This window comes from Momordica charantia (genome assembly GCF_013281855.1).
Source record: "Momordica charantia cultivar OHB3-1 chromosome 3 unlocalized genomic scaffold, Mcharantia_2.0 BLBB01000003.1, whole genome shotgun sequence".
Classification (NCBI taxonomy): domain Eukaryota; kingdom Viridiplantae; phylum Streptophyta; class Magnoliopsida; order Cucurbitales; family Cucurbitaceae; genus Momordica; species Momordica charantia.
In genome coordinates, this window is record NW_028275161.1 from 6,480,389 (window position 1) to 6,552,477 (window position 72,089).

At 38.9% G+C, this 72,089-nt stretch overlaps 2 protein-coding genes and 1 non-coding gene across 3 annotated transcripts; 2 read left to right on the forward strand and 1 right to left on the reverse strand.

The window, feature by feature from the left end:
• The first annotated feature begins 7,932 nt into the window (after positions 1 to 7,932).
• LOC148212247 (uncharacterized) lies at positions 7,933 to 8,640 on the forward strand. Its single transcript, XM_088122162.1, has one exon. The coding sequence runs from the start codon at positions 7,933 to 7,935 to the stop codon at positions 8,638 to 8,640; it is 708 nt and encodes a 235-aa protein (XP_087978288.1).
• Positions 8,641 to 14,106: 5,466 nt separating this feature from the next.
• Positions 14,107 to 45,178, reverse strand: LOC148212248 (uncharacterized). The gene is made up of 6 exons (XM_088122163.1): positions 44,989 to 45,178; positions 44,546 to 44,742; positions 42,497 to 42,635; positions 17,786 to 17,893; positions 15,363 to 16,933; positions 14,107 to 14,864 (listed from the first exon to the last, which is right to left on the reverse strand). The coding sequence occupies exons 1-6, from the start codon at positions 45,176 to 45,178 to the stop codon at positions 14,259 to 14,261; spliced, it is 2,811 nt and encodes a 936-aa protein (XP_087978289.1). The 3' UTR covers positions 14,107 to 14,258.
• Positions 19,039 to 19,145, forward strand: LOC148212249 (small nucleolar RNA R71). The gene has a single exon (XR_015790058.1). It is a non-coding gene; the product is annotated as a small nucleolar RNA R71 (small nucleolar RNA).
• Positions 45,179 to 72,089: the final 26,911 nt, after the last annotated feature.

Here is a 72,089-nt window from a genome sequence, read left to right on the forward strand (position 1 = left end):
GCTATGAGGCTGTTGACAACTTTGCCTGACAGTTGGGAGACGATGAAGATGGTGGTGTCGAATTCTTTGGGAGACAGTAGTTTGCAATTTTCAGCTATTTGCAATGCCTCCTTATCTGAGGAAGCCCGAAGAAAATTAGGGAAAATGTCTGCATCTACTTCAGGGGCAGAAATGGGGTTGAATCGGCGTTGGTAGCTCAGAACGAGGGGAAGGGCAAGATGAACTACACTGAGTATTATTACTGCTACAAGAAGGGACACATTAAACATTTTTGCAGGACGTTCAAAGAAGATTTAGAGAAGGGGAACAATACTATAAATTTTGTAATAAGAGAAGAATGGATTGAAGAGTTTATGACTTGTGTTGAGAGGAACATATATGTAGATCATTCGGTAATGGACACTGCAGCATCAGCACATGTTACTTCAGACAGACGTTGGTTCTCATATCTTACTACAGGTGATCATAGTTTAGTGAGGATGGGGAATGGCAGTATCTCCAAGGTGACAGGAATTGGAGATGTTTGTTTGATGATAGGTGAAGGGGCCAAGTTGGTGCTACGAAGCTTCAAGTATATTCCTAGCTTCATATTTAATTTGTTATCCGCAGTGAAGCTAGACGATGATGGCTACGGCAGTGAGTTTGCTAGGGGTTGTTGGAAGCTCAAGAGAGAATATAGGGTGGTGGTGATCGGCCACAAGAGATTTCCTCTTTATGTGTCTGATTATGAGGTTGCCATGGTATCTAGAGATAAAGGATGCACAGGGTTGCAGATGGTTTAGGGCGAGACTTAATGAATCAGTAGCATAGACAGTCAGGACAGATTGGGAGAATCTGCCATCAGTTAAAGTACAACAAATGAGAAGTAGAATAAAGGGAAAGAAAAGTAGCTTAGTGAGGTGTTCAGTGGAATGTCACGATAATACCGCAATTGTCCAACGGATGAGCGAGATGGAGAAGTTGCATAAGCGAGAGAGTACATCGAGGGAGAAGACTACGGTTGGTACTAAAGTCAAGGGTAATGTCTCTAGTGTGGTAACACACTTGGGTGGGAGTGCCAAGTCATAAGGGGAATCTTCCATCAGAGGTCGTCGGGTTCAATCGATAAAGGAAACAACGGGACCCACTTAGATCGAGTGGTATCCCGTAGTTGTGTCTCTTGCGTATGGGAGACAAGACCACGTAAAATTGCTCAGTCTCGAGGAAGTCACAGACAGAGAATGGGGAAGGCCGAGCAGTGTAGATTGGTTCGTTGATAGAGCAGTCAAACTGTGCCTTGATAGAGGGTGTCCAGATGATAGGATACTGTTGATGCAGTGAGAGGCAGATAATTGTCGCTTTGTCGAAGTGGGAGATTGTTGGGATTGGTAGAGCCAATAGGACGTTGAAGCGCGCTAGGGATGAGTCAGGATTAAGTCGAGACGCGTCGGAAAGCGAGAATGAAAAATAGAGGAATCGAGACCGAAAGTGCAGCTCCGCGGGTTTGATATGCATTTGGACGGTTTTCCATCTGTAGCCTCATGGCGCTGTTTCGAGCCTATGAATGTGCAGTTGCGGGTTTTAGGGTTCTTTAGTCGAAAAAAGGGTTTTTATCAGTTGATTGTTAGTAGGGTTTGGTTACTAATTAGTGGCAGCGGCTCGGGTATTGGGAGAGGCATTCGGGTTGATCAAGATCGACATTATTGAGGTAATTGTATCTTGATTCTTATGAGTTTTCATGTCTGTTACTAAGTATTAATTGTATTAAAATACTTAGAAGCTACCAGGCTTTTGTTGGGACCTCAAGGGAATATTTTTTTTGGTATGCTTTGTATTCTGATCCTAACAATTATTAGTGAATCACTCACATATAAGTGGAAGACTAGACATAGTCCTTAGTGATGAACCGGTTTGATCTACTATGTCATTTATCTTGTGCTTTGTACTATTCTTTCCTATTTGGATATTGTGGTTGTGTTTGCATGTTTTATGTGGAAGAGGAAATTATACATGACCTTTAATTTTCCAATAGATATGTCAATCTTTTTCAATGCTTATTTCATGTCACGCCTTCGATCAATATGAATTTCAATTCACTAATTATTAAGTTAACCATTGGTGAGATTTAAGTTGACTATTAGGGATATAAATTCTAAATCCATTGCAAATCCATCCCTAAAAAAAGATTTTAATAGTCAAAGACTCATAAACAACATCAAACTTATTGGCTATTATCACAACTTTTAATATGCCATGGCTCATAAAATATTGATAGATTATTATTATATGTTAAAATGTAGATAAATCAATCCAAAACGTTGTAGCTCAACACTTCCAACAGTGATGCCACAACATTAATTTTTCCTTTTGAAAAGAGAAGTTTTCTTTTTCTTCTCCATTTTTTTTTAGTTTTTTTTTTTAAATGAACTACTTTCTTAAAATAATTATATTGTAACTTCTTCTATGGAAAAAAAAAAGTCATCATATGATAGACTAGTGAGGAAAAAAAAAAGAAAGAAAACTACTCTCGAAAATAAAGGAATCATCAGTGTTGTTTGAACATACAAGTACATAAATAGTTACAAGTTAAGAAAGTAATGAGTAGATTATGGTCACCAAGAATGGAAGTTACTCAGTACCAAGTTTTATACTTCGATTTTATCTAACTGAAAAATGCTTTAGGGAAGCATATGGTAAGAAATGATTATACGAATAATTTAATAAAATAAGAAAACAACATAACAATGGAAGATGTCCAAAAATCAACCACTACGGGAATTAAAAAAGAAGAAAAGAGAAAATAATTCAATCATTCACCGTGACCCATTTGAAGATTTGGATATGACAACAATATTGTTCTTCAATTGCTTCCTTTTTTTATTCAGTCCTTATTAGTAGAATATGGCAGCAAATTAAGAATATTACCGTTGGTCAATATCCTTTAAATTTAATGTATTTATAATGGTTTCCTTATGTAAGTCTCCCAGCACCATTACTTTTAGTGAACCTAATAGAAGAGTCATAAAGACATTGGCTTATTTTGTGAAAATTTGTGTTGTTTTCTTTTTCATGGTATCAGAGGTCTGCTCTGTAACTAGTGAGAATATGATTTTTCTTTTTTCGATCTATCATGGCCAACATTGAGAAAAAAATCTTTATCCAAACATTTCATCGATGTACAAGTTTGATATCGATTAAAGTTCGAAGCATATTTAGGGAAGATAACTTTCTAAAATAATCCGACACATAATTAATTTAATAAAACAACACCAAAATAGAGAGATAAGAAACGCTTCTAAATTATGGATTGAGGCACCTTCGTAAACACTGTCCATAGATAAGATGTACCCCCACTACATTGAGTTTTATGGCACTCCACCCCGAATATACAACAATCATCCAAGAGACCTTGTATAGCAGCTAAGTTCTATTACGCATCCTTAATTACTTGTATGCTCAAAATCATAAAACATAAACAATTTGTTGGAAATTATGTTGGAACACACAGCATACTCTGTCTCTTAGGCTGTTAGATGATGCTCCTTTTATAAGAGAGCGTCCCCTATTATTTGGGTGTCTATGTTTAACAATTTGTAGTCATTCCATCATATTTATTAGAAAGAGTTGGCCCACAAACTTAAACGACTAAGATAACGTAATAAAATAAAATAATAAATATAAAATCTTCAAAATTTCCAACAATCCCCCACAATTTGAAGGTTTTGAAAATAAAGATGGGCATCTTTACTATGCAATGGGTGTAGATACCTTTTAGGTTTGAACCTTCACTTAGTGATAGCAAGTGTACATTTGAAAGAACCATAGTGAACTAAGTCTTGAACTAGGTCTTTTGGTCCAAATTTCCACTTACCACACACATAGTATAAGTAATATATATAGCATCTTCTTTTACGTGGGTTGCGCGTTAAACGGTCATGCGCACATATCTTATTCATGAGCGGATTAGTCATGTCCCCATTGTAGCGACCTCACTACAATACCCACATAAGTGAAAGCACCAAGGGTTGTTTGCGAACAACACCCTACATAATACATACCTTTGTTTCATTAAGAGTTATATTATTCTTTATCATCGCAATTACGAGCACTACCACCTTAGGAATGAGCCTTGGAGTAATCCTACATTATAATATGTGCTCCCATAGTCACACTTCAACTTCGTTGTTACCCATTGAACCTCTTTCATAGGATCTCCAATATTTTAGGTTGTGTGTCCATTGCGGTGACTATCTTATCGATCTCCCATTCCTCTTGATGATTTCATATTTTAGACAATTTCAACACATTCATCTCTCAAATGATTTATATAATTCTTTTGATTGATCAATCTATTGCTCTTGCATATGGGTTGCTTGTAAAAGTCAATCAACAAGTTATCAATATTAACAAATGTTTCTTTATGCTGTAATATTTACTTTAAAAATACTCTCCCCACATTTTGAGACATTTTATATAACATATATACGTTAATCACTCAAAACATTTTTCGCAACCATAAATAGTAACAAAACAATTTGATATGTAACTCATTAACAAAATTGTCATATAGGAGGGAAATTAAGACATTACAAAATACATAAATTAATTATCCCATCAAAAATTAATTTAGTTTCACATAATTATATTTATAAACTTTGCCACTTTGTCATGAGACATTTCCCTTGATTTACTACATAATTTAAATAGCAACATCACTCTACTAATTAGCACCCAATAACACATGAGTAATTAACCAATGGTATAAATTTACAATTTCTAGCTCCAATAAAACTTGTGGCTATGAATCACACATCAATTCATAATGAAATACTTTTAAATACCTGTCAACAAATAAATGATACACTATTTAACGTGTAACTTTCCCTTTTAAGATTGACACACTTAATAAAACTAGTACAATACCACGTGCAAATGCACATATTATTTTCAATTTAACTTAATTTTATAATAACACAAATAAATGAGAAAAAACAATAATACTAATAGTACAATAATAACAAAAAAGAAAATTAAGATGTATATACGCAAACTTTTTTTACTAATTTAATCATTAAATTTAATTTTACTAATTTAATCATTTAATTTTTATGAGTAGGTTTAATTTGGATTATTTTGTACCGATTTTTTTAATTGAATTTTAGGTTATATTTTATATTTCTAATACATTGATTAAAAAATATATAAGTACTTTAATTGTTTAGTTTGAAAATGTTATTTTATCTAATTTGGATTTATTATTTCAAAAAATATTTTGTTTTTTTTAATTAAAAAATGTAAAAAAAAAAATTCAAGCTAGCATTTTTTATATATTAAACATTTTAATTTATACTAATTGAACTTTATATTATAATTAAAATTATTAAAAATATATTTACATTATATAATAGAAAATGAAGAGGAAAAGGTTATATATTAAACTTTTCAAATTTCATAGAAAATTATTGTTGATAATTAATTTATTAATTTACTCTTTGCAATTAATTGAAAACTTTATGATGTCTTCGATGTCCTTATTTTTCTTATTCAACAAAATCAACACGAGCTTCTAATATGGATCAATACATTATTATTATTTTCTAGGGACCTTTGGCTTAAATGGGGGGATCGGAATACAAAATGGTTTCACAATAAAGCTTCTCACCAGAGACGGAAAAATGAAATTACACGATTACTAGATCACAGTGGAAAATGGGAGCTGGATAAGACCAAAGTGTCAGGTATTATTGAAACTTATTTCGCTGACTTATTTGCTTCTTCAGCTCCAAGTGCGTTTGATATTGAGCAGGTTACCAGTTGTATTGAGGCTCGGGTTTCTCCTGATCATAATCGAGAGCTTCTAAAGCAATTCAATGTAGAAGAAATCAAGCGGGCCCTAAATCAGTTCATCCTAGCAAAGCCCCGGGGCCGGATGGTTTTTCAGGCGCTTTCTACAAGAAGTTTTGGCATATCGTGGGTCAGGATGTTACAAACTATTGTTTGAATATAGTTAATAATAAAATGGATTTGAGTCCCTTGAATGAAACCATGTTAGTTCTGATTCCGAAAGTTAAAGCTCCACTGAGAGTTTCAGAGTTTCGTCCTATCTCGCTATGCAATGTGTGTTACAAAATCATTTCAAAGGTTCTGGTAAACAGATTAAAAGGTATTTTGGATGCGATCATCTCCCCAAGTCAGAGTGCTTTTATTCCAGGAAGGTATATTACGGATAATGCAATATTGGGCTATGGATGCATTCATTCGCTTCGGAATAAGAAATGTGGAAACTCTTCTTGGGTAGCCTTGAAACTTGACATGAGCAAGGCCTATGATAGAATTGAGTGGAACTTTTTAGAGGCAGTTAATGCTGAAGTTGGGGTTTGCAAGGGATAGCGTGGAGCTTGTTATGAATTGTGTTCGCTCGATTTCGTTTGCCTTCAAGTTTAATGGTGAAAAGGTAGGTCACATTATTCCCGAGCGAAGCCTTAGGCAAGGAGATCCCCTTTCACCTTACCTGTTTATTATGTGTGCCGAAGGCCTCTCTAGTCTTATTCAGCAAGCTTCTATCGTTAACGATGTTTCTGGGTTTTCTATAGCCCGTCAGAGCCCGCCTATCACTCATCTATTCTTGGCTGATGATAGCCTCTTCTTTTTTAAGGCCCGACCTAAGGAGGGCTTGAACATTAAAGAATGCTTCAGGAAATATGAAATAGCTTCTGGCCAGATGGTGAATTATTATAAGTAAATTCTTGCTTTTAGCCCAAATACGAAAGATGATATCAGGGGTCATATAAGAGATATTCTTTCAGTCAAGCTTGTGGAGTGCCATCAGAAATATCTTGGGCTGCCCACCTTTATGCCAAGGAATAGACGAATGCATTTCAATTACATCAAGGATCGTGTGTGGATGCACCTTCAAGGGTGGAAAGGTAAACTTTTTTCGATCGGGGGTAAGAAGGTGCTTATTAAAGCAATAGTTCAGGCGATTCCTGCTATACCATGTCCTGTTTCAGACTGCCTAAGAAATTTATCAATGAATTGCATCAAGTAGCTGCCCGTTTCTGGTGGAGGTCTGGGGGAGAGGATAAGAAGATCCATTGGCTGGGTTGGAATACTTTACGTAAACCAAAATTTTGTGGTGGCATGGGGTTCCGTGACTTAGAGCTTTTCAATAAGGCTTTACTTGCAAAGCAGAGCTGGCGGATTCTCAATAACCCTGACTCCGTTTTGGCTAAAGTGTTGAAGGGGCGTTATTTTAGAAATTGTGATTTGTTGCAAGCTGAAATTCGAGGGAGCCCTTCTTTTATTTGGCGAAGCCTTGTTTGGGGTTCTGAGCTTCTGAAGGATGGTTTGCGATGGCGAATTGGGAATGGTGAAAATGTAAATGTTTATAGAGATAATTGGGTCCCAAATCAACCCTCACTCAAAATTCTATCAGCTCGAAGATTGCCTATTGAGTCAACGGTTCATAGTTTGATAAATCATGATTTAGCTATTTGGAAGGTGGATGAAATTGAAGCTGCATTCTCTCCTGATGAAGCTAAGGGTATTCTCTCTATCCCGTTGGGGAGCCGAAATAGAAGGGATAAACTGATATGGCACTACGAGAAAATGGGGGTGTATACAGTTAAGAGTGGGTACAGGATTGCTGTGATGAAGCAACCACTTTTACATGTTTCTTCTTCATCCTCTGAGACTATGACTTCGTGGTGGAAAGGCCTCTGAAATATGAAGATTCCCAGCAAAATCAAAGTATTTATTTGGCGTTTATGTTTGGATAGGCTCCCTACGGGTGTCAATCTTACTAAGAGAGGAGTTGATGTCCTAAATTGCTGCTTCTTTTGTGACCACAAAGGGGAGGAAAACCTCCATTTGTTCTGGGAGTGTAGTCATGTTAGATTCCATTGGCTCCACTCTGAGTTCTCGCACCTTCCTACAGCTCAACCATGTCACAACATGCTGCTTCTTCTTAGGGATTGGAATGAAGTTTTGGGTTGGTCGGATTTTGAGGAATTAGTCGTTTTCCTTTGGGGAGTTTGGAGTCGGAGGAATGATATGACTTTTAATCTGGATTTGGACAGGACAACCAATGATCTATCTGCTTGGGCCTCTTCTTACATCATAGCTTTTCGGACAGCAAATTCTAATCCTTTACCGAGGGACCAAACTCCTAGAGAAACTCGTTGGCTTCCACCGATTAAAGGGGTATACAAGATTAACAATGACGCTTCCTTCTCTCCTATTGAATGTAATGCAGGTTTAGGGATTATGATCAGAAATTTTAGAGGCCGAGTGATGGCTTCTGCTATGAAATACCTAGAACATGTTCAGTCAGTCGATGATGCAGAGGCCTTAGCGGTTTCGGAGGGCCTGCGGTTGGCATTGGAGATCGGTATTTGCCAAGTGCAGCTGGAAACGGACTCTGCCAGAATCTTCAACCTTTTCGTTCATGAGGTGGAGGATTTGTCAGAAACCGGAAATATTGTTCAATCTGTCAAAATGGAGGTGGCTACAGTCATTCAAACATCCTACAGCTTCACGCAAAGAGACGACAACAGAGTAGCGCACATGCTTGCTCAGAGGGCTCTTCGGTTTCAGGATCATGGCATCTGGATTGAGGAGTGGCCAGGGGAGTTGAATAGTCAACTTGAGTTAGAGTGCTAGATTCCCTTTTGTAATTTTCATATGCTTGTTCTATTTAAAAAAAAATTATAAAAGAAGAATAGAAAACAATACTAAAAAAAAAAATCAAACTTTAGCTACAAAATGATATAAAATATGTTGATGCATAACAATCACTATTATTTAACTTCATAAATTATGGAACGATAATGTTGCAAGCCTTGGATTCAAGATATAGATTCCACACATGTATTGTCTACAACTTGATGAATATACAATTTTGAGATTGACTAATATTTGAGACCAATGTTTTGAGAGAACTAAGTGTTGGAAAAAATTAGTGAAACAAAGTAAGTTTTTATACTAGCAGGAGATAAAACATTACAAAACTTTTGAAATTCTAATATGAATTATAATTAAAGAAAAAAATTTAATTTTGTGGTGTAGAAAATCTTTTGTTTTAACGTTTGGCATTCTAACCTTGTTTAGATCATATACATTTATTACTATTGATAATTAATAATTAATATATTTTTGTTCATTAAAAATTATAAAAAAAATATTCAAGCTAACATTTTGTTATATATTAAACATTTTAATTTATACTAATTTAACTTCATATTGTAATTAAAATTATTATAAAAAATATTTAAATTATATTATGGAAAATGAAGAGACAACAAGTTATATATTGAACTATTTAAATTTCATACAAATAAATTTAATTAATTTGCTATTTGCAATTAATTAAAAACTTTGATGCTTGGCAATCACTATTATTTAACATCGTAAATTATCAGGGTAATTATATCTTGATTCTTGTGAGTTTCTATGTCTGTTACTAAGTATTAGTTGTGATATGAACCAAAGTGTCTTAGTCTTCAAGAATTAAAGGAAGTTGTTGGAGAATCCTATGTCCAAGTTACAAATTGGAGTTGCATTAAATGCACTCTAGTGTCATTTATGGCAACCTCAAGTTGCATTGAATTAAGTCAAGAACAAGTCCAACTTCATTTACTACAAACTCAAGTTGCATTAATGGAAGTCTAAGTTGAACTCAAGATGCATTAAATGAACAAGACTTCAAAGTACTTGAAAGTAGTTCAAACTCCAATTCATTCACTCTTGAAGGGTTACAAACTCTTGGTTTTATGGTGGAGGAGTTTCATTCTCAGATTTAAAGCATGTTTAATTGTATTTTCAGTTTTAAACATTTCATTTATGTGTTTTAAGTTTTATTTGTGTTAGTGGTGGTTATGGTATTGATGTAGTAGGGAGTTACAACCTTTACAATTCTTTTAGGTTACTTGAAGGGTTGTTTTGGAGGCTATAAATAGCCTAGCTTGTTCCCTTGGAAAAAAAACAGATTTGAGATTTGAGTTTTGAGATAATGAAATTTAAGCTTATTGAGCCATGAGCTTTTCCTTTGCATTTCTTGTGTTTTAGAATTGCATGCTAGAATCATTCAAGTAGCCTTGATCAAGCTATCTTGTGGAGTGGTTCGAATCTTGAGTTTAGAAACAAGTTTTCTCTACTCTTGATATTGATCATCAAGGTAAATCCGTTCTAACTTCTTCCTTGGGTTGACATCATCTTGATTTGGGGGTTTTAGCACTTGTGATCTAGGGGTTTGCATAACCATAAGGGTTCTTTGATCCAATTGGCTATTGTTTTCTTATCAAGTTGTATTAAAATACTTATAAGCTAGGGGGCTTTTGTTGGGTCATTTAGGGGATATTTCTAGGGAGAGCTTTGTATTCCAATCCTAACAATTATTAGTGAGTCACCCACATCATAGTGGAAGACTGGACCTAGCTCTTAGTCGTGAACCAATATAATCTGCTGTGTCATTTATCATGTGCTTTATAGTTTTTTTTTCCTATTTGCATATTGTGGTCGTGTTTGGATATTGTATGTGGAAGGGGAAATTATACATGACTTTTAATTTCCCAACATATATTTCAATATTTTTCAATGCTTATTCCATGACACGCCTTCTATGGATGGGAATTTCAATTCACTAATTATTAAGTTTGTAACCACCTAAAAAATATATATATTTAAATTATTATTTTTTTAGTTGTTTTCTTTTATTTTCTCAAAGATAAACCTTTTTGCTATAGAAATTATTTTTAAAAGAGAATTTGTTCTTAGAATTTAAAAAATAAAAGGAAAAGTTTTATTAAATCTTTGTCTTTTTATTATTTAATTTAAATAAGTATTCATTAGGGTTTGTTATAAAAGCCCTTAAACCCTAGGCTTTACTTTCTTAAACTGTTAGACCTAGATTTCTGTCCAAGAGAAAAAGAAAAGGAAAAAAGAATAAAAGATTTTAAGCACTTTTGACCTTAAAAATTTTCCAGAATTTTTGGTTTGAATCTTTTTGTTTATGAGCCTGTTTTTGGGTTTGAGACTCTTTTTGCATAAAAAGTTTACCTATTTGTATCCTATAAATTATAGTTTGTTATGATTTTTACATGAAAAATTATATGTTTTTACCAAGTTTTAAAGGTTTTCTATACAGTTTTCAGATCTGATTTTTCTATAAAAATCAGTAAATTGTTAATTGTTTTATGGAAAATTCTTGGAAGTTTTATTTTATAAAACATTAAATTTTCCAGATTTAAAATCCCCAAATTTTCAATTGATTATAAGGCTTTTAAACTTGTTTTGTTGAGAAACATTTTGTAAATTCAGTCCGTATTAATTTATACCGATTCTTGTATTTTTAAATGTTGTTATTGTTGAGTTTAGAGGGTTTTTAACCTAGTTTTCAGATCTGGTTTTGTAGCCTCAAATCCATAGTTTCCTAATTATTTTGCATAAAAAAGTGTTTTGAATGGGAAAATTGGGTAGATAAGATTCGGTTAGTAATTTGTTGAATTTTAAATCCTTGGATAGGATTTAAGGATTAATTTTGGATATTCGTTGTTTCTATGTTTCTAAGTTGACAACTATGAAGTGATAAGTTAATTAGATTCGTATGATTTCTGAACGAGGTAAGTGATTTATCGTATCCATTCGAAAAGTGTTGTAAGTGATTTACCATATCCCTTCGAAAAGTATTGTAAGTGAATTTACCATATCCCTTCGAAAACTAAAATTTATTTTGGCTTTGATATGAAGATTTGAAATTGATATCTTGCATATGAAATTGAAGTTTTATTATGGATTTTAAAACTAATTTGACAATTGATATTATGTTTATTTGCAAAGTATTTGAAGTGTTCTTATATTATTTGATAAAGTTTTGTTTAGATTTATTTAAAGCTTTGAAATTGATATTTTGTTTATTTGTGAAATATTTGAAATCATATTTTGGAGGATTGATAAAGATTGTTTTAAATTATTTCAATGTTTTGAGTTAATTTAATATTGAAAGTAAGTATTTATTTTGCATTTTATTTGAAAGATATTTTGATTGATTTGATAGGGCTATCCGGATATGCCATGATTTTGTTTTGAGGAACGTTTTGCTTATTTGGGGTAGTAGCCTAATTTGGAATTGATGGATTTCTGTCATGGCTAATTTGTGGGAAGACACTTTTGTGGTTTTGGCAATCATTGGGAATGAAGATTCATGTGTGTGTTATTCACTCACATGGCCTCACACTTAAGTAACCTTTCTGTTTGTTCTGGTCGATATTATTTCGACAACTCTGTTCTGGTTGATATTATTTCGACAACTCTGTTCTGGTCGATATTAATTCGACAACTGTGATAGAAGCTTCTGATTGATTGGTGTTACTGACAGGTAACCATATATGTTCTATAGGCTACCCAAATAATGCAATCTTCCGCTCTCATTTTGAAAGTATGAACGAATGTAAAATTGTTTTGAATGTTTGAATGATTTAGTTATTCGAAAGTTTTAAAGTTGTACCCAATGTTTTAGAAGAAATTTTGAAAGTTTTGATTGAAAGAAAGTTTGTTTTGAATGATTTGAAGTTTGATCGAATGAAAGGTTGTTTCGAATGAATGGAAGATTGTTTTGAATCATTAAAAGTTGGTTTTTAATTAATGCAAGTTTGTTTTGAAAGAATGAAAGTTTGTTTTGATTGACCGGAAATTTTATCTTATTTGAAGACTTTTGTTTATGAAAATCTAGTTGGTTTTGAAAGTTTTCAAAATTGTATTAAATATTTTGAAGGACTTTAAAAGTTTTGATGTGTTCGTATTTTTGTTTAGGACAGTTTTAAAAGGAAAATAAATTTTGAAATTCGATATGGAAATTGCTTATTGAGTATTTTTGTACTCATCTTTGTTTTCCTGAATGTTTTTCACATGAAGGATTGAATGATCGTTCTCGTAGAAGGTGAAGTTTACCATACTGACATGAGTTTGAAAGTCATCTTCATATTTAGTTAAGTTAGTTTAGAAAAATTATGTAAAGAAATTGCTTCCGCTGAATAATTTTAGTTCTTAAGGTTTCTTGAAAGTTACGTTTCCGCATTTTGTTAGAATGACCGTATTAGAAAATACGGGTTGTTACAAAGTTAAACATTGGCGAGATTTAAGTTGACTATTAGGGATATAAATTCCAAATCCATCCCTACAGAAATATCTTAACACTAAAGACTCATAATCAACATCAAACTTATTGGCTATCAAAACTTTTAATATGCCTTCATATTGGCTCATAAAATATTGATACAATATTATTATATGTTCAAATATAAGTAAATCAATCTAAAACGTTTTGTAGCTCGAAGCTTCCAATAGTGATGCCACAACATTAATTTTTCCTTTAGTAAATAGAAGTGTTATTCTTCTTGTCCGTTTTTTTATTATTTTTTTTAAATAAACAAGTTTCTTAAAATAATTAAATTGTCACTTCTTCTATGAATTAAAAAAAAAAAAACGAACTCATCATATGATATACTAGTAAGGAAAAAAAAAGGAAAGAAAACTACTATTGAAAATAAAGGAATCATTAGTGTTGTTTGAACATACAAGTACATGAATGGTTACAAGTCATTATCCTTTGCACCAAGAATGAAAGGTCCTCATTACCAAATTTCTTCTTCTCTTTGGTGGTGGCTGAAAATCGAAAACAAGGGTGATGAAGGGAGTGGGTTTTTGCCGAAAAAACAAGGGGAAGAAGAGAGTTGTGTGGGTTTTGGTGGAGTTGTAAAGCTTAGGCAATGGGTCTATTTAAAGCTTTCCCCAAACTAAATCCTAAATGGAAAGGGATTGACATTTAAGTTCAACTAAGTTTCCTAAACCTAAAAGGAAAAGAAAACAAATTTGAATACAAAATAGGATTAGGGAAACAAAATTTGAGTTTGAAGAGAAGTTCTTAAAGCTAAATCATAGAGGATTAATGTTTGACCCAAAATAAAGCCCATGCTATCGAAAATTAAAACCCAAACCGTGAAGGAAAACGAAATTCGAACTGCTGGAAAACAGGGCAGGCGCCAGGCGCCTGCGTGATTTATTTTCGCAAAGGGCAGGCGCCTGGCGCCTGCGTAAAATTTTTTCAATGTTTTTTTTTTTTTTTTTTTCATTCTTTCTTTTTGTTTTTCAACGTTTTCCAAAAACATTCTTAATAAGCAAAACTTTTTATAATTAGACAAAAAGAATGTAAGATACAAAAATTTCCTTCCTTTACTTTTGTTCTTTCCAAACGGATAAGAAGGAAAAACATTTTTCGCAAACATTTATTGACCTGAAAGTTGAATAGAGGTTTTTCCTCTATCCACTGGTTCTCCAAAATACGGCTTAAGTCTCTGCCCATTTACTTTAAAAACATTTCCTTTAGAGTCAACTAGATCCACTGCCCCATATGGGTAGACTTTAAAAATTTGAAAGGGACCAGACCATCTAGACTTAAGTTTTCCAGGGAAAAGTTTCAACCTAGAGTTGAATAACAGAACCAGATCACCTTCTTGAAGATTGTTCGGCCGAAGACGCCTATCATGCCACTGTTTAGTTTTTTCCTTAAACAACTTAGCATTCTCATAAGAAAAGTGCCTGTGTTCTTCTAATTCCAACAATTGTAACTTCCTCGCTTCACCTGCAGCCAACAAATCAAAATTTAATTTCTTAGTAGCCCAAAATGCTTTATATTCTAGCTCAAGAGGCAAATGACATGCTTTTCCAAAAACTAGCCTATAGGAGGACATGCCGAGGGGAGTCTTAAATGCTGTCCTATATGCCCAAAGTGAATCATCAAGCTTAAAAGACCAATCCCTACGGTTAAGATTTACAGTTTTTTCTAAAATGTTTTTTATCTCCCTATTAGATATTTCGGCTAACCCATTCGACTGAGGATGATATGCTGTTGCAACCCTATGACGCACATTGTATTTAGTCAGCAACTTTTGCATAGACCTATTCACAAAATGAGCCCCCCCATCGCTTATCAGACAACGCGGGGTTCCATAACGCGTAAAAATGTGCTTTTGCAGAAAACGAATGACAACTTTGGAATCATTGGTAGCAGTTGCAATGGCTTCTATCCATTTCGAAACATAATCTACTGCTAACAATATATAAAGCTTACCATTAGAAGATGGAAATGGACCCATAAAATCTATACCCCACACATCAAATATTTCAATCTCCAGGATCGGGGTTTGAGGCATTTCGTGGCGTTTAGATATATTACCTGTCCGTTGGCATTTGTCACAAACCTGGGCAAACTTATGTGCATCTTTGAACAGAGTGGGCCAAAAGAACCCACTTTGCAAAACTTTGGCTGCGGTTTTGTGTCCTGCAAAATGTCCTCCATATGGAGACATATGACAAGCGTCTAATATCGCCTCGTGCTCTTCTTCTGCGACACACCTGCGTAAGATATTGTCAGGTCCTAGCTTATATAAAAAAGGCTCATCCCAACGATAACATCGAACTTCATTTAGAAATTTCTTTACCTGTTGCTTGTTGAACTCATAAGGAACTATTCGACTTACCAAATAATTTGCTATATCGGCATACCACGGAACTGAATCAACTCGCAAGAGTTGCTCGTCAATAAACCGTTCACGTATAACAGTTCCATCATCACAGAGCGGGGATTCCAATCTAGACAGGTGATCAGCAACTTGGTTTTCAGTACCCTTCCTGTCCCTAACTTCAATATCAAACTCTTGAAGTAACAAAATCCACCGTATCAAACGTGGTTTAGCATCTTTTTTAGCAAATAAATATTTTAAAGCAGAATGGTCAGTAAAAACAATGACTTTTGTGCCTATCAAGTAAGACCTAAACTTATCAAAGGCGAACACAACTGCTAACAGTTCCTTTTCAGTAGTAGTGTAATTGAGTTGTGCACCGGTCAGAGTCTTACTAGCATAATACACAGGATGCAAGATCTTGTTTTTACGTTGTCCTAACATAGCTCCTATTGCATAATCACTGGCATCACACATGAGCTCAAAAGGTAAATCCCAATTAGGTTCGATAATTATAGGAGCTGAACTTAGAGCAACTTTCAACATTTCAAATGATTTTAAACAGTCATCATCAAAAACAAATGGTCTATCATGTTCTAACAATTGACACAAGGGTTTAGAAATTTTGGCAAAGTCTTTTATAAAGCGGCGGTAAAATCCCCCATGCCCTAAAAAACTTCTAATCCCTTTGACATTTGTAGGAGGAGGTAGCTTTGAAATGATGTCTATCTTAGCGTGGTCTACCTCTATTCCTTGCTTGGAAATTTTGTGACCCAAAACAATACCCTCTTGTACCATGAAATGACACTTTTCCCAATTTAGGACTAGGTTTGTTTGTTCACATCTCTCCAATACTCTCTCCAAATTAACTAAACAAGCGTCAAAAGAATTTCCAAAAACAGAAAAGTCATCCATAAAAACTTCTAGAATATTTTCTACCATGTCAGAGAAGATGGCCATCATACACCTCTGAAAAGTCGCGGGTGCATTGCATAGTCCAAAGGGCATTCGCCTAAAAGCGAACGTACCATACGGACACGTAAATGTTGTCTTCTCCTGGTCTTCTGGAGCAATAGTAATTCGATTATAACCCGAATATCCATCTAAAAAACAATAGAAATCCTTACCTGCCAGACGGTCGAGCATCTGGTCAATAAACGGGAGAGGAAAATGGTCTTTCTTTGTTACCTTGTTGAGTTTGCGATAATCAATGCAAACTCTCCACCCGCTCACAGTTCGGGTTGAGATGAGCTCATTCTCCTCGTTGGCCACCACGGTTATACCCCCTTTCTTTGGTACACACTGTACTGGGCTTACCCAGCTGCTGTCGGATATTGGGTATATAACACCGGCGTCAAGCCATTTGAGAATTTCTTTCCTTACAACCTCTTTCATCTTCGGGTTCAACCGCCTTTGACTCTCAATAGAGTTCTTAGCATCTTCTTCCAATAGAATTTTGTGCATGCAAAAGGCTGGGCTTATCCCTCGGATATCTGCTATCGTCCATCCAATGGCCTTTTTGTGCTTCTCCAAAATCTGCAATAAAGAATATTCATTAGTAGGTGATAAATTGGAAGCTATAATAACTGGTAAAGTGTCGTTATCCCCTAGATACGCATATTTCAAATGCGACGGCAATGGCTTCTGCTCCAACGTGGGTGGTTCCACTATGGACGGAAGTAACGACTTGCATTCTTCTTTTTGTATTTTTTCAATAGGATTAGCCATATCTTCTGGTCCTTCTGCTATCTTATCAAGCTTTTCTTCAATCTCTGTAACTAATAAGTCATAAAACTCATCAAACATAATAGGATTCAAGCTATTTATAGCAGAGCACTCTTCAAAGTCTCCTGGTAATTTCATGGCATCTAGAACGTTAAATTTAACTTCTTCATTATTTACCCTCATTGTAATTTCTCCCTTCCTCACATTAAAAACTGTATCCCCAGTGGCTAGAAATGGTCTTCCCAAAATAATGGGAACGTCTAAGTCTGCCTCGCAATCTAGAATGATAAAGTCCGCAGGGAAAATGAATTTGTCCACCTGGACTAAAACATCTTCTATCTTTCCCTCAGGTCTTATGATAGATCTATATGCTAGTTGGAGGGTAACCGTAGTAGGTCTAGCTTCTCCTATGCCTAAAGATTTGAAAACTGATAATGGCATAAGATTAATGCTAGCGCCTAGATCACATAATGCCCTACCTAAGTTTTTTCCTCCTATGGAACATGGAATGGTAAAACTGCCAGGATCATTACATTTCATGGGTAGCGGGCTGCCTACAGCTTCACTACTACATTTTGTCATGGCTACCAGTTCATGCTCTCCTATTTTTTTCTTCCTAGAAACTATATCTTTCAAAAACTTAGCATAATTTGGCATCTGTTCTAGAGCATCTACTAATGGTATATTTATATGCAGTTGTTTTAAAATATCTAAAAATTTTCTAAACTGGGAATCATTATTTTTCTTAACTAATCTTTGTGGAAACGGGGGAGTAGGGGTAAAAGAAGGTTATACCTGTGGAGGAACACTCGGGGTGTCCTCATTACCTTTTCTAATATTTTCTTTTTCTGGTGTTGTTGGATTTTCTGGTATCTTTACAATTGGTTCAGTGGACGGAATCTGTACATCTGTTGTTGGCATTGTTGGTCCATCATATGCCAGTCCACTCCTGAGGGTGACAGCTTTGCACTGTTCTTTCCCTTCTCGTTTTGGTAATTCAGTATGGCCTGGAAAAGAACCTTGTGGTCTATTCTTCAATTCATTGGCGAGTTGTCCCAATTGGGTCTCGAAATTCCTCATTGATGCCGCTTGGGATTGTATCACTGCGTCGGTTCGGGCCATGTACTCCTTCATCATATTCTCAAGATTTGAGTTGTTATTTTGAACTGGTGGAGTCTGTGTTCTCTGATTGTACTGCTGTTGCGGTGGTGGGATGTATTGCTGTGTAGGTGGAACATAGGGCTGCTTGTTCTGTTGGCTCTGCCCTTGATTAAAACCGCTCGAACCTCCTTGTCCTCCCCACGAGAAATTAGGGTGGTGCCTCCAACCTGGGTTGTAGGTGTTCGAATATGGGTTAAAGTTCCTATTGTTCCCATGTCCTACATAAAAAACAGAAGCAGGGTTATGTGGACAATTATCATAAATATGGTTTTCACTGCAAAATGAACAAATGAGATCGTTGACTTGGCAAACAGGGGCAGAAGTGCAATAATCCGACTGCACAGGTTGTATCGGCGTGGCTAATGGATTTGTTATTCCCAATGCCATCTCTTTTAGCCTCTGGTTCATTGTAACCATCTCTTTTTGCATCGAGGTCGCAATGTCCAGAGCCAAAACTCCAGCTGGATCTTGCTTCTTTGGTGATGCCCTAGATCTTTGCGAACACCATAGTTCGTTGTGTGAAGCTAAGTCATTTAGGATGTCAACTATCTCGTTGAATGTCTTCTTTGTAAAGGCTCCGTTGGCAGCATTGTTTAGCATCATCTTAGTAGGATGATCTAAGCCTCTAAAGAAATGTTCTATCTGGATGCATGCCGGCAAGCCATGGTTCGGACATTTCCTGATTAGTTCTTTAAATCTCTCCCACGCCTCGTGAACAGGTTCACGATCATACTGTCTAAATGAGATGATCTCCTCTCTGATATCAGCGTGGCGAGTAGGTGGGAAGAATTTTGTTAAGAACTTCTCCACTAACGACCCCCATGTGGTGATAGATCCCGGTGGAAATGCATTGAGCCATGCTCTAGCTTGGTCCTTCAAAGAAAATGGAAAAAGTGTTAGTCTCAGAGCATCGTCTGTTATACCAGGTAATCGAAATGCATTTGCAATTTGAATGAATGATTTCAGATGATCATGTGGATCCTCATGTTCCTGCCCTCCAAAATGTCCAATTGTCTGCAACATTTGGAACATCATTGGTTTAAGCTCAGAGTTTGCGTGGGCTGGAATAGGGTTGACTATCCCTGAATCAAAGTTCTGAAAAGCCGTGGCGGCATATTCTCGCATTGCCACGTCTCTGTTGTCCGCCATCTGGATATGGTTGAATTCATCATTTCTTGCATGATCCCTCATATTACCGTTAACAGCAGGTGGATCAACCGGATCACGAGGTGGAATATCTGCCATTGATGTGCTCGTACTCTCTACCTCACTTTCAGGACTGATTTCACCTTCTCTCTCTTTTTGCTTTTCTAGTTGTTTTCGAAGTCTTTGCTCCTTTCGAGTTTTTCGAAGGGTCCGCTCAATCTCAGGGTCAAGGGGTAGAAGAAAAGATCTTGTGCTCATGCACTTTAACTTACCCTTGTGAGATAAATGACCAAAAATATAGAACAAAAACGGTGGATGGAAATTACACCCAACAACAATTCACAAAAATAAAAACTAAAAGAATTTGAAAATAATTTTAAAACTAAAGTCCCCGGCAACGGCGCCAAAAACTTGACTGGGATGTTTATGCTGAACGCACGCACTAAGCGTGGTAATAATTATATAGATGCAAGCGCACACCTGTCAGAGTAATATAAAATGGATGGAGTATCCAAGTATCGATCCTCAAGGACTTCTAAACAATTTCCAAACTCTGAAGTTTTAAAGAATAGTGAATGTTGAAATGAATGATTCTTGTAAAATGGGAAGTGGTCACAAATAATGGTTTTGGATTTGGGATTTGGACTTATAATAATAAAACCTAGCCTGATTTACTTCAAGTTAGCCAACAAAGAATCAAGGACATGCTAAGGATAATATGCATTTTACTTTAGAAACTAACGACTACGCTTCTCACTTTACTTATGTCTAAGCAAGTTCAAAGTCCTAAGACATTCCCCAATATGTCTATTATGAGATATATCTTAGTTTTAGGATGGAAATAGTCGCAACCTCGGGTTAAGGTCCTATGTCTAGGCTACTTAAGCGGAACCCTTATGTCTAAGGCGCTCCTCTCCTCGGTTTAACCACTCAACAATGCAAATAAGCAACCTTTTCAGTATTGACTTGTTAAGACTTACAGTGGCCTTCTCTAAATCCTAACTTTTTGGGAAAACATGTTGAGCAATGAATGGAAAGTAAAAACACTACTTCTTAGCAACCCTTTTTAGACATAAAAGGCTAACTATCCATAACCGGGCTAGAGACGGGAATTTAGAAAGACATATTGAAGAAAATACAGCAAGTAAAATGGTTGAATGTGGAATGCATGTGTGAAAAACAAAAGTTAACTAACGGAGAGTTTTTATCGGGATTGAGAGCTTCGCCCTTCTCTTTCAAGCAAGGGAGAGTGTCACGTGCTCTTTCCTCCAAAAACACAACTCTCTTAACTAAAAATAAAGTAAAGGCAAAGAGAGAATAAGCAAAGTGCTAGATTTTTATATATTTGAATAAGTAGAAAATGACTAAGTACAAATGGAAACAAAACAAGCTCAATAAAGGAATGTAAAGTGCTCGGGATTTAAAATCCAAAAGTAACTAATGAAAGCAACTCAAAAGTACTTAGAAAGCAACAAAGAAACACTAAAAATGATCAAGAGAAGGAAGCAAGGCTTGATGAATTTGGTGGAGAAGTTGCTGGAATTTATAGCTGTGCAGAATTGGTTAGGTAGGTCCTAAAACGATGGTGAATCACCCATTTCCAACTCTTTTGACTGACCAAATCGTGCTCAAACTGATAGTGGAACACTTCTTCTACACGTATGCATCGGTTGGAACCACCAAAACGCATTGGAAGACGCGTTTCATTAAGGGCAAAGTTGGAAGAAAAACAGTTTTTCTGCAGGCTTCCCAGGCGCCTGGCGCCTCCCATGATACTTTTTCGTCTTTTTGCTTCTTTTGATTAATTTGCACTCCCAAATGGTCCTAAAATGTCATAAATACAATATAAGCCATCCACAAACCATAGTATATGAATTTTGCATGAATTGGAACTCAAACGATCGAGAAAAATCCGAAACAAAGCTGAAACATTGTAAAAACAGCATCTAAAACCTTCTTTTTACGCATGTAAACAAGCGTAATCAGCTGCAGCAGCCGAACTGGGAGTCTCGGTCGTCCACGACGCTCAAAGATCGTCATTCATGGTTGGACTCACCGGAATCGGGCTGCTACTACTCGAGGAAGGCGAGATGTGGCGATTTGGAGCGTGCCGTCTTTGGTCGCTAGTTTCCGCCGGCGAACTGCTGCAGGAGGACACCGACCAAAGCTCGTGTTGCTTGCTGCCATCGTCGGAGGACGCCGTCGCTGCTGCCGTCGACGACTGCCGAGGGGTTCTGAAGTCGCGCCGCTGCCGAAGAACGCTGCCGTGCTCGCGAACTGCCACCGAATAGGTCGCCGAGGGTTGGGCTGCTGCAGGTTCGAGGAGGCGCCGCCATCGAAGGACGCTGCTGTGAGGTGTGGTCGCCGGCGATGAAGGCTGTTGGGGCGGCGGCAGCGGTGGGGAAGAATAAGAAGATGAAGAAGAAAGGTGAAATATTTGGATTAAGGGTTTTACCCTTTTTTTTTCTTTTACGTTGTTTTAAAACTTATAGCCCAAACCCTAAAACTTAAAGGAGGCCCAAAACAACAAGCCCAAAATTTCACTTTAGAAATCAAATACCACCCACAACCACCCAAAATAAAATAGCGAACTTAAACTCTAATAGCCAAGAATAATAATCCAATAAGTAGAAATTAAGAGTCCAAAAAGAAACCATGAATTTAAGATTTAACTAAAAATCTCCTACACTGATCGAGAACTTAAATTATCGTAATCCAATGAAATGAAACTTAATTCTAATTTAACCAAAAATTATAATTCCAAAATTATAAGATCCAAGAATTAAAGTTATCAGCTTAGGGAAAATCCAAAGACACTATTTATCTCTTAAAATAAACGAGTCAGAGAACGTGGGGCGTTACACCTTGATTCTTTGTTGGCTAACTTGAAGTAATTCGGGCTAGGTTTTACCATTATAAGACCAAATCTTAAATCCAAAACCATTATTTGTGACCACTTCCCATTTTACAAGAATCACTCATTTCAATGTTCACTATTCATTAAAACTTTAGAGTTTGGAAATTATTTAGAAGTCCTTGAGGATCGATACTTGGATACTCCATCCATTTTATATTACTCTGACAGGTGTGCGCTTGCATTTATAGAATTGTTACCACGCTTAGTGCATGCGTTCAGCATAAAACCACCAGTCAAGTTTTTGGCGCCGTTGCCGGGGACTTTAGTTTTAAAATTATTTTCAAATTCTTTTAGTTTTTATTTTTGTGAATTGTTGTTGGGTGTAATTTCCATCCACCGTTTTTGTTCTATATTTCTGGTCGTTTATCTCACAAGGGTAAGTTAAAGTGCATGAGCACAAGATCTTTTCTTCTACCCCTTGACCTTGAGATTGAGCGGACCCTTCAAAAAACTCGAAAGGAGCAAAGACTTCGAAAACAACTAGAAAAGCAAAAAGAGAGAGAAGGTGAAATCAGTCCTGAAAGTGAGGTAGAGAGTACGAGCACATCAATGGCAGATATTCCACCTCGTGATCCGGTTGATCCACCTGCTGTTAACGGTAATATGAGGGATCATGCAAGAAATGATGAATTCAACCATATCCAGATGGCGGACAATAGAGACGTGGCAATGCGAGAATATGCCGCCACGGCTTTTCAGAACTTTGATTCAGTGATAGTCAACCCTATTCCAGCCCATGCAAACTTTGAGCTTAAACCAATGATGTTCCAAATGTTGCAGACAATTGGACATTTTGGAGGGCAGGAACATGAGGATCCACATGATCATTTGAAATCATTCATTCAAATTGCAAATGCATTTCGATTACCTGGTATAACAGACGATGCTCTTAGACTAACACTTTTTCGATTTTCTTTGAAGGACCAAGCTAGAGCATGGCTCAATGCATTTCCACCGGGATCCATCACCACATTGGGGTCGTTATTTGAGAAGTTCTTAACAAAATTCTTCCCACCTACTCGCCACGCTGATATCAGAGGGGAGATCATCTCCTTTAGACAGTATGATCGTGAACCTGTTCACCAGGCGTGGGAAAGATTTAAAGAACTAATCAGGAAATGTCCGAACCATGGCTTGCCGGCATGCATCCAGATAGAACATTTCTTTAGAGGTTTAGATCATCCTACTAAGATGATGCTAAACAATGCTGCCAATGGAGCCTTTACAATGAAGACATTCAACGAGATAGTCGACATCATAAATGACTTAGCTTCACACAACGAACTATGGTGTTCGCAAAGATCTAGGGCAACACCAAAGAAGCAAGATCCGGCTGGAGTTTTGGCTCTGGACATTGCGACCTCGATGCAAAAAGAGATGGTTACAATGAACCAGAGGCTGAAAGAGATGGCATTGGGAATAAAAAATCCATTAGCCACGCCGATACAACCTGTGCAGTCGGATTATTGCACTCCTGCCCCTGTTTGCCAAGTTAACGATCTCATTTGTTCATTTTGCAGTGAAAACCATATTTATGATAATTGTCCACATAACCCTGCTTCCGTTTTTTATGTAGGACATGGGAACAATAGGAACTTTAACCTATATTCGAACACCTACAACCCAAGTTAGAGGCACCACCCTAATTTCTCATGGGGAGGTCAAGGAGGTTCGAACGGTTTTAATCAAGGACAGAGCCAGCAGAACAAACAGCCCTATGTTCCACCTACACAGCAATACATCTCGCCACCGCAACAGCGGTACAATCAGAGAACACAGACTCCACCAGTTCAAATTAACAACTCAAATCTTGAGTATATGATGAAGGAGTACATGGCCTGAACCAACGTAGTGATACAATCCCAAACGGCATCAATGAGGAATTTCGAGACCCAATTGGGTCACCTCGCCAATGAATTAAAGAATAGACCACAAGGTTCTTTTCCAGGCCATACTGAATTACCAAAACGAGAAGGGAAAGAACAGTGCAAAGCTGTCACCCTTAGGAGTGGACTGGCATATGATGGACCAACAATGCCAACAACAGATGTACAGATTCTGTCCACTGAACCAACTGTAAAGATACTAGAGAATCCAACAACACCAGAAAAAGATAATATTAGAAAAGGTAATGAAGACACCCCGAGTGTTCCTCCACAGGTACAACCTTCTTTTACCCGTACTCCCCCGTTTCCACAAAGTTTAGTTAAGAAAAATAATGATTCCCAGTTTAGAAAATTTTTAGATATTTTAAAACAATTGCATATAAATATACCATTAGTAGATGCTCTAGAACAAATGCCAAATTATGCTAAGTTTTTGAAAGATATAGTTTCTAGGAAGAAAAAGATAGGAGAGCATGAACTGGTAGCCATGACAAAATGTAGTAGTGAAGCTGTAGGCAGCCCGCTACCCATGAAATGTAACGATCCTGGCAGTTTTACCATTCCATGTTCCATAGGAGGGAAAAACTTAGGTAGGGCATTATGTGATCTAGGCGCTAGCATTAATCTTATGCCATTATCAGTTTTCAAATCTTTAGGCATAGGAGAAGCTAAACCTACTACGGTTACTCTCCAACTAGCAGATAGATCTATCATAAGACTTGAGGGAAAGATAGAAGATGTTTTAGTCCAGGTGGACAAATTCATTTTCCCTGCAGACGTTATCATTCTAGATTGCGAGGCGGACTTAGACGTTCCCATTATTTTGGGAAGACCATTTCTAGCCACTGGGGATACAATTTTTAATGTGAGGAAGGGAGAAATTACAATGAGGGTAAATAATGAAGAAGTTAAATTTAACGTTCTAGACGCCATGAAATTACCAGGAGACTTTGAAGAGTGCTCTGCTATAACTAGCTTGAATCCTGTTATGTTTGATGAGTTTTATGACTTGTTAGTTACATAGATTGAAGAAGAGCTTGATAAGATAGCAGAAGGACCGAAAGATGTGACTAATCCTGTTGAAAAAATACAAAAAGAAGAATGCAAGTCGTTACTTCCGTCCATAGTAGAACCATCCACTTTGGAGCAGAAGCCATTGCCGTCGCATTTGAAATATGCGTATATAGGGGATAACGACACTTTACCAGTTATTATAGCTTCCAGTTTATCACCTACTAATGAATATTCTTTATTGCAGATTTTGGAGAAGCACAAAAAGGCCATTGGATGGACGATAGCAGATATCAGAGGGATAAGCCCGGCCATTTGCATGCACAAAATCTTATTGGAAGAAGATGCTAAGAACTCTATTGAGAGTCAAAGGCGGTTGAACCCGAAGATGAAAGAGGTTGTAAGGAAAGAAATTCTTATATGGCTTGACGCCGGTATTATATACCCAATATCCGACAGCAGCTGGGTAAGCCCAGTAAAGTGTGTACCAAAGAAAGGGGGTATAACCATGGTGGCCAACGAGGAGAATGAGCTCATCTCAACCCGAACTATGAGTGGGTGGAGAGTTTTCATTGACTATCGCAAACTCAACAAGGTAACGAAGAAAGACCATTTTCCTCTACCGTTTATTGACCAGATGTTCGACCGTCTGGCAGGTAAGGATTTCTATTGTTTCTTAGATGGATATTCAGGTTATAATCAAATTACTATTGCTCCAGAAGACCAGGAGAAGACAACATTTACGTGTCCGTATGGTACGTTCGCTTTCAGGCGAATGCCCTTTGGATTATGCAATGCACCCGCGACTTTTCAGAGGTGTATGGTGACCATCTTCTCTAACATGGTAGAAAATATTCTAGAAGTTTTTATGGATGACTTTTCTGTTTTTGGAAATTCTTTTGACGCTTGTTTAATTAATTTGGAGAGAGTATTGGAGAGATGTGAACAAACAAACCTAGTCCTAAATTGGGAGAAGTGTCATTTCATGGTACAAGAGGGTATTGTTTTGGGTCACAAAATTTCCAAGCAAGGAATAAAGGTAGACCACGCTAAGATAGACATCATTTCAAAGCTAACTCCTCCCACGAATGTTAAAGGGATTAGAACTTATACATTCAGACCTTTGTGGTCCGATGAATGTTAAAGCTCGAGGAGAGTATGAATACTTCATCTCTTTTATAGATGATTATTGAAGGTATGGTTATTTATAAGTAATGCAACAAAAGTCTAAAGTCCTTGAAAAGTTTAAGGAGTACAGGACTGAAGTTGAAAATCAATTAGGTAAAACGATTAAAACACTTCGATCAGATCAAGGTGGAGAGTATATGGACTTGAAATTCCAGGACTATATGATAGATCATGGAATCACCTCCCAACTCTCAACCCTTGGTACACCTCAACAAAACGGTGTATCAGAAAGGAGAAACAGAACCCTGTTGGACATGGTTCGATCAATGATGAGCTATGCTCAGTTGCCTAACTCGTTTTAGGATTATGTAGTGGAGACTACGGTTTATATTTTGAACGTGGTTCAATCAAAGAGTGTTTCTGAAACACCCTTTGAGCTATGGAGGGGTCATCAAGCTAGTTGACATCACTTCCGTATTTGGGGATGCCCGACACACGTGCTCATGACTAACCTAGAGAAACTGGAACCTCGTTAAAAATATGCCTATTCGTAGCTTACCCTAAAGAGACAAGAGGTGGTCTCTTCTTCGATCCTCAAGAAAACAGAGTGTTTGTTTCGACAAATGCCACTTTCTTAGAAGAAGACCACGTTCGAGATCATAAACCACGAAGTAAGGTAGTGATTAACGAGATTTCTAAAGAGGCTACAAACACGTCAACAAGAGTTGTTGATTAAACTGGCACTACAACAAGAGTTATTGATGAAGCCAGTACATCACCTTAGTCACATCCACCTCAAGTATTGAGGATGCCTCGACGTAGTGGGAGGATTGTGTCACAACCTGACCGCTACGTGGGTTTAACTGAAACCCAAGTTGTCATACCTGATAACGGTGTCATGGATCCATTGACCTACAAAAAGGCAATGGAAGATACTGACAAGGATAAATGGGTTAAAGCAATGGATCTGGAAACGGAGTCGATGTACTTCAATTCCGTTTGGGAACTTGAAGATCAACCTGACGGGGTAAAACCCATAGGGTGCAAATGGATCTATAAGCGAAAACGAGACGCTGAAAGAAAGATACAGACCTATAAAGCAAGACTTGTGGCAAATGGCTACACACAAAGGGAAGGGGTAGACTATGAGGAAACCTTCTCCCCTGTAGCTATGCTTAAGTCCATTAGAATACTTTTGTCTATTGCCACATATTATGATGATGAGATATGGCAAATGGACGTCAAGACTGCTTTTCTGAATTGAAATCTTGAAGAAAGTATTTATATGTCTCAACCCGAAGGGTTCATAGCTCAAGGTCAAGAGCAAAAGGTTTGCAAGCTTAAACGGTCCATATATGGACTGAAACAAACATCTCGATCTTGGAACTTAAGGTTCGATACTGCGATCAAATCTTATGGTTTTGACCAAAACGTTGATGAGCCTTGTGTACACAAGAAGGTCATCAACAACACTGTAGCCTTCTTAATGTTGTACGTGGATGATATCCTACTCATTGGGAATGATGTAGGATACCTCACCAACATAAAGAAGTGGCTAGCGACTGAGTTCCAAATGAAGGATTTGGGAGAAGCTCAGTATGTTCCTGGCAACCAAATTCTAAGGGATCGCAAGAACAAAACGTTAGCCCTGTCTCAAGCAACTTATATAGACAAGATGCTTGTTCGATATTCGATGCAGAATGCCAAGAAAGGCTTATTGCCCTTCAGGCATGAAATTCATCTGTCTAAGAAACAATATCCTGAGACACCTCAAGAAGTTCAGGATATGAGACGTATACCCTATGCTTCAGTAGTGGGCAGCCTAATGTACGGTATGTTGTGCATTAAGCTTGACATTTGCTATGCAGTAGGGATTGTCAGTAGGTACCAATCCAACCTAGGATATGATCACTGGAATGCTGTTAAGGGAATCCTCAAGTATCTTAGCAGAACGAGGGACTACAAGCTTGTGTATGGTGCTAAGGATTTGATCCTTACGAGATACACTGACTCTGACTTCTAAATAGACAAGGATTCAAGGAAATCCACGTCGGGGTCAGTATTCACTCTTAACGGAGGAGCGGTAGTTTGTCGAAGCATCATACAATGATGCATTACAGACTCCACCATGGAGGCTGAGTATGTTGCAGCTTGTGAAGCAGCAAAAGAGGCGGTTTGGCTTAGAAAGTTCTTAACAGATTTGGAAGTCGTTCCAAACACGAACTTGCCCATCACACTTTATTCTGATAACAGTGGTGCCGTGGCAAATTCTAAAGAACCTCGAAGCCACAATAGAGGCAAACACATCGACAGGAAGAACCACCTTATACGGGAGATAGTGCGACGAGGAGATGTGATTGTCACAAAGATTGCTTCAGAGCACAACATTGCTGATCCTTTTACAAAGGCACTCACAGCTAAAGTTTTTGAGGGCCATCTAGAAAGTCTAGGTTTACGAGCATTGTACAGTTAGTCTAGGGCAAGTGGGAGAAATGTAATGCGTATAGTGTATGCCCTAGTTTATTGTATTTTCCCTTTTCTTTATGATAATGTACACCCCACTCGAGTTTAGTTGAAATGGGAGTTTATTGGGTGTGTTGCTCTAAACTCGTAGTTTGTATTTTGTGTCAAAACAAATGTACATTCAATAAGTTTTATTCAATAATTTTATTGTTGAATTCATAGCATTGCATTGTCCAAATTCTAATAAACTAAACATCCAAGGTTATTTTAATGTAATCGGGACATTATATATACTGGGTATATATTTGATATATTGAGTATATATTTGATATACCCCTGATATATGAGTATATAATTGATATACCCCTGATATATGAGTATATAATTGATATACCCCTGATATACAAGTGGATAATGTCCCGTGAATAACCTAAAGGGTCAATAGTATATGGATAAGGCTGGGTCCCTTATCCTGGCAACACTGTGGATACGACCCACTTTGTAAATGTTACAGACGACTCGATCCAGGTCGTTCGTGTGGAGACATGCGAGTGGGGGTATCCTATACAATGAGTTTGTATAAGATTGGATCGCGAAATAGCCAATCTTTAGATGTAACACCGTTAACTAATAGATTGCTATTTCTTAGGATGACCATGCAACTCATTCTCTATCCTGAGTGAGTTATGGACTCCTGCCTGTGAGGGCTCGTCCTTTGATTTGTATGAGTGAGAGTGGCCCGAGTCGCCGACTCAACATTCCTACCATTTTGGGGACGAGATCGAGTGGAGAGCTGGGAACATAACTTCACAAGATGGAATTCACTCCTCCCCGACTTTAGGAGAGTAGATGAGTGTTCTCTTAAATGCTGACTCCGGGACTTGAACTAGGGGCCCCACCTTTTCATTGGCCCGAGAGGGACTTCCGGTTATTGGTCAGACCATAACCGGGTTGTTCATTAGAGGAGCAGTGGTATTTAAGGAGTAAGATGTAACTTAAAGGTAAAACGGTAATTTGACCCAAGTTGAGTTACGAGCACTCGTGAAGGATTGACTTGTCATTAATGGTTATATATCCGTGGACACGAAAACATTCTGCAGTGAGAAGAGTGCAACTCCGGATCTTTAGTGGAGTGACCCGTAGTTAACAAATGTTGATTAACTTGGTCAAGGAGTTTGATCGATTAATCTTGTATCGTTGGAGCTTCTAATCTGTAGGTCCATTAGGTCCCCTTGCTAGCTCAAAACGGGTAAAACGAGGATCAAGTTTTTGGAAAAATTTGAACTATTCAAATTACTTAACGGATTATATGTATATTGATACATTATAATATATAGTTAATTCGAAATTAAAACTATATATTACGTGAGAAATTATTTGAATGAGATTCAAATAAAATTAATATGAATAAGATTCATATTAAAACTATAGGTTAAAAATAATGTACATGAGATGTACATTAGAACTATAGGTTATACGAGAGAAATGTTATAGAATATGATTCTATTTATGTGATAGATAATTAAGTGTTAATTATTTGATATATACATATGTTAATTAATTATTAATTAGTTTATATATATATATATATATATATTCATTATATATATATATATATATTAATTATGAATATTAATATTAATATTAAACTCCCCTGGAAAATTGCAGGGGAGTGGAAAGTCAATATGACGTGGGGAGTTACCCCACGTCATTTTCTTTTTTCTATTTTGTTGCAGTAGTGTGCTGCAACAAAAAAAAAAAACAGAGAATTCCCAGCATCTCTCTCAATCTAATGCTCTCTCTCAACTCCCTCTTTTTCCATACAAATTGCTCCCACCAGCCCGATCCCGGTACCCAGAGGATAGTACGAAAGATCGTTTGGTAGTGTCAGGAAATCATCGAAGAATAGTTCTTCAAACGTAAGGAAAACAAGCTTTTCCCCTGTATTTTCATTCATGAACGTTTTGATTTTGTTTCCCAAAAATCATGAATGATGGTCCGCTTCCGCTCTGAGAATCACATCCCTTCACTTGCGAGTGCTAGATGAAGCTGTTATGGCATGTGGACTGCGAAGGAGATTTAGCAAGATCATGGTCCAAAGTTCACGAGAACTTGGCATCAGAGGACATCAGACGTAAGCAGTTGAAACCATCTATCGAGGAGTCGCCCAAATTAGAATTGAAAGCCCTCCCGCAGCATTTAAAGTATGCTTACCTCGGGGCATCCAACACGTTGCCTATTATTATTGCCACAAATCTAACTGTGGAAAAGGAGAGCGAGTAACTGGCAGTGTTGAGGGAACACCGGAAAGCCACAGGCTGGACAATTGCAGATATTAAGGGGATAAGTCCCAGTTGTTGCATGCACAAGATTGTCTTAGAAGAAAATTGCAAGAACTCAGTAGAACCACAGCGGAGGCTCAACCCTAAGATGAAGGAAGTTGTAAAGAAAGAGATTATAACATTGCAACACCCATACAGTGAATGGATGAGTCCAGTGCAATGTGTTCCAAAGAAAAGGGGGATGACAGTGGTTGAGAATGCTAAAAATGAGCTAATTTCCACTCGGATAGTGACCAGTTGGAGAATATGTATGGACTACAGGAAGCACAATCAAGCTACAAGAAAGGACCACTTCCCATTACCCTTCATTAATCAAATGTTGGACAGATTAGTTGGGCAGGAGAATTACTGTTTCCTTGATGGATACAGTGGATATGACCAGATCACTATTGCGCCTCAAGACCAACACAAAACAACATTTACATGCCCGTATGGAACTTTTGCCTTTAGGAGGATGCCCTTTGGTCTGTGCAACGCTCTAGTCACCTTCCAGTGCTGTATGATGGCTATCTTTTAGGATTTGGTTGAGTCAGTGGTTGAAGTCTTTATGGATGACTTTTCGGTATTTAGAGCGAGCTTTGTTGAATGTCTATCAAATCTTCGATGGGTGTTGCAACATTGTGAGGAATCAAACCTACTGCTCAACTGGGAAAAGTGCCACTTTATGGTACAAGATGGCATAGTGTTGGGACACTGAGTTTCAAAAAAGGGATTAGAAGTGGATAGAGCCAAGGTCGAAGTCATTGAGATGTTGTCGCCACCAGCTAATGTTAAGGGAATCCGAAGCTTCCTCGACCATGGAGGGTTCTACCGATTGTTTATAAAGGATTTTTCTAAACTCACAAAACCTTTATGCTCATTGCAAAAAATGATAGGGTGTTTGATTTTTCTACTGACTGTTTGCAGGCATTCTTTGCGTTGAAGTATGCACTCACCCACACTCTGATTATTCAATCACCATACTCGAAGCTTCTGTTCTAACTAATGTGCGACGCTAGTGATTTTGCAGTCGAAGCAGTGTTGGTGGAAAGGATAAAGTGTTACATCCAATCTATTATGCCAACAACACATTGATAGAGGTTAAAATTAAGTATACCACTACAGAGAAAGAGTTGCTTGCGGTGGTATTCGCTTTTGAAAAGTTTAGGGCATACCTGATAGTGCGAAAGTGATAGGTCACACTGATCACGCTGCGTTGAAATATTTGCTGACCAAGAAAGACGCCAAGTCGAGGTTGATTAGGTAGATTTTGTTGCTACAGGAATTTGATGTGGAAATAAAAGATAAAATTGGCTTTAAGAACTTAGTAGCTGACCATCTGTCCAAAATTATTGGAGCAGACGAGGGTAAGAAAGTTGTAGTCATCAAAGATAGCTTTCCAGATGAGTAGTTACTCACCTTGTCGCATAAAGATGCTAGAGAGGAAGAGCCTTGGTTTCCAGATGAAAATTTTTTAGCAGGAGGAATATGCCCAGAGGGATGGACAAAGTTGCAGCTGAAACGATTCTTCCAAGAATGTAGATTTTACTATTGGGATGATACCTATCTGTATAGATTGGGGCAGGATAATATAATTCGAAAGTGTGTCACCAAATCGGAAGCATCCCAGATATTGAAGAGCTGTCATGCTGCCCCTTATGGGGGACATTTCAGTGGACAAAGGATAGTAGCCAGGTGCTTTAGAGTGGTTACTTCTTGCCATCAACTTTCAAGGATGCTCGCGAGTTGGTCAAAAGCTGCGACGAATGTTAGCGGGTTGAGAATATTTCGAAGAAATCATAAATGTCGTTGACCTACATCTTGGAGGTTGAGCTGTTCGATGTATGGGGTATGAACTTTATGGGCCTATTTCCCCCATCTAACGGTCATTTGTTTATCTTAGTGGCAGTGGACTATGTGTCTAAGTGGGTTTAAGCAATTTTGTGCCCCACGAGAGATGTTAAGGGGGTGACCAAATTTCTCTTAAAAAACATCTTCACCAGATTCGGCACACCAAGAGCAATCATAAGTGATGAAGTGTTGCACTTTGTGAATAAAGTCATGGCAGGATTGCTAGCAAGATATAACGTCAAGCACAGAATTACCATAGCTTACCATTCTCAATCTAATGGCCAAGCAGAAATTTCAAACAGAGAAATCAAAAGCATCATAGAAAAAGTAGTGAACGCAGCAGAAAGGATTGGTCACTCAAATTAGATGAAGCTCTATGGGCATATAGGACGACATTTAAAACTCCGCTAGGAACGTCTCCATACAAGCTGGTGTTTGGAAAAGCATGCCAGTTACCTCTGGAACAGGAACACAAAGCTTTTTGAGTAATGAAAAAGCTGAATCTCAATCATGCTGCAACAGGGGAAATTAAGAAGCTACAACTTCAAGAGTTGGAAGAATTTTGGAGGGATGCGTATGAAAATGCCAAGACTTATAAGGAGAAAACAAAAAAAATGGCACGACAGTCATATACAACCCATAAAATTTGAAGTGGGGCAGCGAGTTCTCCTGTATAATTCAAGGCTTAAGTTATTCCCTGGGAAGTTAAAGTCTAAGTGGTCTGGACCATTTCAAATAGTGAAGGTTTCCACTCATGGAGCAATAACAGTAAAGGAATTAAAAATGGATAGATATTTTACTGTAAACAGGCAGCGATTAAAGCACTACTGGGGAGAATATGTTGCAAGGGTTGCTGGAGAACTGTTGCGTCCACACAACTGTGTTGACAACACATGAAAGTATACATGAAATCATCGGTTGTAGTACATAACGAGGTCGTATCCACAGGGATTTTTGGATAATATTTAAACTATACATGTAGATACCAACAGAGAAAAATCTAAAGAGTTGGCATATGGAAATAATCTAAAATAAATAAAATAATAACAAGACAACAGACGCTTGCAACAGACACGATTTTCGATGCTATCAACAAGAAAAAGCTCTAGCACAGAAAGCGATAATGAAGGGTTAACAGATATCAAAAAGGTGGGGGAGATTCAACATACTTTCACAGGTTATCAACCTACCCTCTAGCTTACTAACATCTATTAATGTCCAGCTCAATTCGGTTTCCTTCCGAGACACCCCAAACATGAGTAAGTACAACTTCTGTTGCTAAATATCCAAGCAATAAACGCAAGCTCAAGGCAAGATTAGAGGACCCGATTCCTTAGTATCCCTAAAGCTATAGAAAAGCAATAATCACTAATAAAGCAAATCAGCACCCATAAGCCCTCCCGGGTCAATACAGAAGCTAGCAAACACGACAAAGTGGCCAACAATGTCACGGAAGATTGAAGAAATACAAAACAACTTTATTTAAAAATAGATGCAGCATCTAGAGGTTCAGTATCAAGTTAGTTACAACATGTAAATCTCCCCCAAGATGGGGTTTAGCTCAACATGGGCGAAGAAAACAAAATAGAAGAAAAGAGAATACAACCCATTTCAGGGAAACAGCAAAAGGAAGCAGAGAAGAAGAAGCAAACAACTCGTCTAAGTAGGTGAGCCTCCTCTTTCTATCGTCAGCTATCGCCCCGAAAATGGAGATATTCCCTACTCTTGTCTTTTCAGCTCTCAAATTTTGTCTCTCTTTAGATCTCTGTGGCGACTAGGGCAACATGTCCCTTTTATATCGAGTTCGTTTTTAGGGCACCCAGCTAAAAATTATACGGACACGGTAAATCCCGTGTCTGGGTTGTTACTACACAGTGAATCCATGCTCCAGCTTTCATCTGCTCTGACTTGAACATGCTTCATCCACTCTGCTCTAGGCTCAGCAGTCTTTTCATACTTTGTCTTCATTTTCCAAACTTGTGCAATTACACCAGAAATAAGAGATTTTAGCGTACCTTTTAGCTAAAGCATTCAAGACTTGGGACTTTGGCTTGATATTCGATTTATAAAGATTTTTCATGATGTTTAAGAGCTAAAATCGACACACTTTGACAATTTCTTGTACAAAAATACCTAAATAAACACTAAAATAACTCTCTTTTCGAGAATTATCAAGCACACCAGCTAGCCCCTACGTAAAGTGGAATCGCTAGCATTCAAGAATAGAGATGCTAGCCTTTAACTTTTCACATTCTGCAAAGCTCCCATTTTCCTTAGTTTAATTTTAATTCGTTTTTATGTTAGGGTAAATCTTAGTTCTTAAAAGTTGATTTGATTTTAATGACAGGTGGTTAGAGGAGTGACAAGAAATTAAATTGCAAAGCAAGAGAGAGAGCAGTCATGATTGTGGTAGGTGCATGCCAGTGGCGATGGGAAGCTTGCAGGCATCTAAGTAGGGTAGCACGCGGTAATTTCCCTTACCAATTGAGGAAAGGCGGTACGAGGAAATTTTTTAGTGGGAGGCGGTAAATTTTTTTTGTTTTGGTTGGAGGTAAGTGGGAAATTCAAATTTATTTAAATGTAAAAAGAAAGGAAAATCATGGGAGGGGTTAGCCTTTAAGTTTCCCTATTTAAATGCCACCACCCCAACCAACCACCCCACAATCAGCTTCCCCTTCGTCTTCCTCCATCCTTGCAATCGCTCCGCCAAAACCCTAGCCTCTCGGCTTTAAAAGCCTTGCCAATCATCTTTTCACGATACACAAGATGCCTCGCTACAAGCAAAAAGCCAACCTCAAGAAATTAGAGCTACCTCTGACAGACAGCTCATCGGAGGACTTCGCCGATGCAGATTATCAGTCAGTAGCAGCGGCAGTCCCCAAAACTCCATTAGCGTCTCTGCCCAAGCCCCCTATTGCATTTACATCACACTTGGCACCTATTTCAGATATGGAGCAGTAACTGTTGGATCGGTATGCCAACCCTAGAGAGGTGAATAGGGTTTAATTAACAAAATATAAACTTTTTAATAAATTGGCCCAATTTAAATAAAAATAATACACTTTTTGAGATATGCAATTTTAACTAAGTAAGATAAAATAAATTCTAAGGCAAACAAGAGAAATTTAAAGCAAACAATAAAATTCTAAGATTAATTGCAAAAATAAATAAAAGAGAGGGTTAGAGAAATTTGACATCGGGAAATTTTATAGTGGTTCGGCACAACTGTCATACTCCACTTCTCAAGCACCTATTTGGTTGTAAATTGAAATTCTGACTGTTGCCACGGTAGGAGTCAAACCGATATACTGCTCTTCACAAGAGCAAAGACGATCCTCTCTACGGTGAGAATCACACCGTTACAATGAGTTGAAGATTTTGAAACACACACTTACAAATTCTCAAATAAAGTAAATAATATACAAATTTGAGCTCACAAAAATTTCAATCCTCACAACAATAAATTTCTCTCACAAATAAGATGGAAAGAAAAATTGAGAACTTGGAGAGATTAGCAAATGAGAATTTTGAAGTTATGGAGGATTGAGAATAATAGAATTGTTATATAATTTTGAATGAGAAGTTTAGTTTAAATAGAGGGAAGAAAATGGTAAAAAAATCAAATTTAATTTTGAACCATTCGATCATAATCATTAAAAAGGAAGGATTGAGATAATTTTGAAAAAAATAAATTAAGAATAATATATATATATTTATAATAATGATAAAAGAAAATAATATATATATATAATAATAATAATAATAATAATAATAAAATAATATATATATATGTGAGAAAACGGTAAAGTTTTCAAATTTTTCATTTTTTTAACACTGATACAGCATTTAATGCTCACACATTTTTTTTTTACAAAGTTACCGTTTGTAACTTTTTGAATTTTTTTTAATCTTTTTCTTTTCTTTTTCAATATATATATTTTTAAAAATAAGTTTGTCACTTGTCAGCTTACAAACTGTCAACGTCATCTTCTTTGGTATTTTTCCTTCCAATTTGTTTCGATCGTAACTTCTTCGTTTGAGTTCTGATTTGGATGATCTAACAGTCGTTGGAATCATTGTAAGGAGTTCTATGCTGTGGACACTTTTAAATACAAAAAATGTCAATAAATAAAATTAAGTTTGTTGTCATCAAAACATTAATTAATTAATTAATTAAAATTAATTAATTTGAGATTAAGGCTAAAACGCCAACAATCTTCCCCTTTTTGATGATGACAAACTTCCAATGAAAAATACATAGACATTTAATAGTCATCATAGTAAATCCAAAATATCATACTTAAAAATCATTCAAAGATTAATTTCTCCCGCTCAATTGATACATCCATGGAATAATAAACCAATAAATCACGAAATATTTTTAGAGCAATTTTTTCTTAAACTTCTCCCCCAATGGAATCATCAAAAAGAACAAAAAAAAATAATAATTAATAACATAAAAAGCTCCCCCTAAAAATATGAACACAATTTTGCATAAATGCTCTCCCTGTCAATATGCATTTAAAAAAAATAACAAATACAAAATCAAGATGCATCACAATGAATAATACCAAGCTCAAGCCTAATTTTGCAAAAGCATTCTTCATTTAAAAGGTTGGTAAAAATATCCGCTAATTGATTATTTGAGCTTACAAATTCAAGAGTAATATGACCGTTTTGCAGATGCTCTCTTATAAAGTGATGTCTAATATCAATATGCTTAGTCCTAGAATGATGTATAGGATTTTTAGTCAAATTTATGGCACTTGTATTATCATAAAATATAGGCACATTTTCAAACATTAATCCAAAATCACAAAGAGTTTGTTTCATCCAAAGAATTTGAGAACAACAACTAGCAACCGCAATATATTTCGCTTCGGTAGTTGATAAAGCAACCGAATTTTGCTTTTTACTAAACCAAGAAACTAAGGAACTACCAAGAAATTGGCAAGTCCCACTAGTACTCTTTCGGTCAAGTAAACTACCCGCAAAATCCGCATTGGAATATCCTACCAAATTAAATTCAACATTTCTAGGATACCATAAGCCTAAATCAATAGTTCCAAGCAAATATTTAAAAATTCTTTAACGGCATGCACATGAGATTCTTTAGGACAAGATTGAAATCTAGCACAAACACATACACTAAATATAATATCGGGTCTACTAGCGGTTAAATAAAGTAAGCAGCCAATCATACCTCGATAAGTCTTTACATCCACACATTTACCTTTCTCATCATTGTCAAGCTTAGTGGATGTGCTCATAGGAGTTTTGACAATTTTACCTTCATTGAATTTGAACCTTTTGAGCAAATCCCTTATGTATTTCTCTTGACTTATGAAGATACCATCCTTGAGTTGTTTGATTTGGAGTCCAAGGAAGAAGCTAAGTTCTCCCATCATACTCATTTCAAATTCATTATGCATGCATTTAGAAAATTCTTCACACATAGAAGGATTAGTAGAACAAAAAATAATATCATCCACATATATTTGCACTAAAAGCATATCATTTTCTTTAGACTTAATAAAGAGAGTAGTGTCAATTTTACCCATTTTAAAACCATTCTCAACAAGAAAATTACTAAGTCTATCATACCAAGCTCTTGGAGCTTGTTTTAAACCATAAAGAGTCTTTTTCAACATAAAAACATGATTTGGAAAATCAAAACTTTCAAATCCCTGAGGTTGTTCCACATAAACTTTTTCCATAATATAACCATTTAAAAAAGCACTTTTCACATCCATTTGGTACAAAATAAAATTCTCATAAAAAGCAAAAGCAAGTAACATTCTAATGGCTTCTAATCTAGCAACAGGTGCAAAAGTTTCCTCATAATCTATTCCTTCTTCTTGACAATAACCTTGAGCTACAAGTCTAGCTTTATTTCTAATGATATTTCCACTTTCATCCATTTTATTTCTAAAGACCCATTTAGTCCCAATTATAGAAGCATTAGAAGGCCAAGGGACTTCCAAACTTTGTTTCTTTCAAATTGGTTTAATTCTTCTTGCATAGCTAAAATCCAAAATTCACCACTTTCGGCATCTTTAAAACTTTTTGGTTCAATTTGAGAAACAAAAGCAATGTTATTAAACATATTAAGGGAAGAACGAGTTTTCACATCTTGTTCAGGATCACCAAGAATTAAATCCTTAGGATGAGATGGAGAATACTTCCACTCCTTAGGCATGGATGAAAAATCGTCCACCTTATTTTCGTTGATGCTCACTTCTTGCTTACTTGAAGCAATCTCTTTGCTTTTGTCACTAACAAGTAAATCTCCAAAATTACTTTCTAAAGAATCACTACAAAAAGAATCATTAGAAACAACATTGCAAGATTCATCAAATACCACATGCATAGATTCCTCAACTATCAAAGTTCTTTTATTGAAAACTCTATAAGCTTTACTAGTAGAGGAATAACCAAGGAAAATACCGACATCCGTCTTAGAATCAAATTTTCCAAGCTTTTCTTTGTTATTCAAAATGAAACGTTTGCAACCAAAAACTTTGAAGTACCCAATATTTGGAATTTTGTTTTGCCAAAGTTCATAAGGAGTTTTATCTAAAGAAGGTCTAATTAAAACTCTATTTAAGACATAACTGATGGATAATATACATACATGCGCAGCGGAAGTGAGCAAGAATTGAAATAACAATCTAGATGCATAATACAACCTAGGATTAAACATGCATGATCATACATTATGATGCTTAGAGATAAGTAGAGAAAAATACAAGCCTTTGTAGCTTTTCAAAAATCTTCAAATAGCTCCAATGAAGGACCACCAAGAGATCTTCCTAGCTATTCTCAAGGCTTGGAATAGAGTGGTGGGACTCTTTTTAGAGAAGGAAAAAATTAGAGAAAAGTGGAGCTAAAAAGAGTTATGTAAGCTTTTTTTTGAAAAAAATAGCCAAAGGTTCCAAGACCTTTAATGTTTGAACAAAGGCCTTCTTAAATAAGCAAATTACATGCAACTCTTGCATATCAAAGTTCACCAAAAGCTTACAACACATATTCCACTTATGCATGGCATGGCTAAGTGTCAAAATGCATGTCTAAGTTCACCAAAAGCTTACAACACACATTCCATTTATGCATGCATGGCTAAGTATCAAAAAGTTGATTTTTGAGATTTATTTAAATGTTCCACTCAACAAGTTAGTGGAATTTTCCACCAACTTGGTTAAAAACTTTATTTTAATCTACTTTAGTCAACCTTTGACTTTCTCTGGTCAAAGTCAACTATTTGACTTTTTCCAAAATTCGATGTTTGATGAAATCCATGCCTCCGATTAATGAATCCACATTCATAATTTTAATATTTAAATCCTATTTAAATATTTTATCCAAATTTCTCAAATTGATATCATATATCAATTACTTAATCATATCTCATATGGTTAGCCTGATTCGTACGATTCGAATTATTCCTTCAAATTATTCCAAGTTCATTCCTATATGAGCTAACCATGGGACCTTATGGACCTACAGATTATGAGCTCCAACGATCCGAGATTAACCGGTTAAACTCTTTAACCTAGTTAATCAACATTCGTTAACTACCGGGTCACTCCACTAAAGCCCGTAGCTGCACTCTCTTCACTGTAGATATATTATGTCCATTTGATATAACCATGATCAGTAAGTCGACCCTTCACAAGTTGTTCGTAATTACAGCTAGGTCAAAATACCGCTTTACCCATGTAATTACCTCTTGTTCCTTAAGTCCCACTGATCCTCTAATAAACAATGATTTGTAGTCCAACTATAAAATCAAAAATCCTCTCAAACCTTTTGATGAGGGTGGCGCCTATTGTTCAAGACCTGGATTCAGCCCTTAAGAGAACAACCTTTCTACTATCCTAAAATTGGGTAGAAGTGAATTCCTTCTTGCACCCTATGTCCATAGCTATCTACCGGGCCTTACCCCTGAAATGGGAGGCTTATTGAGCCAGCGATGTTGAGCTGCTCTCACCCATGCAGATCTAAGGGTAATCCCGAGTAAACAGAAGTTCATAATTAGCTCAGGATTAAGATCGAGTTACCTAGGCCATCAAAGTCGAGATAGTCAGTTTCAAACAGTAAACGGTGTTATAAAGTAAAAGTGACTATCTCATGGTCCGGACTTATGCAAACTCTTTGCACGGGACACCCCCACTCACATGTCTTCACATGAACGAATTAGGATCACATCGTTTGTACTAGCTACAAAGTGGGCCGCATCCATAGTGTCCCTAGAATAAGGCGCCCAACCTTATTCCTATACTATAGACCATTTAGACTGTTAACTCAAACTTGATCCATATTTATGTCTCTTACATAGAGTTTGAGTCTCAGGTAACAGTCTAGGATCCTTTATTTTATTGGATTTAGATCTAGTAAGAACATTTTATTAGATCAATGACTACTTATTGATTAAAACCATTAATAACAACTTTATTGAAAGATAAAAGTATATCTGGCATTTTCAAACTATGAGTTTCAGGACATAAAACCCAACAATAACAAGCGGTATTAACGGCCTACGCCCAGAAATAAGAAGATAAACCATACTCATGTAACATTGACCTAGCAAATTCTTGCAAAGTACGATTTTTCCTTTCAACCACACCGTTTTGTTGAGGAGTTCTTGGAGCGGAGAAGTTATGAGAAAATCCATTTTCTTCACAAAAAATTTCAAAAGCATTACTATCAAATTCTCCTCCATGATCACTCCTAATTTTAGAATAAAAAATCCTTTTTCATTTTGAACTCTTTTGGCAAAACTAGAAAAACTTTTCAAAGCATCATCCTTATGTTTTAGCATCAAAGCCCAAGTAAATATTGAAAAATCATTAACTATCACAAAGGCATAATAGTTCCCTCCAAAACTAGCAATTCTAGAAGGGTCAAATAAGTCCATGTGTAATAGTTGTAGGGGTCTTGTAGTAGAGATCATATTGTTAGATTTGTTAGAAGACTTTGTTTGTTTACCCATTTGACAAGCATCACAAACTTTATCTTTTTCAAATTTAAACTTGTGAAGACCTCTAACCAAAGAATTCTTGGAAATATTTGAAATTAAGTGCATGCTAGCATGTCCTAGTCTTCTATGCCATAACCAAGAATCATCATGCAAGACCGATAAACATTTATCACTAATAGGACAATCATTCAAATCAATAGTATACACATTTTCATCTCTATTTTCAACAAATAAAACTTTTCTATCACTAACATTTTCAATGATGCAATTCTTTTTATCAAACACAACTCTAAATCATTTATCACACAATTGACTAATACTAAGTAAATCATGCTTTAAACCATCAACCAAAAGTACATCTTCAATCAAAATAGACGATTCATAACCTATACTACCCTTACCTATTATTTTACCTTTCTTGTTATCACCAAAAGTTACAAAACCTCCATCATTTTTGGAGAAAGTGACAAACTTGGATTGGTCTCCCGTCATGTGCCTTGAGCAACCACTATCCAAGTACCACTTACTTTTCTTGGAAGCTTTCAAACAAACCTACAAACACAAAAGTTTAAATTTGATCCTTTGGTACCCATACTTGTTTGGGTCCTAGAAGGTTAGCATTAACAAACTTGGGGATCCATTTCACTTTTGTATTTTTATTGAAAGCATAAGATTTAGACAAGTAAAAAGAATAAGACTTATGTCCATACTTGCCACATGAAAAACAAACTGTTGGCTTTTTTACCCTTAATCTCGGTTAATTAATTTAATTAATTAGTATTTTGATGATAACAAACACACTTAGTATTAATTGTTTTTGGTGTGTAAGAATTATTGTTATAAAGCATAAATTTATTATAAGCTTCAATCATATTATATGATTTATTGATAATATATATTTTATTTATTGATAATTTTAGTGTTTAAATAGTCTACAGCGTAGAGCTAGAAGCAAGGATTTCAATGGATTTTGAATTATCCAGATCGGAGCTCAAACGAAAAAGTTACAACGAAAACAAGTTGAAAGAATGATATGACGTGGACGTGAACCAACAACAAGGTGACATGTGGCAACTGAAATTTCACAAAAAAAAAATAGATAAAGAAATGAAAAAAAAAAAGAAAGATGTTACTGTTAGGTAACTTGTAGAAAGAAAGAAAAAATAATTATATATATATATCATGTCAAATCTGACATTTGTTTAAAAAAAAAGAGAAAAAAAAAGGAGAAGGGAAATGAGAAATAGCCGTTGAAGTTTATATATATATATATATATATATAATATTTTATTATTATTATTTTATAATTATTTGTTTTCAAAATCAATTATTATTTTATTCAATTAAAATCTCAACCTTTGATTTTCAATCATTAAAGATCTAATGGCCCAAATTCAATTTCGATTTCAAATTTATTTTCAACTTTTCCTCACCTATTTAAACCCCACTCCCTTCAACATTTTATACAACTCATTCTCTCCCAATTTTCTCTCCAAATTTCTACATTGTTAATCTCTCTTCAAAGCTTTAATTTTTGTTCTATATTCTTGAGGGAGATTTTTTATTTGAGAGATATTTGAGCTTCCAATTTTATTTCTTTTAGCCAATTTGAGGGCTTTTATTTGTAAGATTTTTTCCTTACAAATTTTTTAGCAAATATTTGTATACCCACTCTTTGAGGGAGTTTGTAAGTTCGTTCTCAAATTTCATATCCTTTGTAAGGGTTTTCTTAAGCCCTAAAAAGAGCATTTGTAATGGTTTGATCCTGAACCGTGGAAAGGATCGGGTTTCTTCTTGCTCCCGGAAAAAGAAGGTTTTATACCGGTTTGACTCCTACCGTGGAAAGAGTCAAAGTTTCTTAATCGAATACCCAAGAGGCGCTTGGGGAGTGGAGTAGGCCGGTTGTTGCCGAACCAGTATAAAATTTCCGGTGTCATTTTCTCTAACCCTACTCTATTTAATTTTTGCAATTAATTTTCTTTATTACAAATTGCATAAAATTAATTGTTCGAATTTGTTATTCATATTTATGCTCAATGTTTATATTTGAATTATTTGGGTGGTGAAATTAATTAGGGTGTTTGTATTTCTAATTTATTGTTTAATTTGTGATAAAATTAATTGTTCCTAAGAAAGTTTACTTATTTGTTTAAATTTGGGTCCACCGTAGTAAAAAGTTTATAAAGTTTAATTAAACCTTATTCACCCCCCCTCTAGGGTTGTCATACCGATCCAACACAAACAACATTATGCAATAAATTATCTTTTACAACAAATTTATGCATCCTACTTTTCTTGGAGAAAATTTTTCGTCGAGCATTGTGAAACTTTGCTCTTTCAGAAAAATTTCTTCTAGTAGTTTGAGCATATTTTAATTTAAAGCACTTAGGTCTTATATGATCTTCAACACCACAATAATGACATATAGGCACAAAGTTAATTTTAGCATGTTTAGATACAACCTTAGGTATATTAAGCTTAGGCACAATAGGAGATGCTTTTACAAAGATAGTTTTAGAACTTGAGGGAGTAGAGCATTCATCAATATAGCCTAAACCTCTTTTATCACCATAAGGCTTACCAACTTCAATTATCTTGTCCAACCTTTGAGCACTTATTGTAAACTTTTTAATAGAATCTTTAGCCTTATCAAGTTCCACTGAAGCATTTGATTCATTTTTCTTAAGCAATTTAATCAAATTATCTTTTTCACAACCATCATGCTCAAAAAATCTAATTTTATCAAGTAATGCATTTTTCTCATCACAATCAAGAACATGCTTATCACAAGAGAAATTTATAACATCATGCTCATTTTTCTTTAAGCAAGCAATATCATCAAGCAAAGACTTATTTTCACTAGTTAAGACATTGTATTTCTTTTTAAGCATAACATATTTAGAACCAAGCTTTTCTAAATCATTTTGCATATTCTCAAAAGCTTCAAACAACTCATCATAAGAAAGGGGATCAAGAGTTACCTCATCATCTTGTTCATCTTCCTTGTCACTATGAGCCATGAAGCAAAAGTTGGCCACTTCTTCATTCTCACTTTCACTTCCACTTTCATCACTATCATCCAAAGTAGTCTTCATTGCTTTCTTCTTGGATTTCTTGGATGATTTAAGAAGAGGACAATCAGTTCTAATATGACCCGATCTTTTGAATTCATAACAAATTACCTCATCCTTTTTGCTATTTTCACCTTTTGACTATTTTTGGTTGGAGAGATGCTTCTTGAATTGTTTCTTCCTCTTGATGAATTTTTTATACTTACGTGAGAGATAGGCTACATCATCTTCATCAAGGGCATTCTAACCTTCTGAGTCAACTTCCAAGGTGATGGCCTTTAATGCTATGCTCTTCTCTTTCTTTTTCTTCTCATCCTCCATGTTTTTCTTGATCTTTATCTCATGCGTCATCAACGAACCAATGAGTTCGTCCATGGAGAGAGTCTTGAGATCCTTTGCCTCTTGAATGACGGTAACTTTAGGCTCCCATTATTTAGGCAAGGACCATATAAGCTTCTTTACCTTTTCAAGATTTGAATATTCTTTTCCAAGTCCTTCTAAAACATTGACAATGTTAGTAAATCTAATAAACATATCGGAAATAGCTTCATTTTCATCAATTTTAAACATTTCATATTGATGAACTAACATGTCAATCTTTGTTTCTTTTACTTGACTAGTTCCTTCATGAGTAATTTCTAATTTATCCCATATATCCTTAGCGGTTTTACAAATCGACACCCTATTATACTCAACTTCATTCAAAGCATGAAACAAGCAATTAATAGCTTTAGCATTTAAAGAACATGCTTTTTTTTTCAATTATAGACCATTCTTCTTTAGGCTTTACAACTCTAACACCATCAACATCTTTTGTTGGAATTTTAAATCCTTCCTCAACAACATCCCACAAATCATAGTCAATAGAAAGGAAGAAAAGTTTCATTCTATTTTTCCAATAACTATAATTATTACCATTAAAGAAAGGAGGCTTAGTAATAGATGAAGTATCGGTAAAAGGGATGAAACCTAAAGTTGCCATAGCTAAAAAACAATTAAATTTATCATAGAAGAGCAACCATGCTCTGATACCAATTGTTGGATCGGTATGGCAACCCTAGACGGGGGGTGAATAGGGTTTAATTAACAAAATATAAATTTTTTAATAAATGGGCCCAATTTAAACAAAAATAATACACTTTTTGAGATATGCAATTTTAACAAAGTAAGATAAAATAAATTCTAAAGCAAATAAGAGAAATTTAAAGCAAACAATAAAATTCTAAGATTAATTGCAAAAATAAATAAGAGAGAGGGATAGAGAAATTTGACACCGGGAATTTTTATAGTGGCTCGGCACAATTGTCCTAGTCCCCTTCCCAAGCACCTCTTGGGTTGTAAATTGAAATTCTGACTCTTTCTACGGTAGGAGTCAAACCGGTACACTGCTCTTCACAAGACCAAAGACGATCCTCTCCACGGTGAGGATCACACTGTTACAATGAGTTGAAGATTTTCAAACACACACTTACAAACTCTCAAATAGAGTAAATATACAAATTTGAGCTCACAAAAATTTCAATCCTCACAACAATAAATTTCTCTCACAAATAAGATGGAAAGAAAAATTTAGAACTTAGAGAGATTAGCAAATGAGAATTTTGAAGTTAGGGAGGATTGAGAATAAGAGAATTGTTATATAATTTTGAATGAGAAGTTTCGATTAAACAGAGGGAATAAAATAGTAAAAAAATCAAGTTTAATTTTGAACCATTAGATCATAATCATTAAAAATGAAGGATTAAGATAATTTTGAAAAAAAAAATTAAATTAAGATAATATGTATATCTATATATATATAAAGATGTGACAAGTTTTTTGAATAATAATAATAATAATAATAATAATAATAATTGTTTATGCAAAGATGTGCACAACAGTGTGTTCCTGGTTGTAGCTCGAACCCGGCCTCCGGACCGACCTGACCACTTGGGCGGACCTGCACAAAAAGGTGAGCACTCCGACGATCAAGTCAGTATAAGTCGGATTCCAAGTCTAGTTCGAAGCCAGAAATCATCGTACCTGATCGGGGAGTGAGGTCCCCTACTTATGGGTGGTGGTCCCGCTAATCTAGCGACTGTTACATTCGGTAATCTCGGGACCGTCGGTTACATCCGGTAATCTCGGGACCGATGGTTACGCCCGATAATCACGCCGCAGACAGTTGCACATCTCGGCCCATACCGAGCTCCCCGGTGGGTCGGACCTGGGCCAGGCTCACCTCGGCCCTCACACTTTGCATTTGTCGGCGTTGGTGGCGGCCATCTCGGCCTTCCGAGCTGGGCATGATTCATGAGTCATCTTGGAGCACCAATAGAGGTCTTCCACGTGTCCAGAGTATTCCCTTCCCCAAACATTGGCCCCCTCTCTGTCTGGTCCGATCTCGACCTGGCAGAGAAGTTCATTCGACTTGCTTTCGTCACGTGGCGACTTCCTATTCGTGGGAAAATACAACCGTCGCGGAAGATTTATCGTCGGAATATTCAAATATTCCGACGCTTCGGATCTCAAAGAGGATCCCAGCCGCTCGTTGATTACACGTGTACGGTGGGGAAATTCTTCCGACGGGCTATAAATGCCCCCAATCCTTCAGATCATACCTTACGTTCCTTGAATTCTTGGAGTTCGATCTGAAGGCAACTCGAACCCTTGGTAGGTCGGTCTCTTCCCTCTCTCTTTCGAACATAATTGCCATGTCGTCCTCTATTAGCAGCAACCTAGGATCCGATTTAGCTCGTAGGTTAGAGTCCGAGCTCGAGGAGATAGAAAACTTTAGAATCTCCGATGACGGGGAGGATAGCGACGCCTCCACTTCAGGTCAGGGTTTGGAATACCCTTCTAGGATACCTGAGCACTACCTCGGATCCCTTTGTAGGGGGTTCGCTATCCCTGAGAACATCCTCCTCAGGCTTCCGGAGGAGGGGGAAAGAGCTGACCATCCTCCAGAGGGATGGGTCACTCTCTACTTCAAAATGTTTGAGTACGGCCTCAGACTTCCCCTTCACCCTTTTGTCCAAGAATTTCTCTTCCGGACTGGGTTGGCTCCGGCTCAAGTGGCCCCCAATGGGTGGGGTGTCATTTTCGCTTTGGCCATCCTCTTTTGGCTTCGAGCTCGGAATAGTGAGGAGGCCGAGCTGTTGGACGTAGACCAGCTCCTCGCGTGCTTCGAGGCGAAAAGGATAGCTAAGAAGCCTGGTCGGCTCTATATGTGCGCAAGGAAAGGCGCAGGCGGTATAGTTAAGGGGCCGACCTTCATCAAGGGATGGGTGAGGAAGTGGTTCTACGCTTCGGGGGAATGGCTCGCAAAGGACGAGTCAGGTCGTTCCTTCTTTGACGTCCCCACTAGGTTTGGGAACCTAGGTACGGAGTAGTTCTTACTTTTCGTAATTTTCTTCTGTCATTCAGGTCTAACTCGGATTTTGTCTTCGTGCAGTTTCAATCTGACCAGTCCCCGAGCTTACGCAGGCCTCCTTCGATACTCTGAAATACTACAAGGAGCGCTTTCCGAGGGGTAGGAAGGTCGGAACCCTGGTGACTGACGAACTGCTGCTTGAGTCCGGGCTGCTAGATTACAACCCTGCAGTTCGTCCCATCGAATCCTCAAGGCCGAACTCTGAACTTGGTATGCCGAACTTGCCTTCCCCCTTTTTCCTCTAACCTTGTGTTGACCCTTGTTTTTATCTTGTAGCCATGGTTTGCGGATTTGCAAGCGGCGTGAAGCGCAAGTCTAAGGGCCGAGCCCATGCTCTTGAGGCTGCCCAGAGTTCGAAACCTCCCACCCCTGCCGTGGTAGGGCCTGCCTCGAAAGATCCAGCCCCGGTGATCGAGCTGGAGTCTTCTGGGGGTCCCTCGAGGGAGAAGCGCCCCAGGGATCAGACTGAGGCGGTGGACGCCCAGACCGAGGCGGCGGACGTCCCGCCTTTGGGCGAGGGGGCTGATTACGCTTGTTTACATGCGTAAAAAGAAGGTTTTAGATGCTGTTTTTACAATGTTTCAGCTTTGTTTCAGATTTTTCTCGATCGTTTGAGTTTCAATTCATGCAAAATTCATATATTATGGTTTGTGGTTGGCTTATATTGTATTTATGACATTTTAGGACCATTTGGGAGTGCAAATTAATCAAAAGAAGCAAAAAGACGGAAAAACCTACATGGGAGGTGCCAGGCGCCTGGGAAGCCTGCAGAAAAATTGGTTTTCTTCCAACTTTGCCCTTAATGAAACGCGTCTTCCAATGCGTTTTGGTGGTTCCAACCGATGCATACGTGTAGAAGAAGTGTTCCACTATCAGTTTGAGCACGATTTGGTCAGTCAAAAGAGTTGGAAATGGGTGATTCACCATCGTTTTAGGACCTACCTAACCAATTCTGCACAGCTATAAATTCCAGCAACTTCTCCACCAAAATCATCAAGCCTTGCTTCCTTCTCTTGATCATTTTTAGTGTTTCTTTGTTGCTTTCTAAGTACTTTTGAGTTGCTTTCATTAGTTGCTTTTGGTTTTTAAATCCCGAGCACTTTACATTCCTTTATTGAGCTTTGTTTTGTTTCCATTTGTACTTAGTCATTTTCTACTTATTCAAATATATAAAAATCCAGCACTTTGCTTATCTTCCCTTTGCCTTTACTTTATTTTTAGTTAAGAGAGTTGTGTTTTTGGAGGAAAGAGCACGTGACACTCCCCCTTGCTTGAAAGAGAAGGGCGAAGCTCTCAATCCCGATAAAAACTCTCCGTTAGTTAACTTTTGTTTTTCACACCTGCATTCCACATTCAACCATTTTACTTGCTGTATTTTCTTCAATATGTCTTTCTAAATTCCCGTCTCTAGCCTGGTTATGGATAGTTAGCCTTTTATGTCTAAAAAGGGTTGCTAAGAAGTAGTGGTTTTTGCTTTCCATTTATTGCTCAACATGTTTTCCCAAAAAGTTAGGATTTAGAGAAGGCCACTGTAAGTCTTAACAAGTCAATACTGAAAAGGTTGCTTATTTGCATTGTTGAGTGGTTAAACCGAGGAGAGGAGCGCCTTAGACATAAGGGTTCCGCTTAAGTAGCCTAGACATAGGACCTTAACCCGAGGTTGCGACTATTTCCATCCTAAAACTAAGATATCTCTCATAATAGACATATTAGGGAATGTCTTAGGACTTTGAACTTGCTTAGACATAAGTCAAGTGAGAAGCGTAGTCGTTGGTTTCTAAAGTAAAATGCATATTGTCCTTAGCATGTCCTTGATTCTTTGATGGCTAACTTGAAGTAATTCGGGCTAGGTTTTATTATTATAAGTCCAAATCCCAAATCCAACCCATTATTTGTGACCACTTCCCATTTTACAAGAATCACTCATTCCAACATTCACTATTCTTTAAAACTTTAGAGTTTGGAAATTGTTTAGAAGTCCTTGAGGATCGATACTTGGATACTCCGTCCATTTTATATTACTCTGACAGGTGTGCGCTTGCATCTATATAATTGTTACCACGCTTAGCGCGTGCGTTCAGCATAAACGCCCAGTCAGGGGCGAGGGAGGAAGCCCCTCTAAAGGGAAGAAGGAAGAAAAAGAAGGCGATCTCTCCCTCGGAGGTCGGAGCTTGCAGGGGCTTGCCTGCAGGTTGGGCTGATCGGGTGGACGATCCTGCGGCCAGGATGGGCGGGACGTCCGATATGACGACGCGGTTCAGAATTGAGTCGTCAAGTCTCGGGGTGAGGGAGCAGGTGACCCGCATCTCAGTTGCGAGTTTGGACCGCTGCCTAAGGAGGGCGTCCAAATTTGTGAGCGCCCCTGGGTCCGTTCTGCAGACGACCATTGACTACGCCGCCGAGGTAAGACTAGTGCCCCATTTTTTGCTTGATTTCACCCAACAGGTAGTTCGATCTAACTTTTTCCTTGTACCATTTCTCAGGCGTTTGTTGCTTCCATTCAATCGGCTCTGGTTATAAAGGCCGAGCTGGATGGGAGGGAAGCTTTGGCCGCGAGGGAGAAAGAGGAGTTCTCCGCTGCCTTGGAGGCTGCTTCCTCCACCATGAAGGATGAGCTGCTGCAGGCTCACTCCGAGGTGGAGACTTTGAAGGCCGAGGTGGAGTCTCAGGCCGAGCTACTGAAGAAGGAGGAGGACAGGCGCAAGGCTCAACTCCGAGCTGCCCACGCCATCACCAGGGGCTTGGAGAGGGAGAAGTTCCAGTTCCTGAAGGAGAAGGACGACATGCTCCAGGCGCTCGAAGCGAAGGATAAGGAGTTGGAGCATGCGACTGCCGAGCTGGAGACGGCGAAGGAGCGCCTCAGCAATGGAGTCCTGCTGGAGGAATCGTTTAGGCAACATCCTGACTTCGATGGATTTGCCAAAGACTTTTCTGACGCGGGCTTCAAGTTCCTCATGAAGGGCATTGCTTCCGACATGCCCGACCTTCAGATCGATTTCAGTTGTCTGAAAAGGAGGTATGCCGAGAGTCTGGGCCTAGCGGCACCCCTAGCCCCCAAGCGTTGGTGGATCAGTATGTCAGGGATCTGGACTCTGACTACTCCGATCCCGAAGAGGACCAGGTCGACTCCACTCAGGAGGGCGCTCCCCCAGCAGGCTCTTAGGCGACCACCCTTCACGAGGCTTTTCGCTGTTCTCCCTCCCTTTTCTTTTTGTTTGTAAGTGTCAGGGCAGAGCTGCAAGGTCTATAAGCCTTGCCTCTGCTCTTCATTCAATAAAGAGACTCCCATTCGCTTCTACTTTGTTGTTAGTGACCTCTTTTCTTTGCTTTTCCTTTGAACTGCAGCTAATGTCACCTAGCACCTCTTTACTTTTAAGGTCGCGCCTTTAATTAAAATAATTTGAAAGTTTGAGTTTGAATCTCTTAATGTTCAACACATTGCACCAACTCTGGTTTTTTAACATTTCACCCTTAACTTAAAAAGGTAAAAAGGCTAAAATCCGTAGCTATTCTTCATATCGTTCCTCGTATCCTTAGGCTTCGAAGGATTGAATTTGAACCAACTGCTGGAATGCGATCGCGTGGGAGTCTGTGGCCCCCATTTAATTTCTGGTCGAACTCGGAAGCATGAAATTAAATCATCACATTTATTCCGATCATAATGCTTTTGGAACAGTCGTTACAAATTCATTGAAAACCCTTTTGGCATTTCAAGGATAACAACGCTTCAGGTGTTCCGCGTTCCACGGGTGCGTGAGGACATCTCCTTTCAGATCGGCCAATACATACGTCCCAGGTCGGACTATGCCCTTGATCTCAAATGGGCCTTCCCAGGCCGGATCAAGGGCACCCACATGCGTTTGGACCCTCCTTAAGACCAGATGTCCGACCTGAAAGGCCCGAGGTCGAACGCGGGCATTGTAATGTCTGGCCATCCTGCCCTGATATTCCGCCAGGCGTAGCTGGGCCATTGCTCTTCTTTCTTCCAACAAGTCGAGGTTGAGGAGCAGCTCTTCCTCATTTGTCGAAGGCTCGTAATGCTCTACTCTGTCAGATGGCATGCCGATCTCAACCGGGACTACAACTTCGGAGCCGAAGGCCAGGGAGAACGGGGTCTCACCCGTCGACCCCCGTTGGGTGTTCCGGTACGACCATAGAACTTCTGGTAGCTCCTCGGTCCACCTGCCTTTCTTGGAGTCCAGTCTAAAATTGATGCCTCGCTTGATGATCTTGTTGACCGTGTCCACCTGCCCATTTGCTTGCGGATGTGCGGGCGACGAGCTGAGATGACTTATGCCAAGTTTGCTGCAAAAGTCTTTGAACTTGGCGTTGTCAAACTGCTTCCCATTGTCTGTCACTATGGTCTGTGGTATACCAAAGCGACATATGATATTCGTCCATACGAAGGACGTGACCCTGGAGTCCGTTATGTGGGAGAGCGCTTCGGCCTCGGCCCACTTGGTGAAGTAATCCACAGCAACCACAACAAACTTGGTCTGGCCCTTGCCCAAAGGGAAAGGACCAATGATATCTACCCCCCACTGCGCGAATGGCCACGGGGCCGAGATGGGGGTGAGCAGCTCGGGAGGTTGGTGGATTATGGTTCCGTAGCGTTGGCAATTGTTGCAAGATCTGACGAACTTCTTGGCGTCCTGGCTGAGGGTCGGCCAATAGTATCCTTGTCGGATCACTTTGGCTGACAGCGACCGGGCGCCTGAGTGATTGCCGCACACTCCTTCGTGGATTTCCCTGAGGACGTACAGGCCCTCTTCAGGGGTTAGGCATCTCAATAGAGGCAGGGAAAAGCCGCGTCGGTACAATGCTCCACCTCGGACCACGAACCGAGCTGCTCGCCTTGCCAACTTTCTGCGCTCATTGGGGTCTTGTGGTGAGTTGCCCCTAATGAATTCCGCAATCGGGTCCATCCATGAGGACTTTGGAGCGCCGATCTCCATCAGATCTGGCTCTGAGATCGAGGGATATCTAAGATCTCGATGGGGACCGACCTGGCCAGGTCGGTCTCGTACGCAGATGCTAACTTGGCCAAGGCGTCAGCATTAGAATTTTCTGCTCGGGGAACCCGGCTTACTTCGTAAGTTCGAAACTGGGCGAGGTACGATCTGACCTTGCCCAAATACTTCTCCATTCAGGAGTCTTTGGCTTGGTACTCTTCCTTGATCTGGCTCACAACCAGCTGGGAGTCGCTGAAGACCTTAACACAAGAGGCCCCCAATGCTCTAGCGATTCGCAGGCCGGCAATAAATGCTTCATACTCAGCCTCGTTGTTAGAAGTCGGGAAGCTGAACCGCAAGGCATACTCAAATCGTTCACCCCCTGGTCCGAGCAAGAGGACCCCGGCTCCGCACCCCTTCTCATTGGAGGATCCGTCGACATAGACTGTCCAAGGCAGGTCGGACCCGCTCAGCTCGGAAGGTGGTGTGAGCTCGGCTATGAAATCTGCCGCTGCTTGCCCTTTCAACGCAGTTCTGGGTTCGAACTGGATGTCGTACTCACTTAGCTCTATTGCCCACTTCATTAGGCGTCCAGAAGCTTCCGGCTTGTGGAAGATACTCTTAAGGGGCAAGTTAGTGAGCACCACCACCGTATGGGCTTGGAAGTATGGTCTAAGTCGTCCTGCCGAGGTGACCAAAGCGAGAGCCAACTTCTCCATCTGAGGGTATCTAGTCTCGGCTTCGGTCATAGCCTTGCTTGTGTAGTAGACCGGGTTTTGCCGCGCTTCCTCTTGCCTGATTAGGGCCGAGCTGACGGCACTGTCAGACACTGCTAGGTACAATTGGAGCTTGTCCCTCGGCATAGGCTTGGCAAGCAAGGGTGCCGAACAGAGGTAGTTCTTCAATTGCTGAAACGCTTGCTCGCACTCCGCCGGCCATTCAAACGGCCCTTTCTTTCGTAAGACCTTGAAGAAAGGGAGGCACTTGTCCGTTGACCTTAAAACAAACCGGTTCAGGGCCGCAATCCTGCCACTGAGGCACTGAAGCTGTTTCAGCGGTTTAAGTGCCTCCATTTCGATCACGGCTTTAATCTTTTCGGGGTTGGCCTCGATTCCCCGGTTGTTTACCATGAAGCCAAGGAATTTTCCCGAGGAGACTCCAAAGGCACACTTAGCAGGGTTGAGCTTCATTTGATATGCCCTCAGAACCTCGAAGGCTTCGGCCAGGTCGGAGAGATGCGACTTAGACTGCTTGCTCTTGACAAGCATGTCGTCCACATACACTTCCATATTCCGGCCGATCTGCTTGGTGAACATTTTGTTCACCATTCTCTGGTAGGTCGCTCCTGCGTTCTTTAACCCGAAGGGCATGACCTTGTAGCAGTACAGACCTTGGTCTGTTATGAAAGCGGTATGACCTTCATCTGGGACATGCATCTTGATTTGGTTGTACCCAGAGTAGGCGTCCATGAAAGTGAGTAGTTCGTGCCCAGCTGTGGCGTCCACGAGCTGATCAATCCTCGGCAGTGGGAAGCAATCTTTCGGGCATGCCTTATTTAAGTTCGTAAAGTCTACGCACATTCTCCACTTGCCGTTAGATTTTTTAACTAATACAACATTGGAGAGCCACTCGGGATACGAAATTTCTCTTATGTATTCAGCTTTCAAAAGTTTGTTAACTTCCTCAACAATTACATCACTCATCTCCTTGTTTATAGGTCTTCTCTTTTGTTTCACAGGTCGGAATGATGGATCTATGCTGAGGCGATGCGTCATAATTCGCGGGTCAATGCCAGGCATGTCCTCATGGGACCACGCAAAGACGTCCGAGTTGGATCTGAGGAAGTGGATTAGCTTCTCTCTGTCGGTGGCCCCCAGCTTGGTTCCTATGCTTACCTGTTTCTCGGGACTAAGCAGAGGAACAAGTTGGAGCTCTTCAGTGGGCGCGGCAAACTCCTTCCTCGGCAGGTCGGCCTCGAACTCGAGCGTCCCATCCCTGAGAGTTTCGAGGGCGCAGACCGATGGGCCTTTGAGTGCGGCGGCATAACACTCCCTCGAAGCGGTTTGTTCTCCTCGGACCGTGCCCACGCTATGGGGGTGGGATACTTCAAAACTTGATGAAGTGTTGAAGGAATGGCCCGAAATGAGTGGATGATGGGTCTCCCAAAGATGGCGTTATAGGCCGACCTACCGTCAACTACCACGAACTCGGCCATTTGAGTGATCCGGGTTTGGTTTTGCCTCAGCGTGACCGGCAAGTCGATGCAACCCTCTGGGATGACCGATTCTCCAGAGAACCCAACCAGCGGCGTCGGACTTCTCTTCAATTGCGACCTCGTCCAGCCCAAGGCGAGGTAGGTCGGTAAGGACAGGATGTTAGCGGATGCGCCCCCGTCTACCAGCACTCTCCTAACCACCACATGATCAATCAAGGGAGCAATCACAAGGGCATCATTATGGGGCAGGTGAACCTCCTCCAAGTCTGCACCGTCGAAGGTGATTGGGCAGGTCGGCCCCTGCTCCCTGATGATGCACACCTCGCGTCTGGCTGCACGAGCTAACTCCTTTCTTTTATGTCCGGATTGACCCCCGCTTGGCCCTCCAAAAATGGTATTGATGACCGCAGGTCGGTCGGTACGCCGAGGTGGCGTCCTTGAACGCTTTCGCTCCTCTTTTTTTTCTGCTGAGCTGGTCCCGGGCTTTCCCACAAACTTCTTGAAGTAGCCGTCTTGAATTAGATCTTCAATTTGGCGCTTCAATTCCCAGCAGTCCGACGTGTTGTGGCCGTGCTCCCGATGGAAGCGGCAATACTTGTCCTTGCTGCGCCTCTCCGGGGCACCCCGAAGTTTCTCCGGACGCTTGAGTAGTTTTTCAATTCCAGAATCCTCGATGTTCGTTAGGATCTCGGAAATTGGAATCGTGGTTGGGGTGAAGCGCTCGTAAGGTCGGCTCCTAGTAGGTCTGTTCTCCGCCCTTCGACACTCAGCTCGGCCGCTAGAGAAGGATCTTTTGTCCTTGGACTTGGGATCTACCCTTTCATCTTTTCCACTTCTGCCCCGGCTGATCTTTCGTTCAGGTTGGCCGGTTTTGGTTCGGAGGAGCTCCTGTCCATCGATGACTTTCTTCGCCTTCTGGAGCACCTCGGCGAAGGTGGCCGGGGCCTCCTCTCCAAGTTTCACCGTGAGGGCCTCATCGGCTAGACCGGTGAGGAAATAGCACATGGCCGAGTCATCGGAGCAGTGTGCGACCTTCAACTGCTCCTCCTGGAATCTGGTGACATACTCCCGCAGCGTCTCCCCCTCCTTCTGCCTGATGGTGGCTAGATGGGTCGCTGTCTTTTTGTCGTAGTGCCGAGAAGAGAACTGGGCGAAGAACTCCCTTCTTAGCTGCGAGTAGGTCGAGATCGACCTGGCTGGCAGTCTCCGGTACCACAATCGCGCGCTGCCAGTAAGCGCGATCTGAAAGGCGCGGCATTTGATTGCGTCTGATGCCGCTTGGAAGTCCATGAGGCCTTCAAAGACTTCAACATAGTCCTTGGGGTCCTTCGTCCCGTCATAAGGCTTCACGGTATGAGCTTTGAACTTCGAAGGGATTGGTGCTTCCAAAACGTCCGAGGTGAAAGACGATTCTCCCAAGTCGCCATCGTTCAGTGAATCGTCTTTCTGCTCACATTTGAGGCCTCCACTTGAGCATCGAGCTCCCCCCTCAGCTGGTCGAACTCCTCCCTTGTGATTATCCCTGCGGGGTTGTGAGAGGATTCAGCCTGCTGGTTGGAGCTCCTGTGGGAGCGGGACGGCGACTGCCCTTTTCGGAGAGATGAGCCTCTCTTTCTGCTGAGATGCTCGCGGAGGTCTCCCCTCTGGCGAGTGTACCCCTCACTCTCGTTGTCTTCGAGACGTTCCTCCTCGGCTGGGCCGAGGTGGGAACCCCTTTGCTCGCGTACGTCCATGCGCGTCGCCCGATTTTCAGATCGGGACCCTGCGCCTGCAGCTAGCACCATTTCGTTATACATTGCCTCCATGGAGCGCATTTGTGTGCGCATTGCCTCCATCTCTCTCTGGAGAGCATCAAAATTCTCGCTTGTTGGAGCCGGGGCTGGACCCCGGCCGCCCTTCTTAGAGGTCCCACCTCGACCACGGGTGGCCTTGGACGTCCTCGGATGTGCAGGCGGTAGGGCAGGCGCGGTGATTCGTGCCGACCTGCGGAGGGGTTCCGCTGCTAGGCCGTCGTGACCTTGCCCCTCTACCGCCGCTGCTCCGACCTCCCTCTGGTGGGCATCGCTGGCAGCTAGAGTCCTTCGATCCGTCGTATTGGTCGAATTCGCTGGTTGAACCATGTTCGCTCGCCTGTTGGTTTAAAGGAATTGGGATGACTTAGATTGTCAGTCGTTTCCCACAGACGGCGCCAAATGTTTATGCAAAGATGTGCACAATAGTGTGTTCCTGGTTGTAGCTCGAACCCGGCCTCCGGACCGACCTGACCACTTGGGCGGACCTGCACAAAAAGGTGAGCACTCCGACGATCAAGTCAGTATAGGTCGGATTCCAAGTCTAGTTCGAAGCCAGAAATCATCGTACCTGATCGGGGAGTGAGGTCCCCTACTTGTGGGTGGTGGTCCCATAAGTAGGGGACCTCACTCCCCGATCAGGTACGATGATTTCTGGCTTCGAACTAGACTTGGAATCCGACCTATACTGACTTGATCGTCGGAGTGCTCACCTTTTAATAATAAGAAAAAAATAATATATATATATGTGAGAAAACAGTAAAGTTTTAAAATTATTTATTTATTTATTTACAAAGTTACCGTTTGTAACTTTTTGAAATTTTTTTTTAATCTTTTTCTTTTCTTTTTCAATATATATATTTTAAAAAGAAGCTTGTCACTTGTCAGCTTACAAACTGTCCACGTCATTTTCTCCGGTATTTTTCCTTCCAATTTGTTTCGATCGTAACTTCTCCGTTTGAACTTTGATTTGGATGATCTAACAGTCGTTGGAATCATTGTAACGAGCTCTATGTTGTGGACACTTTAAAATACAAAAAATTTCAATAAATAAAATTAAGTTTGTTGTTATCAAAACATTAATTAATTAATTAATTAAAATTAATTAATTTGAGATTAAGGCCAAAAAGCCAACAGTAACCAGGTGCTCAGTCGAAGGAAGAAGTGGTTTAAGCCAACCCCACTACCGAAAACCTTACCACTCCCCCACCACCTCCTATCTTTAACGCCAAATCCCGCTTTCCCAGTAACTTATCCTCCGTCTCCGCTTATCCCAAAAACAATGCCAAAGCCCCTTTAACGTCTATCACGCTATGGTCTGGCCTCTCGTACAAGAACCGCCAATAGACCAATCGTGGCCTTATCTGAAAGCCTGTCCTCCAAAAAGGCTAAGTCATCGCCTGTTGCAAAGCCTCCAAGACCCGCAGCCGCTCCATCTTCCTCTGCTTCTAAAGGGTCCCACAAGGTTAAATCAATAAAGACAGCTTCCTCACCTGAGAGGAAGCGGCACTCTTCTCTCTTCTGTGCAGGTAAGCGCTCAACAGCTTCCATATGGTTGAAAAAGAGCCAATGTAGTTGCCCCCTAGGAAGCCACCTTCAAGTGGTTCCCCACCCAAGCAGCGGTTGAGGCGCATGAGTGATTACGCAAGCAGGACTTTTTCTTCAAAAAAAGTTTCCAGTTAAAGCCCGTGCCTCCATTCATCCAGTAGGTCATCGACAGGAACAAATGGGCATACTTATGTGCACCACCAGGGCCATTACTTCTGCGGCTGGTGAAGGAGTTTTATGCTAATCTCCACCCTGATAGCATCCGCAAAACGATGGTACGAGAGGGAAAAGTCGATTGGAGCCCATAGGAGATCAACAAAGCCCTCCATCTTGTTCATATCCTGAGGAAAAATTCAACGAAATGCTGGAGCAGCCTACCGATGCTCAACTTGCTCATGCGCTCACTATTGTGTCCCACCCTGGAGCATCATGAAGTATTGCCGTGCAAGAAGCCAGTTCCCTTCCCTCCAATTTCCTTAAGTCCGAAGCTAACGTTTGGCTTTATTTCTTCAAGTGTAGAATCATGCCCACAACACATGATTCTTCTGTGACCAAGGAGTGGGTCCTGCTCCTCGCGTGTTCGATGGAGGGCATCAGCATCGACATTGGCTAGCTCATCCACCATGAAATTCCCAGTGTGCCTCTAAAAAGTTGGGACGACTGTTCTTCCCAAACCTAATCTCTAAAATGTGTATGAAGAGCAGCTCCCCAGTAGTCAGTGATGAGGAAGTCCTCACGAAGAAGCGTTTCATAGACAAAGCACTTCTGGACTGCCTCATGACTAACGAAATAAGTCGTCGCAGCGCTATCTCGATTTGGGCCATCAATGAAATGATGGCCCATCAATGCGAATTTCAGTGGAATTGGTGGAGCTAAAATCCATGGTGGCAGCATTAGCCGAGCAAATCACGGCTCGCAACGATAAACTTAAAAACCTTCTAGACCATCTAGCCAAATAGGTTGCCCGAGGCGCGTCCACCCAGCGGTGTGCAATTGATGCTCTGCTAGAGCACAACTTCAACTCCGAAGAGGAAGAAACGTAGAAAGACAGTAGTTTCGAAAAGGAAGAGAGCGAAAGCAGTTCGATATAGTCAGTGGCCACCTCTTTGTCTTCATCTCTATGGATCTGGAAACGTAACCTACCAACATCAAATCAATCTTCTACTTTTAGCATTTACCTTCTTCACAATTTTAAATTTCTATCTTTTCATTTATAATATTTCTTTTGTCTTTATGTTTTATGCTTAATGTTTTTTCGCCTATTTTGTTGTTAGGATAGTTTTGTGATCATTATGTCCCACCTCCTCCCTCCCCCCCAACATTCTGGGCGTCATCTAAATATAATTGTGATAGTCTTGCTTCTCTGCTGCATTGCCTCTTGTTTCTGTTATGCTTTCTTAAGTAGTGCCCAAGCTAAAGCATCCTAAGTCCCCTCTCTAGTTTTGAGTTAGTAGCATCTGCCTGCGGGCAGCAGAAGCATGTGCTCTGTGTTAGCCTTGTCTTCCCCCCGAAATCCCTAGCGTTCGCCTGTCAGTACATGTTAGAGATAGAGAATCACATATGCCAACCATCCCAATGGCTTCTCTAAACTAGCTCTAGTTTAACTAATTCTCTCCCTTTTTTTCGTCTTTTCAGATTAAGCCCCTCGTGCGGTTACTAGCATCCCATTATTCCACTCTCATTCTATCCCCCCTCTATATTACATTCACATTTCCATCAAAGTTTGGAGGCATGCTATCATGTACTATGTAGCATTAGGGACAATGTTAGCTTCTAAGTTTAAGGGTATGCATTCAGTTAGATACCCATAAGGATAGGCTTCAATTGTAAGATTATGTATCTTTCTAGACCCTTAATTCAGCCCATCCAGTATATATATATATATTATAGGAGGCTGCAGGTCTATATATTATAGGAGGCTGCAGGTCTAGGAAGGGCTAGTAGCCCATAGTCGTTAGCCAAGAGGAATAGAAAAGCGAAGTATTGGTAGTTGAAAGGAAGTTAAGAAGCATAGTGTAGGCGAGTCAAAATCTCTAAGGAAAAAAGTAGACGAGTGTTAGTGTTGTAAGAAAGACGTCTTGGCTAGTGCTGGAGCGTAGATTTGGTTGCTCTCTTGAGGATGCTGCTAGAAAACCAGAGCCATAGTTTTAGCTATGAGTTAGTAGTAAGAGCTTAAGCAGAAAGTAGAGTCGAGGCAAGAGGCGTTCGATTAGGTGCTATCATTTTTCCTAGGGCTGCAGAGTAATCTTGCTTGAGGACAAGCAAGGTTTCAAGTTTGGGGGTGTGATAACTCACAGTTAGAGAGTGTTTAACAGGCTATTTAGGGCATTTATTGTGCGAAAATGTGAGGATGATTGTTAATAAACCTAAGAAAAAGTTAGAATTCATCAAGTGGACTCTAAGCTTATGAAATTCCAATTTTTCTCGGTTTTTAATGTTAAATGCTAAATTGTTGATGGTTATTGCTCCGTGGATAGAAGTGGTTTTACATCGAAGAAATAGCTGGAGAGTACCCTTCTTGCTCGTGGGTTGCACTTTACACTTGAGGAAGCTTCTTATTCTCTGCTATCACCTTCGATAATGATTTCTTCTTCTGTCTTTTCTACTTCTTTCCTTCTTTTCATAATGAACTAACCCTCACCTTCGGGGAGGGGTGTTAAGCGTGTTGTAATATTCGTTGCTTGCTATGTTTTAGAACTTCAAAACTAATTTAATTGAAGTGTGTTGAATTTTTCCATCTCACTAAGCTTGTTTGGCCAACTTGGTTAGTGTGTTAGCTTACTTGAGGTTCGAGAGAGTCCTTGCTAAGTGGGTCTACTTCTGTTAGCTGTAGTAATCCTCGTTGAAGTAGGAAGGTTAATATCCAGGGATGGGGTTCATCCTGTAGTGCCTATGAATAAGTGGTAGAGCTTGTTTTAGTACGGTGGAAGTCAAGCTAAAGCATACCTAAGGTATCTCGGAAGAGAGCCGCGAAGAATTGGGCAGTAGTGTTTTGAAGTGACATCAGATAGCAGTTTTTCGAACAGCGAACGCAGCAGGTGGAAGTCCCCTCCCCAATTTACCATCAAACATATTTCTCGTATATTTCTTTAATTTTCCTTGAGAGGTTGCTGCTGGGTGTGACAAGAGTCTTTTCCGCCTAATATTTCTTGTTTGTTTTCTGTATGTTAGTTAACCAAAACAGAGCCAAAATTGTGTTTATTATTTTTACTTTGGTAATCCAAAGTGCTAAACCTGGTTATTGTCTAAATCCCTTAGGAGGCGACCTTGTCAAAATACTTCAACATATTATTTAGTGTATAGTAGTAATAATTTTCTCTTAGTTGTGAGGAAGCGAACAGCGCACCAGCCATGCCAGTGCCTTCCTCATGCGCGCTCGCCCTCACCCGCACGCCCCGCCTGCCCGCCCAGCGCCCCTGCACGCCCCATCGACTCATGCGCGCGTCTCGCCTACTCAGCCCCATGCCCACACACCTTCAGAGCTTGCGTGCGTCACACTCCCCATTTGGCACCAAATTGTGTTGCTTGTCGGCCACTCCATAAAAAAATAGGAAATATTCTTTCCTTATTTTATTTTAAACACTTGTGGGATTATTCTATTTGCTTTATATTTTTATTTAGCAAACATATATTTTCAAAATTAGGAAGATCTTGTTTTTATTTAGATTTTAGTTTGCTTGCTTAGCAAGTTGGCACATTTTAGGCAAGATTTTACAACTTTAAGAATTTATCATTTTTAATTTTGTTATTTTTCTTAAAAGGTGATAGGCTTTAACCTATAAATAGGCTTGCACTCCTTATGTTTTAGAATAATCTTAGTTTTGAAATCAATAAAATTGTTGAGTGTTTTCCGACCTTTGCCGTGAGCAAACCCCCTCCACCTAAAATACCGAATCCCATTGTGTGGTTGAACTTAGGTTTTCGTATCTTACCCTCAGAGCATGCTTGGTTGGTTGGTCACCAAACTCATGGACTATTTCCGGCTTTGAGCATAGTGTGAGTATTTTGTCTGCTTAAGGTAATGTACTACAAAGGTAATCCCACAAACTCTTAGCCTTTCGGGTTGAAACTATCTATACAATTGGGTTCAAGTGACTTGTGGCTCGAGTAGTCCAATACGCTTGGGTTGTCGCGTATAACTGTGGAAGTTTTTGTTGAAGGTGACAACATTTGATTCCCCATCGGGTCCATTGTTTTTCATGAGGGATTAGAAGTTTGTAGCTTGTTGAGGAGGGTGGTCAGGTTGTATTCCAGTTTATTCATCACAGTGTTGCTGCAAAACTGAAGGAAGCTCTTCGGAAGAGACTGCAAAAAAAACTGACTTATCTGGACTCATTGACGACAGCGACATTCATCTCCGCCACATTGAAGTGGACCATCATACCGAGAACATGTTCCCGGACAGATGTTCCCTCCTTCATCCGTGAGTTGAAGATTAATTTGAGAGCATCATTCATGACTTGTTAGGATGGTTTTCCAAACATGTCATACAATGAATCGAAGATCTCAAGTGGAGCGACGATGGTCTAATGCTTCTTTGCCAAAACATCTGATATGTTGGCCAAGATGTAGACTCAAGCCTTTGAGTTGGCCTTTGTCCACCTGTCATATACGCCACGAACAGGTGTCCTAGCGTTAGGTCCAAAGGCCTCCGTTAAGACAAAGTAGAGATCATCTACTACGAGTACCGCATTAAGGTTCATCTTCCACGTTGGGTAGTTATCTCTAGTCAGTTTATTGGTGGTGAGAAGTGAAATTAAAGACGTAGACAGAATTGCTGAAAATAAACAGATTATTTACATTAGAATTTTGCAAAACCTATTTACACCAATTATATTTTAGCAAAAGTAATCACGTACGCTACCAAAATTGTTTTGCAACAACGCTTCAATGATTAAAGCAACAGCTACCGTAAGGCAGACAACTACTCATTCACTAAATTGAGATGTTCTCAACTAACTCTTACACCAAAATAACTCTTATTCCTATAATCACTAGTCACCGTTTGTTTGGTCAACAAATTGCTAACTAGCTTAACAATTCCCCATAAGTGTGACCCACCATTTTCAGGCCTCGAAGGTCCGTCCTAATAATCTCGTATAGGGAAGGACAATATTGGAGCAAAACCTAATAAACCTTATCATTTATGGAGTTTGCTTTGGTTTCGATTCCATACAATGGACCCTCCTAGGGATGATTGCTCCAAGACGACACACAGGTCATGTATGAAATCTCACGATTCAAATTAATGGTGGAGACCGTAGGATGTATTGTCACACGTCCTTCTCCCACTTAGTATGAATACTATCTACATTCAACTTGATATTGAATCATGCAAACACCTTCTTAGAGAGGCCGCGCTAGGGCGACACAAGGCCGAGCATGGAACTCACAGCGTGAACTTTTAAGGAGACACCTAAGAAAAAAGATGTCATATATACCTTATGTATAAAAAATATACGTACTATATTACGTATTTTCTTTTTCTCTCACTTAGTATTCTAAGTCTAGGGTATATTACTTAGGTAAATTCCGGTTAAGTAAATTTTTAGTCGGCTCAATATAACTATTCATATTGGTAGTTGTACACTAATATTTTAGTTCATTAAACGTTTTAATAAAATAATAACACTATTGATGGGACGTTAATCCCATAGCAGAAACGAAGATCGTGTTCATGAATTTAAGGGAGAAAAAACACAGCACAATACAAAAGAAAACAGAGGAGTTTTACTTACTTTTGAAGACTTTCTTCAAAGAATCACAGCAAGGAATCTGTTCACACTACCACCGATCTTCCCGCCTATCCTTAGGGAACGAGAATCTGCTTATGGGAACACAAATTTGGAAGCAAACTCAATGGGGGGATTAGAGAGAGAGATGGAACTTGAGAAATACAGGGGAAGTCCTTCTCTTGTTCTTGCTTTTGCACAACCATTCTACATAGAAAACAAGGATGACGTGGGGAGTTACCCCATGTCATAACTAACCTGCCACTCCACTGCAATTAAGTAGGGTAGTGATTAGTTCTATTAATATTAATAATTAATAATAATTAATACATATATATAATTAATTAATTATTAATCTAATTAACAATTAATTAATTAATTATATCTATATATAATTAATTAATTACTAATTCAACAATTATATATATTAATTAAATAAATAATTAAAACATACTTATTTATTACCAAAATAGAATCATATTCTAAAACATTTATCTCGTGTAACCTATAGTTGTAATGTACATTTTATACCCATTATTTTTAACCTATAGTTTTTTAATATGAATTCTATTCATATTGATTTTTATTTGAATCTCATTCTAATAATTTCTTTCATAATATATAATTTCAATTTAGAACTAACCATACATTATAATGTATCAATATACATACATATAATCCCCTGAGCAATTTGAACATTTTAAATTCTTCCAAGAAACTTGATTATCGTTTTACCCATTGTAAAATGGCAAGGGAACCTAATGGACATACAAAACAGAAGCTCCAACGATACGACATTAAACGGTTAAACTCATTAAATGAGTTAATCAACATTCGTGAACTAGGAGTCACTCCACTAAAGACCCATAGTTGCACTATTCTCACTATATAATATTTTCGTGTCCATAGATATAAGACCATGAATGGCAAGTTAATCATTTACAAGTGCTCATAACTCAAGTTGGGTCAAATTACCGTTTTACCCCTGAGTTACATCTTGCTCCTTAAATATCACTGCTCCTCTAATGAACAACTCGGTTATGGTCTGTCCAATAACCGAAAGCCCCTCTTCGGCCAATGAGAAGGTGGGGCTCCTTGTTCAAGTCAAAGAGTCAACATTGAAGAGAAGACTCGTGTACTTCCCTAAAGTCAGGAAGGAGTAAATTCCATCTTGCCTAGTTATATTCTCAGCTTCCCACTCGGTCTAGTCCCCAAAATGGTAGGATAATTGAGTTGGCAACCCCGACCACTCTCACCCATACAAATCAAAGGATGATCCCTTGTAGGAAGGAGTCCAGAACTCACCAGGATTAAGATCGAGTTACCAATCTATTGACTAATGATATTAGAGCCAATGATTAATTATTTCATCCCGCATCTGCATGCCTCTACATGAACGACCTCGATAAAGTCCTATTTAACTATTACAAAGTGGGTCGTATCCATAGTGTTACCAGGATAAGGTAACCAACCTTATCCATGTACTATAGACCATTTAGGTATTTACTGGAGCATTATCCACTTGTATATCGAATATATATTGTATATAAAAAATATACAATGTATATTAAATATATATTGTCTATCAAATATATACATTAAATATATACTGTACATCAAATATAAACTGTGTATATTAAATATATATTGTATATCTAATATATATATTGTATATTAAATATATACTGTATATCAAATATATATTGTTCTAGTTACATTAAATAACATTGGATCTTAGTTTATTGGAATATGATTAATGCAAAGAAATAATAAAATAACTCTTTATTGAATAAATAAGTTATTCTTAAATTACAAATACAAGAGCTAAGGGCACCAATCCAAACACTCTCCCACTTGTCCGAAAGAGAGTGGGATGCGCAAGTATTACAATGAACTAGGGCATACAATATAACCAATATCTTCTCCCACTTGCTGTAGACTAAACGACACATGTCTGGTAAACGTAGACTATCTAGATGACCCTGAAACACTTCAGCCGTGAGAGTCTTTGTAAAACGAATCAGAAATATTGTGCTTCTCCCAAATCTTTCATTTGGAATTGTGTTGCCAGCCAGTTTTTTAACGTCGGTGTGAACTACATCATTCCAATTGAGTAGGATGTCATCAACGTATAAAACTAGGCAAGCTATAGTATTATGGACGACCTTCTTGTAAACATAAGGTTTGTGGACGTTTTGGTCCAAGCCATAAGATTTGATCGCAATGTCAAACCTTATATTCCAGGACCTCAAAACTTGTTTCAATCCGTAAATGGATCTCTTAAGTTTGCAAACTTTTTGCACTTGACCTTGTTATATAATTCCTTCTGGTTGAGCCATGTCCATACTCTCATCAAGATAGCAATCCAAAAAAGTTATCTTGACGTCCATTTGCCATATCTCATAGTCATAATATGTGGTAATGGCTAAGAGAATGTGGATAGAATTCAACATGGCAACAGGGGAGAAAGTTTCTCCATAATTAACTCCCTCATGCTAGGTATAACCCTTTGCCACAAGTCTAGACTTAAAGGTCTGAACCTTTCCATTCACATCTCTCTTTCGCTTGTAGATTAATTTGCAACCTACAGGTTTTACCCCATCAGGTTGACCACAAGCTCCCAGACGGAAATTGAGTACATAGACTTCATTTCTTGATTTATATATTTGACCCATTCATCTTTGTCAACATATTTTATTTTTTGTTTATAATACAACGGGTCCTCAATGCCATTATTAGGTATGACGACCTAAGATACTATTAATCCCACGTAATGGTCAGGCAGAGTTACAACCCTCCCACTACGGCGAGACCCTCTCAAATCTTGTGAAGTTTGATGTTGGCTCCATGTACTGGCTTCGTCAACAACCCTTGTTGATAGTCCAGCAGTATCAGCACCTCCTGCTGTTCTACTGATAGCTTCATTGGAAATTTCATTGAACATCATTTTACTACGTGCTTTATGATATACATGGTATTCTTCTATGAAAGTAGCATTTGTCAATACAAATAGTTTATTTTCCTTAGGATTGAAAAAGTAACAACCTCTCGTTTCTTTGGGGTAACCTACAAATAGGCATACCTTTGAATGTGGTTCCAATTTCTTTGGGTTTGACATAAGCAAATGTGATATGAACCAAGGAGCTATTGTTGTTATGCCTCATGGACCGATTACAAGATCGAGAGCTAGGAAACTTCAACAAGCTTTGCTACTTCGTGTCCAAGCGTTCTTGAACTCGACAAGAGAAATAAAGGAAGACGTGCAAGAAGTTAGAACTATGCACTTCAATTTGGTGCATGTTATGCATTTTTAAGTGTTTTTATGGCAAGTTAAAGTCCACTTGGTCAAGGTCAAAGTCAACTCCATCAAGACAAGTCAAAGTCAAGTCATTCAATTCAAAAACCAAGTCAAACACTCACATCCCTCATTATGGACGGGATTGCAATTATTTTGGTTGGCTTTCCATGTTCTTAACCTTTTCATTTGCTTGTCTTTTCATTTCTCGTAAGTTATGTCTTTTCATTTACAAGTCTTTTCATTTCTTGTAAGTTACAAGTCTTTTCATTTGCTTAAGACTTTTCATATGGCTTGCTAGGATGGCTATATATAGCCTTAAGATGTCTTGTTGTAACACAATTTTGAAGTTTAATGAAAAGTGAGTTTTCTCATTAGCTTGGTTGAGAGTTTTATCTCCCATTTCTTGTGTAATTTCTTGTGTCTTTAGAATTTGCATGTTAGGATCATTCAAGCGGTGTTGATCATACCTCTTGTGGAGTGATTCGAATCACGAGTTTAGAAACGAGTTTTCTCTACTCTTGATATTGATCATCAAGGTAATCCGTTCTTAAACTTTTCCTTGGGTTGATTCCATACTTGTTTTTGGGGTTTTTGGGATTGAGTTCTATGGGTCTTGTTCGTTAGCAAGGTTCTTAGATCCAACTCTCAAGGGTTTCTTAACATTTTGGTATCAGAGCATTAGGCTCTTTGATCGGATATATGTTTCCTTGCGTTTATCTCTTTGAATTCCGTGATCCTTGATTATGTTTTATTATATCTAAGCATATGCATTATGTCAAAAAATTACAAAAAAAAAGTATCAATTTCGTTCATCTTTTCCAATTTTCGTCTTCTGCATTATTATAGATCTGGGTCTTATCTACAAATCTGTCTTCTTTGAAGTTTTCTAATTCGACTTGCTTAGTGGTGAAATTTGTGCACTTTACTGATTGATTCCAAAAAAAAAAAAAAAAAAACTGAACGTGAAAGCATTTATTGTTAGCATTATTGTGCTTTTGCTGATCCATAACTGATTAAAAAAAAAAAAAGAAAGAAAGAGGAAAAAGCATAGAAGACCCCATTTGTCATTACTTCTTTTCCTAGCCTTGCATTAAAATCTCATGCTACTTCCTTGTTGCTTAATTCCCAACCATCTTTATCTTTAACTCTACTTTCATTTCTTTCTAGCTTTCATTATAATTCTGTCCATTTTTTTTCCTTAACTTGTTTCTTTGTTGTTATTCGGGTTACTCCTAAAATCACACTCTTGTTTGAGTTCTTATGTGTTGTCTAAACCACTTGAAATGCACATAGCTTTTAACTTTGCTAGACTCACTTACCGATTTGTTTGAAGTGCATAAGAGTGTACTAAGTTGTGAGGGAGAGATTGTAAGGGAGCGATACATTATTTTGAGTGTTGAGGGTTAAACACGAGTGAACTTCACTAACGAGTGAATTAGTGAGGGAGTGCTTGTGAGATCCATTTCTTGTCACTTTATTTTGTTTTTACAGCATTGCTAATCTTGGAGATGAAGGCACTATTTCTGAAGCCCGGAGGAGAGAGGCGCTAGAAGGAACTGTTGAACGAATGATTCGTAGCATGGAGGCATTGACAGAACGGATAGGAAGGTTGGAGACTCAAAACCAAGCTCAGGAGAGAGTTCCACCACCTCCACCACCACGTGTTATGGACGAGGATGAGTATAAAGGTGATGGATCCGATCATTGGGAGGACGATCAAGCTACAGTTTTAGCGGCTCCAAGAGGGGGTGATAGACACGTTGGTCATGGCTTAGATCGAGGGAGAGGCTGGGAAGAGGCTATCATAATTTCAAAAGGAGAGCCCCACGAGCGAATGCTTAAGTTGATCGAAACTTGGGAAACATCAAATTAAAACTTCCGAAGTTCTATGGTAAGACTGATCCGGAAGCGTACATTAAATGGGAGAAAGAAGTGGAGTTCGTGTTTGATTGCCATAATTTCAGTGAAGAAAAGAAGGTACGACTATGTCTTGCTCAATTCAAAGATTATGCAGTAACATGGTAGGACAAATTAATGTCAATTAGGAGAAGAAACCTTGAGGCGCCAATCGATTCATGGTATGAGTTCAAGGAGTTGTTGAGGAGGCGATTTGTTCCTAGACATTTCCACAGGGACACAGCGCAAAAGCTCCAAGTGTTGAGACAAGGTAGTAAGTCTGTGGAGGACTATTACAAGGAGATGGATACGTTGATGAATCGGCTGGATCTTGAAGAGGACATGGAAAATCTCATGGCACGGTTTCTTAATGGCTTAAACAAGGAGATTGCGGATAAGGTTGATCTACAACCTTACTTTAACATCGAATAGATGTTGCACCTTGCCATCAAAATTGAGAAGCAGCTCCAAAGGCGATGTCAAAGGTATTCTACTAAGCCCTTTTCCCATTCATCTTCTACATGGAAAACGGATAGTAAGAGTGCTGATTATAAACTTAAAAATCGAGAGGCATATGAGAAACCAAAAGAAAAGTTTGAGAAAGGAGAGAGTTCCAAGAAGGGGAAAGAGAAAGTTGATGAACCTAATGTGAGAAATCGGGATATTAAATGCTGGAAATGTCAAGGAGTAGGACATTATAGTCGAGACTGCCCTAATAGAAGAACTATGATAATTAGAGAAGGAAAGTTTGTAACAGAAGATGAGAAGGAAGATGAGGTAGAAGATGACGACAATGGTGAATGTGAGAGTGAGGAGTATAGTGAAGAGGACCCTACACATATGTCCTTAGTCACTAGGAGAGCTCTCAGTACTCAAATTAAGGAGGATGGCCTAGACCAACGAGAGAACTTATTTCACACTAGGTGTCTTGTCCAAACTGTGCCTTGTAGTGTGATTATTGATAGTGGTAGTTGTACCAACGTTGTAAGTTCTATTCTGGTCAAGAGGCTTAACTTAGAGACAAAACCACATCCTAGACCATATAAACTTCAATGGTTGAGTGATTGTGGGGAGGTAAAGGTGAGTAGACAAGCTCTTGTTTCTTTTGCTATTGGAAAATATGTTGATGATGTTTTGTGTGATGTTGTACCTATGCATGCCAGGGATATATTGTTGGGTACACCTTGGCAATTTGACCGTCGGGTAATGTATGATGGGTATGTCAATCGCTATTCTTTTACTTATCATAGTAGAAAAACTACTCTTGTACCTTTGTCACCAAAAGATGTGCATGTTGATCAATGCAAACTTGAAAAGAAAAGGCAAGAGGCTGATCCAAAAGCAAAAAGTGAAAAAGAAACAAAAGAAAATGAGTTGAGAGAAAAAGAGTTTGAGTGAAAAGCAAGAGAGTAGCAATCAGCCTAGTGGGAAAAATGAGAGAAAAACCAAAACGGTGAGCTTGTATGCTAGTTCAAGTGAGGTTAGGAATGTTTTAATGGCGAAACAGACTGTTCTTGTACTTTTGTACAAAGGGTCTTGTTTTCTTACTAACGAGCTTAACACCTCCTTGCTTAGTATTTTTGTTTCTCTTTTACAGGAATTTGAGGACTTGTTTCCGGAGGAGATGCCCAAGGAATTGCCACCACTTCGTGGCATCGAGCATAAGATTGACTTCATTCCAGGTGCTACCATACCTAACCGACCAGCTTATAGGACTAATCCTACTGAGGCCAAAGAAATTCAAAGGCAAGTGGATGAATTGTTAGCTCATGGGTATGTACGCGAAAGCCTTAGTCCTTGTAATGTGCCTGTTATTTTAGTGCCTAAAAAAGATGGAACTTGGAGAATGCGTGTAGACTGTAGGGCCATTAATAAGATCACTGTTAAATATCTTCATCCTATTCCTAGGTTAGATGATATGTTAGATGAATTGCATGGCTGTAGTCTCTTTACTAAGATTGATTTGAAATCTAGGTATCATCAAATTCGTATGAATGTTGGAGATGAATGGAAAACTGCATTTAAGACCAAATATGGATTGTATGAGTGGCTTGTTATACCTTTTGGTTAAACTAATGCTCCTAGTACTTTC

Excerpts from the sequence above, each read along its gene's own strand:
- LOC148212247 (XM_088122162.1), top strand. The coding sequence starts at position 7,933 with ATGCTGCTTCTTCTTAGGGATTGGAATGAAGTTTTGGGTTGGTCGGAT.
- LOC148212248 (XM_088122163.1), bottom strand. The coding sequence starts at position 45,178 with ATGAAGACTACTTTGGATGATAGTGATGAAAGTGGAAGTGAAAGTGAG. Across the intron at positions 44,743-44,988 it reads AAATGATTTAGAAAAGCTTG|TGGAACTTGATAAGGCTAAA; the intron begins GTTCTAAATATG and ends CAAATGCTTCAG. Across the intron at positions 17,894-42,496 it reads TTTTGGTGATAACAAGAAAG|TAGATGCTCTAGAACAGATG; the intron begins GTAAAATAATAG and ends ATATACCATTAG.